The 72089-nt window shown below is 37.9% G+C and overlaps 1 protein-coding gene across 1 annotated transcript; it reads left to right on the top strand.

Moving 5' to 3' along the window:
* Positions 1-28700: 28700 nt before the first annotated feature.
* Positions 28701-43160, top strand: LOC150090645 (uncharacterized). The gene is made up of 3 exons (XM_090374912.1): positions 28701-29730; positions 32214-32282; positions 42364-43160. The coding sequence occupies exons 1-3, from the start codon at positions 28773-28775 to the stop codon at positions 43158-43160; spliced, it is 1824 nt and encodes a 607-aa protein (XP_090231038.1). The 5' UTR covers positions 28701-28772.
* The last annotated feature ends 28929 nt before the right edge of the window (positions 43161-72089 follow it).

The following is a 72089-nucleotide window of genomic DNA, read 5'->3' as shown; positions in this document are numbered from 1 at the left end:
ACTTTCGCAAACTACTCTAAAGGACGAATAATTTTGCGTTTTCTTGAGTAAATTTGCAGATACTTTGGTATGCAGTTCTTTACTTATTGCAGTCTCAATTTCCTCAGCAGTTGTCAGTGGCCCCAGTCGGGAAATAAAAAGACTTCTGTGCTGGGAGGTGGAAGGCTTGCTCATCGATCTCAGACTAGAGGACGTGGAGGTACCAATCCTAATCTGACCCTTTTCCTTGATCTCAGACTAGAGGACGTGGAGGTACCAATCCTAATCTGACCCTTTTCCTTGATATTGATATTGTTTGGAAAACTTATGAATTTTGAAGCATCCGGTTTTGATTTGCATGTTAGTATACAGATCGTTAAGAGCAGACATCAGTTTATCTATAAACACAGGTATGAAGGCAGGGTGACTCTTAATTTGAAAGGGTGACCTGGGGAAATGAGGGTTCTGATTAGCTGCTAATTGAGATGAAACAGAACGGGTAGCAGCGATTTTTGCCCAAGATTGTTTGTTCATGACAGCGAGCAACGGCTGCTTTCAGACAGCAGCACAGATGGTAAAACTGAGGTCAATTTTGAAGGTGGGATGCTAATTTGGTGGGCTGCCACTTGTGGATCGCACCTCTGTTCAGCTTCTTGACACGAATTCATGACCGGGACTTCGCTGCTTGCTACATTAGGGAATTGAGATTCCTCTGAAAGGTGATTTGCTACCTGAGTATTTAGGCAACATTCCAATTCAGCGGGATCGTGTGAGGTCAAAATATCTAACTCTGCGGATTTGGTGGTGGATTGAGTGTTGATTCTGTTAACTGGTTCATTTTGTTTGGAAAACTTATGAATTTTGAAGCATCCGGTTTTGATTTGCATGTTAGTATACAGATCGTTAAGAGCAGACATCAGTTTATCTATAAACACAGGTATGAAATTTCTTTGCAACTCATCTGCTACAGACTTGCTTATTGACTCATTCTGGGTTTCAGGCCTTGGATTTTCCTGTATGGACAGTGCGGCCGTTGACACTATTCCTGGCAAAGAGATATCAGTTTGGATCGTTGCATTATTAGTGCTCCGTGCCTGAGAAACAGTTAATTTGTCTTTGGTACACGACGGTTGCAACAAGCTTTGCGACGAAAAACTTATCTCACCCCTGATACACCCTGGTGTTTTGCAACTGATTAACTTGGGTGTTTCGTTATGACAGTTATTGAGAGTATCCGTAGGGAGGATCGACTTAGCGGTATTACGATTCTTTGAAATTACATCAGATGGCACATCTCGCGACAAAAGTTGTATACTGGCCATGTTATTCATATCAGAATTTTCGTTCATGTTGCTATGTTCAGATTGCCTGCTATTGACTGCGTCTATCCGTTTTGAGTTAAGTTTCATTTCGTGCAGGTTGCAAATTGAAGCGTGTTTGTTCCTTGACGTACGCATCAAATTATAAATTGTGGTAACTTGTTCGCTGAGTTTTTCGTTCCGTTGTTTTTCTTTTTCAGAGTTCATTATGAGTTCTTGCTGAGTTGTTAATATCGTCCGGATTTGCTGTTTTAAAAGGTCCTGGTTGATAATAACCGTATCTAGTCTGTTTTGTAACCTAACTATATGGGATTCCAAGTCGTAATGCTTTGTGTTGCTTCGACTTATTGACGAGCTTTGCTCTGAACAAATTTTTTTAATTAACTGTAGAGTGTCTGTACAGTTGTTGTCTTGTAAAGTGAGTTTGGGTCCAAGGGTTACTATCTCTGAATCCTCAAAAGAGACTTCGTTATCTGATAATTCATCAATAATCTTAGAGAGCGCTTCTTTTCGTTTCTTTTCAGATATTTTCTCGGTTCGGTTTGTCTCTGTTGCAGTACAGCCTGCACAAATCCATTCATTTTTTTTTTTTTTCTTGCTTCATTTTCTTAAATGTACTATGCGCCACTGAGGCACATTTGAGACAATATTCCATTTTGCAGCTTATACAGAAAAGCGTATTTTTTACCTGATTCTTGCAGATCAGGCATGTCTCTGTTCTCTTCATCTTCAGTTATTGAAAAAGCTTGCTTATTCCCCGAGAAAACTTAAAACACTGTGAGTTCAGTTTTCGTTGCTCTTCTAAGCCGATTTCTGCGTGACAATCACACAGGGGCTGGTCTCCGAGTTTCTATAGCTTTAACGGTGTTATTTGTGGCCGTCAAATTTGTTGGGGCAGGAAAATAATTGTCTGCTTACAGTAATGTTTATGGTTCAAGTCTCTGTTGGAGTTCCTTTGTCAAAACGACCTTGGAGTAAGTACCAAAAACAACTCTCCCGTTCAAGGTCTTAGCGACTGCTTAGTATAAGCTTATGAGCAAGTATACATCACATGCGTTGAAACTTGGCGTGGCCAGCATTAAAATTATAAAATACAATTAAAAAGTTACCTTTTGACTTCATTGCGGAAACGACATGTTCATCCAAGAGCTCACTAAATTCCGAGAACGGACGTACAAAAATTATCATACTTTGACAACTAAACACACAAATTTTTTGATTAAACACAGAGCACTAAAAATACACAGCAGCGTGGTTACACACCCACGCTCGGTCATGGTGATAAAACCTCGGTCATGGTGATAAAACCTCGGTCATGGTGATAAAACCTCGGTCATGGTGATAAAACCTCGGTCATGGTGATAAAACCAACCATGTTATACTTCGTATAACATGGTTGGTTTTATCACCGTCCTCCCCATACCTGGTGGAAAAGAACTGAGTTCGAATCCCATGAATGGTCAGATGAATTTTTATGAGGCTTTGTCACAACGGGCTGAGTTATTCGATCTTAGGAGACGATAGCATAGATAATTATATGCGGCCCAATATGTCCTAAATTGTTGAAGCACTAAAAACAAATGGAGTCAAGTAAACTTTTAAAGACGTAGACACTACATCGGTCGGTCTTTCTAATACACTGTTAAGAATATTTATGATGCAGCGATCAACTGCTTACGTTACTGGGATGCCCCTTCTCATCTGTCCACTCAGTGTCCATGAGGATGCTTAATGTTAGAACAGTGTGATACGACAATGCATCTGATAAGGGATAAAAGTTTTCTAACTTTGCATACCGATGTCTCAAATATTTCCCCTTTCACATAGAAAAAAAAAAGTTTTAATCCTTTTTCCGGTCCTCTGGGTTCGGTTCCGTAACTTACTCCAGGGACTTTTATGGGCATTTTTTTACATCACTCAGTTATTTTTACACATTACTTTATAGTGAACACATTACTATGAATTTCATTCTCAATCACTTCCAGAACTGATTAGATTTTCTCTCAAAGAAATTGATTTTTTTTTTTTTTTTTTTTTTTATGAGAACCCCAAACACGAGAGGTATTACAACCTATAGTACTTAGTACCGTGCTTGGGTTTGAGGTTAAGAAGACGAAAGAAGATATTTGTTGACATTGGACTTTAACTTCTGTAGATTGTAATTTTCAGGAAATATGTATGAAGGAAGGTTGTTCCAGAAAACGGCAGTTGAATGAATAAACGAGGAAGATGAAAAGTTGGTTCTGTGGGTTTGAAGTTGGACAGTAAATGGATGTTGGCTGGTGGCGGCACGTGTTCAGACTGTTTTGAAAGAGAGAGCAGGAATTATAGAAGCCAATTCAGAAGAACAGTGCCCATGGAAGTATCTGTAGAAGAGGCATGTAGCAGAAACAGTGCGTCTATGAGAAAGCGAGTGGAGAGACTCTGTTAGAGATGAATCATTAATTAACCTAACTGCCCTCTTCTGAATGGAATCAAGAAGCCGGAGAGAGGTTTTGGGGGCACCACTCCAGATATGGGAACAATATTCCATGGCAGGACGAATTTGCGATTTATACAGAGTGAGAAGCTGTTTGGTAGAAAAGTAACGCCGAGAGCGAAAGAGAAAACCAAGTTTTTTAGATGCAGAGGAAGCAATATTTGTAATATGCTTGTGCCAAGAGAGATTAGAAGTCAGGGTAATCCCCAAAAGAGATATATCATTTTGCCTAGAAATCGGAGTGTCACTAAAGATAAGCATAGGAGTAGAAGCATCCTTTTTGCGAGATATAAGACAAGACTGAGTTTTAGAAGGGTTGAAATCAACTAAGTTATCTTTGCCCCACTGGAGAATTACCTGAAGATCGGCATTTAAGGAATTGGGAGCAGATTTTCGAGAAGCTGAAGCTGATTGAGCAGGACAAGGTTTCTCAAAATGGAAAGTTGAATGCAATGTGCTATCATCGGCAAAACTATGGATAGGATTTCCAGTCAATGGAAGAAGGTCATTGATATACAAGAGGAAAAGAGTGGGGGAAAGAACTGAACCTTGGGGAACACCGGCATTAGTGGAGAAGTTAGAAGACAGAGAGCCATCTACCATCACCCTCAGTGAGCGATCAGAGAGAAAACTGGATAACCAATTACTAAAAACAGTTGGCAAACCATAAGATGGAAGCTTGTTTAGAAGACCTTTATGCCAAACACGATCAAAAGCCTTTGAGATGTCAAGAGCAACTACTTGTGTTTCACCGAACCTTTCCATTGAATTAGTCCATAAATGGGTAACATAAGCCAGAATATCTCCAGTGGATCGACACTGACGGAATCCATACTGGTGATCGTTGATCAGACGGAAGGTTTCTAGGTAGTTTAAGAGTTGGCGGTTAATTGATTTCTCCATTACTTTAGAAAGAGTAGAAGTAATTGCAATGGGACGATAATTGGATGGGAGGGATTTGTCACCCTTTTTAGGAACTGGCTGGATATGAGCAAATTTCCAAGCAGAAGGAAAAACACCTTTGGAATAAGAAAGTGAAAAAAGGCGGCAAAGAATAGGAGTAAGTTCAGGAGCACAGGTTTTGAGAACAAGTGGAGAAATACCATCAGGACCTGGAGCTTTCTTAGCATCAAGATTCATCAAAATCCTTCTGATATCCTTTTGACGGAAGACCACAGGAGGCATTGAATGGAGCGTGCTGGGAATGGTGGGAGGTGTTTTACCAAGATCATTAATACATGAGCTGGAAGAAAAATGGGATGCTAGCAGGTCAGCTTTATCCTTGGCTGAAGTGGCAACAGAACCATCTGGTTTGGACAGAGGTGGGAGCAAAGATGGGCAAAAGTTGCGGCCAAAAGTTGGCAAGAGACCAGAATGCTCGGCTACCATTAGGGCAAGAAGCAAGTTTTCTACTCTTAGCCTGGTCAAACTCTAGTTTGGACTGGTTAATAACTGCTTTACAACTGTTGCGAGCTTTGGTGTAGGCAGAAAATGAAACTGAAGAATTAGAAACAAGCCAATTACGATATGCAACATTCTTCTCTTGGACAGCCTTAGCACATTTATTGGAAAACCAAGGTTTAGATAAAGGATGAGATTTTAAAGTGGAGTGTGGGATAAAGGATTCCATTCCTGCAAGAATAATTTCACTGACACGATCTGAGCAAACGTTGACATCAGAAGTTTTGAAACAGTAATCCGACCAAGGAAAAGAAGAAAAGAAGTCTCGCTGGTCATCCCATTTTGCATGATCAGGTCATCCCATTTTGCAGGAAATCCCATTTTGCATCCCATGATTGGACGAAATATGAAAACTCTAAATGAATGAATACCCAATCGTATTTTTTAATATTCCCTTAGATCAGTGAACAACATGACGTTCCACTCGCCTTTTCTACTTACTTAGTATGAAGTTTCGAAATTAAATCTAGTTTATTGTTTTCTAGAATGTATTATAAAATGGGTTTAATCTTTTCAGGTGAATTAGGAACACCTTTGAGTACCAGAATGACTGATAACAAACGGAGTTATCTCGTCTGCGAGCATTGCGACAAGGTATTTTCAAAGGTTTCGTCTCTTCATCAGCACAGGAAAATTCATTCGGACCAGAATATCTTTAGATGTGCAACTTGCGACAAAACATTTCGTAACTCATCATACCTTCGCCAACATGAGGACATTCACAGCAATAAGAAGAGACCTTTCACTTGTGAAACTTGTGGAAAGACATTCAGACAACCATGCCATCTCATGGTGCACAAAAGAATCCACACAGGGGAAAGGCCTTTTTCTTGTGAAACTTGTGATAAAAGATTTTCAGAAAAGGATCACCTTGTATGCCACTTGAGGATTCACTCTGGTGAGAAGCCTTTTCATTGTGATATTTGCGATCGAAAATTCAGACAATATTCAGCCCTTTCATCACATCTCAGATCGCACACCAAAGAGAAACCTTTTACATGCGAATATTGTGGAATATCATTATCAACCTCATCAAATCTATCAAAGCACAGACTTATCCATAATGGGGAAAGGCCCTTTTCCTGTGACATCTGCTCAAAAACATTTAATGCGTCATCAACTTTAAAACAACACAAGAGAGTGCATTCAAAGGAAAAGCCCTATGCCTGTGAATTCTGCCACAAGACATTTTTACGACGAGCACAATGTGTGTGTCACGCGAGAATCCACACAGGTGAGAAACCTTTTTCGTGTGAGTTTTGCAGGAAAACTTTTTCAGTGTTTTCCAATCTAACTACGCACTTAAGAGTTCGCACCAGAGAAAAACCCTTTATATGTGCAGTGTGTAGCAAAGAATTTTCTCAGAAAAGCAGCTTGTCCAAGCACAGCAAACTCCATTCTGATTAAATGCCCCTTCCAAATGCATTTGTGTTCAGTATTTCCATGAGTTTAGCACCAAAATGAATGATCCATTTATCCTCTAATCAAAAATTTCTTGATTAGAGGCAAAATGCTTTTCGTTACAAAAAGAATGATATCCTTGTTTTCCATTATTCACTTTAATGTACCAATTCAAAGAGCATTCCCATTTTGTATTTCTTATTGATATATTAATAATTAATAATAATAATAATTAATTTTTATCGTAGGTAAAGTTACCATACAATATACCCATCGCGGCATGCTGCCACATGGATATAAATATCTGTTTCTATGTTTTTTATATATTTTATTAATTTCCACGATTTCATTATAATTTACTTATATTTTTAACAATTCATTTTATGATAGTTTTTGTAATATGTTTTATGGCGTAATAAAAGGTTTTTTTATCATGTCTAATTTCTTTATCATCTCTGATTTCGACAATTCTGTATTTTACTTATAGTTACGTGAAATACGAAACTATTGGAAGCTCCAGCAGGTTCTCTAGAAGAGAGAGCATATTTGTTGCATCGCTGTTTTGGCATGAATATCACAAGTAACTGGTAGATCAATGGAATGGTAGTGTTTAATAAGTAGATCGAAGGTTCTAATCACCTGTTAGGAATTTATATTTTTTGTTTTTAGATAATAAATTTTACTTTTCAGCAGCGAAATACCTAATTTAAAACTGCGTTTGTAACGATATAGCGTAAACATTGAACAACTTGTATACATCTTGATCTTGATAGCTTAGTACGTATCACTGCTTTTAGGAATCTATTAGCTTACTGTAGTATTGTTAATTAATTCATTAATTTTAATTGTTCCTCAATTAAAGTGTATTTAAGTGGAAATCATGCTCCAGACTACAGCAGCAAAGCACCGCGCACGGGTTAGAGGGAATGTGCGGCGGGATGGAGAATCGAAAATGATGATTCTCCTACGAATCACAGCCTAAAAAAACGTGTAACTTGTGCAATGGTAGCTGATCGTTCTGGAACAGGATATGATCCAGCCAAGGGGGATTTATCTTTGTGTGTGTGTGTGTGCGAGGTGCAGGAGTGTAAAGAAATTAGTTCCCAACTCCGTGTTCTGATGGGCTTTTATGAGTGTTTGAAGACTCGGATAGATGCCCTTGAAGGAATTAAAATGGGGGAACATCAAGTTCTCAGCTGTGCATCAGACAACACAGAGACAGTTTCCAATGCAGAATGCAGTGGTCACACAGGAGGAAGTCATTGTGGATAACTCTATTGTTACGGAAACGGGAAATATGTTGCCCAAGGAGGATAGGTGTTATAGGACGATTTAACGGCCTATACAACCTATCCATAAATTTAACGATCCATTTATCAAAAAAATTCCGTTATTTAAGGCAAAACGCTTTTCGTTACAACAAAGGATATTGCTGTTCGCCATAGTCTTCATAGTCTTACTTGGAATTTACCATTCAAAAATACTTTTTATATTTCGTAAAAGGAATTTTAGTGTAATCAGTTTCCATCTTATGTATTGGAGTTCATTAATTTTCTAAGTTTTCTTTATAATTTACTGATATTCTATAATATTTAATTTCGATAACAATTAATGTAATATTTCTTATTCTGTAATCATGGGCGCCGGTAGCATGGTGCAAGGCGATGCAAATGCACCACCTTTGGATTTAAAAGTACAGTAATATTTTCATTAATTTATTGAAATATTAAAATAATACAAATTTACAAAAAAAAAATTCTACATGAAACTTTGGCTTGGCTGTGCATGTAATGACTTAATTAAGATATTGAATGTATTCAAAAATTTGTGAACAAAAACTTTGTTCCCACATGCACCACCTTGAAAAATATCCTGCCGGTGCCCACGTCTATAATGAATGTTTTTTTTTTTTTTTTTTTAATAATGCCAGTATTCCAATTTAGACGGTTCTACATTTTGCTAATAGTGATCCGAAATAAGAATATTATTGGAAACTACTGCAAATTAGTATAGTTCACGGATTTTCGGAGGGGGTAAGAAGAGAGAGCAGTTGTTGCATTGGGCTTGAATTGCTGCAGGTTAATTTTCGGGAAATAGATGTGATGAGAGTTTTTTTCCAAAGCACAGAAACAGAAAAAAAATGAAGTAGCAGCAGTAGTAGCAGCAGTGGCATGTGATGCAAGAAAGCAAGTGTATGAGCTTATGCAGCATCAGCCAAAAAAAAAAAAATCACACTATTCCCTCCAAATGCCTGTCCAGTTCCTCCTTCAATTTATTTAACCTATCAACTTCCAAAACGACAGATGGAAGTTTGTTCCAGCAATTAACCACCCACTGGCTAAAGGAAAATTTCCGCTCATCTATTCTACATCTGCCTTTTCTTAATTTGAATGTGTTCCCCCTTAGGTTGGTAATCTGAACATGGAAGGATCCCATCAGAATTCAGCGTACTCAACCTATTCAAGGCCTTATACACCTCAATCAGATCAAAGCGCAGGTGCCTAGTCTCCAGCCACTGCAATTTGCAGAACTTAAGCCTCTCTTGGTAAAAGGATCCCTTCATTCCCCTCACCAATCTTGTTGCCCTTCTCTGTACACGCTCAAGCAAATCTACATCCTTCCTAAAATGAGGCCTCCAGACCTGTACGCAGTACTCAAGGCGCGGCCTGACCATTGCCTTATACAGAGGGACAATCACCTCCTTCTCCCTGCTAGCAAAATTCCTATATATCATTGACAAAACCCCATGACCTGCCCTGACAGCCTGTCTGCATTGCTCAGAAAACTTCATATCCGACTGCACAATTATTCCCAGGTCTTTTTCATTTTCTACCACCTTAAGTGTAGTACCTCACAGTTGGTACGTTTCTCTGGCGTTACTTCTACCCATATGCAGTACTTTGCATTTGTCAAGGTTAAACTTCAGTTGCTACTTCTTAGCCCATCTGCCCAAATTATCTAGATCCTGTTGCAGTAGCACACTGCCAATTCTGTCATCAACAACCCTGCCAACCTTTGTATCATCTGCAAACTTCGACACTAAGCCTGATATACCTTCATCAATATCATTGATAAATATACAAAACAACAGGGGACCCAACACCGAACCCTGTGGGATTCCACTAATAACATTAGTTCACGAAGAGCAGCACCCATTGATTACCATCCTCTGTCTTCTCCCACTCAACCATCCTTTTATCCATTGTAGCAACTTACCCTTAATACCATTCTGCTCCAATTTGTACAATAGTCTTCCATGCGCAACAGTGTCAAAAGCTTTCCTGAAATCCAAATATATGATATCAAAATTATTTTTTGCATCCAGTTCCTTTGTAACCACATCATAATATCCTATCAAATTTGTCAGACAAGAGTCCCTTAACAAACCCATGCTGTGTCTGAATTATTGCTGCAGTCTTGTCTAGATGATTCTGCAATGCATCTTAAGTAAACTTAGTTACGTAAGTTTGGTTTGTACTGTGGTGAATAATAAACGCACACGTTTTCTAGGTGTTTGTAAGATTACTGGGCGTCAGAATACATTTGGTGGAGTAAAATTCATGGTAGGAGAGATATTAGATTTCTATAGAGTTAGTAGCTGTTTAGGAGTGAAATAATCATGGGCAGAGCACATAGCTCGAAGACATGATGACAGATGGACTAAGAAAATAACAGAATGGTACCCAAGAGGAGCTAGAAGAAAAACCTGGAAGACAACGACAGAGATGGACAGATGAAATTCATGAGTTTGTGGGTGGTAAATGGATGGCCATTGCACAAAAGAGAAGGAACTGGAAAGTTGCTGGAGAGGCCTTCATCCTGCAGTGGATTGAAAATGGCTGATGATGATAGGAGAAAACTACAGTGAACACTGAGTCATAGAACATTTTTCTTCTATGAGAAAAAGATATATTTGTGATATGTCAAGAAAGGCTAGAAGATGGTTATTCCTATTAAAGATATTTGATCTTGTCTGCATAATACTAATACCATATAGCATTGTAGTATAATTAAGCATCGTCATATAGACTAACTGGCCAGATGAGAAGGGACATCCCCATAAACCAAGAAGTTGATCGCTCCATCAGAAATCTTGTTCGTATCAGTGTATTAGAAATACCTACCGATGTACTGTAATTTGTACATGAGTCTGCAACACAATGAAAGCATACGCCAGCAGCGCGATTTACTGATTGGATTGTGAGAGACAGATTAGTTGGAGAATGTTAGGCGCATCAGCAACCTAGTTCGTATTGCTCCATATATAATATGTCTGTAAATTGGGTTTGATCTCTGGTCGATTTGCTATTTGATCGGCGAGAAACCCTAGTTTGCGGGAGAAAAACTCATGCTACCCCTCTTCTGAGAACGACTAGCTCGAAGACGTTGTGAAAAAGACCTATAAAAAATCCTTGCCTCATTCACAGACTTAAAACTCGTGTCTTTACCACCCAGTGTGGTTAACAAAATGTGTTACTACACCCTCTCTTCTACTATTATTGAATCACAGACCGATTGCGTAAACGAAGTTGACGTTCCATTCCCAGTCACCTAAAAATAATTCCATAAAAATGTGTTGGACTCTTTTTTAGTACGAATAACACAGATGTTATAACTACGGATTTTGGGTTCGAATCCCGTAAATGACTCGAGGACCATCTATGGGCCTTTTTTTTTTTAATGTGACTGGGTTCGTCGGTTTTAGATTAATAATAATATTAAAACTATCAACATTATCAGTACACAGAAACGAATCTGTCCGTTGGTGGCGTGGTGTCAGTGTAATGATTCCTATGAAACCGTTCATAATATAAATAATATAAATATTTTAGCTTCACTGTGATTTATTTATTTATTTTTATCATATATGATGATAATGAATACACTTTCAAGTTGGTATAAGTTTTTGTGCCTTGTCTGTATGTCACATGGCGGCGGACATACAAATTTCGTTTCTCATTATCACTAACTGCTATTTTTTTACTTTTCAGCAGTAGGATTTTTTTTCAGATAAAAATATTATTGAAAGATATAAAATAACGAGTAGTAAATAAATAAATAGTAATAGTAATACTATTCGCCACATAGAACAAGGAAGTCACAGGCTTTTGCTGCACTATGGGAAAAAACACAAAGTAGATAGGAAAATACGAATTATATAACTATCCAGTTGACCTTTGAATTTCTTCAAAAGGTCAGCCTCAATTACGCGAGGGCAACTTGTTCCAGCATTCAACGGCTTGCTGACTAAAAAAACTTCCTACAATCTAATCTAAACCTCAACCCCTGTAATTTGAATTTATGTAATATATAAGAGTGATATTTCCACCTTCATTCATTTTACTAACCACTCTCAGAACCTTATGAACCCCAGTCAGGTCCCTTCTCAGTCCAAGCTATGTAGCCCACATAATTGGAATCTTTCCTCGTGCGGTCATCCTTTTCCTGTTCTCACCATTCCAGTTGCCCGTGTTTGGACTCTTTCAAAAAGCTCAATTTCTTTTTCAAGAAAAAAAAGAACATTCTGTTATGAAGAATTCCACAACACAACCTTAGAATTCTTTATAACAGTGCAAATTCCACCTTCATTTATTTTATTAACCCCTCTCAGAGCCTTATAAACCTCGATGAGGTCATCTCTGAGGCGCCTAGTTGCCAAGTTGTGCAGCTCACATAATCAGTCTTTCCTCGTATGGTCGTCCTTTTGCCGATACCACCATTCCAGTTGACGGTTTTCGGATCATTTCAAGAATTTTTTTTTTTTTTTTTTTTGAGATGAGGTCTCCACAGTTGAACACAGTATTCAAAATCTGGTCTTACAATTGCCTTATACAGTGCGATTATGGCCTCCCTATCTCTACAGGATAACGTTCGATAAGTCATCGATAGGACACCATGGGGTTTCCTGTTTACACTGCTTAGTAAACTTCTTATCTGTCCATATCATAACTCTCAGATCCCTTTCTTCCTCCACTGTTTTTAATTCAACACCACCAGGTGAATAATTTATTTTGGGGTTGCTACACCCTAAATGTAAGATCTTGCATTTTGCTTAATAAAAACATAGCTGCCACTTCTGTGACCATGATTGAAGTCTGTTCAAGTTATCCTGAAGGAGCGCTGCTTGGTACTGATCATTAACGACTGTATCAATCTTTAAGTATTCTGCAAATTTTGACATCAAGCTTTCTATTCCTTCGTCGATGTCATTTATGAAAATGAGAAACAACATTGGTCCTTGACGGACCCCACTTCTGACGTTATACCGATCTGAAGAATATCCATTAATCATAACCCTCTGCTTTCTACCCTAAAGCCACCATTTCAGATCCATCTCAGATTTTTTTCCAGAAATCTCAGCATGTTTCTGCTGAAGTTAAGGATCATCAAGTAGGGAAAGTGACCAAGAAAGTGATATATTAGTTAATGCTAGCTCAGATACGTATAGGTTCTAATATTCAAGTTCTGATGACTCAACAACATCAGATGATGATAATTAACTGCGTTCTTTCATCTAAAGTGAAGCTTCAGATAGTTAGGGTACAGCACTGCCACCCAGAACTCGGCAGAAAGTTGACGACTCACACGGTAAAAGTTTTCTCTTTATAATCTGAGCTAGTCTTTAGTAAATGTCTTACAGTCGCAGATGATCTTTCCAATCGATATATTCAATCTGATTGGTCACTGGCGGCATATATGATCTTCTTGTTGATCAGACAAATGGCAGTGGCCAGCAGGTGCTTATGAACAGACCGTTTGGTAGAAAATCCTATATACAGAAATGGAAAAAATAGAGATACTGCAAAAACAAAGAGAGTTTTGGGGATTGTCATGTATATGAGAATTATAAAATATCCTTAAATTGCATTTTTTTTGGAGTACAAATCAATTCTACAAAAATAATTTTATTTGATTCCAGCTGTTGCTGAGATTCATATATTTTGCTGACAGCAAAATATATGGCAACCGGAACCGTGCGACTAAATAAGGTTAAGGATTCGCTATCGCAGCTTGAAAGAAATTTCACTGCAGCCGAGATTCCAGGAGATATGATTGCAGTGGATGAAACAATGATTCCCTAGCGTGGTCGCTACATATTCCGACTGTATAATCCTGTAAGGTGCCCAAGTGTGGTTTTAATATACTGTATATAAGTTATCGATCCAAGCCGCTATACATATACTGTACTTTCCATTTGGCAAAGCAGCATCTGAAGAACGAGGCCAACCAACTCAGGCAGCTTGACACAGAACTCAAATAATATGGGATCTTTCAGAAAAATATTTAAACAAGATTTAAATATTTGTCAGTTGCCCAGACAAATTCACACATCCATCTTTCTTGTAAAAGCAGCACTCGATAAGCAAATGCACCTTCTGGGAACTCTTCGCAAAAATCGAAAAGGTAATTTAAAAGAGCGGAGGACAGCAAAATTAAAAAAAGAAGGTGAAATCAAAGACTGTGAAGAAATTATGGAACAGTTGTGGCAAAAAGGAAAGAAACGAAAAGTGCTTATTCTTTCAACAAAACATGATTTGAAGATAGTAAGAAATGGAAAGAATAATCGCAACAATGAAGGAATAAAGAAACCAGAAATGATTTTCTCCTATAATTCTGAAAAACAAGGTATAGACATTTCGGGTAAAATGACTAGTTACGTCTTGCCTCTTCGAAGAACAATTAGTGGTATCATAACGTTGCATTTGAGTTTATTCTAAATACTGTTGGTGTAAATGTCCTTGTCAATCTATAGAGAAATTCTAAAAAAAGATCAACAAATATCTGAATTCAGACAATCAGTTGTGAAGGATTTATGTCAGCAACCACAACGGCTTCACTCAAAGCATTGTTCCAGTGTCAGCAAACACTCGTTAGAAGATCATAAAGCCATGGATGCTAGAAATAGAAAACAACGAACTGAAAAAGAATTTTGGAAGACGTGAAACAACAAAAAAATATAAAAAGGAGACTACATTTTGGGGAACTTGTAAAAGGAATCCTACATTATGTATAATGTGCTTCATTAAAAGACACTGGAAATAAATAAAATTTTAAGCCTTATTTCAGTCAAAATAAATTATAAATTTGTCTGTTTTTATTTACAACAAAAGTAAATCCTGCTCGTTTATATTTTTTTAATATAAAATAAATTGCCATTTTCATTATCTTTTCCATCCTTCAAAAGAAAAAGACAGATTAAGGTTTTCACAAATGCTGAAAAAAAAAAAAAAAAAAGACATTCTGGAGGTTCCATCTCGCCCTTGAATTAACTTTTAGCATCAGAGCTACAAGAAAATTACTAAGAATCATTGGAAAGTCTCACGAGTTTAGTGAGACCCAACAAGTAACGTGTTCAGGAAGGTTATTAAACGTAGATTCTGATTGCAAGGCATGCTGCCCTGTTGGTTAGCACAGTTGGTAGGATCATCGCCTTCCTCATGCCGTGTGGAAAAAAACTTGCCTTATGTCGATGGCATGACAAAATTTTATGGACCTCTTTCACAACGTGACTGCGTTAGCCTCTTTCGGGCTAAGGTATCAATGTTTTTTTCTCTCACAGGCTCGGGTTTTTCGTCCAGCAAACAGAAAATCGACCTCAAAACACGCAATTTACAGTCAGTATACACTGAGCCATATGGCCTTAGTCGCTGATGCTCCTAAAACCTAACAACAACAGCAAGGCATGATTAAAAGTAATTCATATTCACAAGCAGATAAATAAAAGCATCCTCTGGGAGAAAAATCAGTGCATCATAAGCAAATCGTAATTGCAGAGTACAGACAGTAAGTACTATTAATTCTCGTTAGAAAATTAAATTTCTTAATGCCAAGTTCTAAAGAAAAATTGATGTATAACCCATAAAAGAAGAGTTATTGTTGTTGTTTTTTAGGGTTCTAGACGCATCAGCAACTTGGCCATATTGCACCGTAAATTTTATGTCTGCAATACTTATAACATTATTATTTTTAATGTATATGCCGTATACACTGGTGTTCAAAGAAAGTGCATCACCTAGGAATTTCGCATTTCTAACCCTTTTTCGCGATGGTATGTTACCTTAATGACTAGCATCACAAATAGAAATATAAACAAAAGATATTTATTAATAGTTAAGTAAACGTTAAGTTATATTTGACAGGTGCTCTCAAAATATTCCAAAATGAGCATTTGCAACCTTTATACAACAGTTTTGGTAAACACGACAATTATGGCTGAAATGTTATCAGAAACCCTCAATTTGCTTCAGTTTATCATTTTAAATGGAAAACAAAATGAAAAGTTCACCAGGTGCAAACTAATATTCAGTTGAACCGCCTCTGGTCCTGATGACAGCAGCACACCGTCGAGGCATTGACAAGATCAATTTCTGAAGATAATCAACTGATAGTTCGTAGTTCCAAACACGAATTACGAAGTTCACGAAGAGTCTTTGGTTTCTTTCTGGCAACTGCAGATTACACACGACGCCAACAGTTCTCTGTAGGATTCAGGTCCAAGCTCTTTCCTGGCCAGCTAAGAGTTGTAATGAACCGTTCTTCCAACCATTTTTTCACCTGTAACAAATGTAAACACATTACTGTCGAACTTCTAACGCAGAAATGAAGCAAAAGTAATTACAGGAGCGCCTACTTACACTTTTCGCCCGATGACAAGAAGCAGAGTCGTCCTGAAAGATGCAGTTACTTGGCAGGTTGAAATGGTCTCTAATGGTTAGCAGCAATTTGCCTTCCAATAATAGCCAGGTATCCATTGGCATTTATGGAAACTTTTATAAACTGCTGGTTTTATAAACGTTTATAAACTGCACCTACTCCGCGATACAAAATGCACCCCCATATCATTTGGCTGGTAGGGAATTTCACTGTAGACACCATATAGTCTGGATGGTATTCTTCGTTATTATGTTTTTTTTTTTTTTGGTTTTTAGGAGCATTAGCAACTAAGGCCATATTGCTCCGGGATATGCGGTGGTCATTCCCTTGACCTTTCCGCATCCTCCGTATTTGGTGGTGACGGGCTCGAACCCCGGTCTAATCAAGAAGCGTGTGCTACGCACTGCTGCTCCTTCCCACCTGGCTACGGAGGCGCCTTGGTATTCTTCATCACGTCTACGGCGAATCGTTTGTCTCCCATCAGAGCCATGCAGGTTGAATTTCTTCTCATCCGAGAAAATAACCGACTTCCACTGCTCGGAGGCTCCATTTGACATGCTCCTTACACCAAATTAATCGGGCCTTTTTCATTTTTTGTGTATGGAGGGGCTTCTTCTTAGGACAACGCGGCTTCAAGTTCATTTTTGAAGAGGCTTCTTCCGACTGGTACTGCATTTGCTACCACTCCTCATTGTTCTTCCCATTCTCTTTTCAGCTCAGATGAAGAAGCTTTACGGGTTTTAAGGCGTAAGCGCTTCAAAACGAAGTCCTGTTTTGGCTGGTTTGCGTCCGGTTCCTTTTTTCCTATCAGAGGAACCAGTATTCTTCAGTTTGAAAAGAATTCTGCTCACTGTCGACTGATTGAAAAAACACACTATACGCAATATGACGGAAAGAACATCCTACCTCACGTAAAGGAACAATAGAACTCTTTCTTCGTGGCGTCAACTGCACGTACTCGCCATCCTGACACAAGCAAGGAATGACTGCAACCCTTGCAGAGCGGGCTTATACAGGGTTGGTAAAATTAAAGTATCCCTATGTAGAGGGCTCAGGAGCGAGTTCTAAGGCTCGTACAGAAGATAAATATGGACAACAGGTAAAACAAAGAATGCGCTCGCCATTTATTGGGAAAAAATATTAGTTACAAAATTTTTCACTATATCATGCTGTGGCAATACAAATCACTTGAACAGTGCTACAATTGTTCAATGTGACCTCCATTTTGGTCAACAACAGTTTCTATTCGAAGAACAGCATTTTCTACAGCAGAACGTAAAATGTCAACTGGAATAGCCAGCACATGACGTTTAATGCTGTCCTTCAGATCTGCAAGAGTTTGACATCCTTCCCGATACATCTGACTCTTCAAAAAACCCCACAACCAGAAGTCGCATGGGATGAGGTCCAGTGATCGGGGTGGGCAAGATGTCTGGAAACAATGGCTGATGACCCGTTCGTCTGTAAAGTGTTGCCTTAGAAATCTTTGGACAACAGTGGATGTGGGGGTGATGTACCACCTTGCATGAATATGGTATTCTGAAGGCACCGACATTGTTGCAGCTCTAGTATTGCGAAATTTGCCAACATTTCATAATATCGCTGTGCAGTGACGGAACAGGTGAGGGGTCCAATCGGTATTACCTGTTCAAAAAAATGTGGCCCAATCATGAATGTGCCGTAAATCCACACCACGTGAGGATTTACAGCACATTCAGAATGCAACTGGACCTCTTGGATAACTCGAGGGTTTTCTGTTGCCCAAATGCGACAGTTGTGCATATTCACTTGTCCATTTAAGCAGAAGTGGGCTTCACTCCAAAGGATGTTCCATGGTCAAGTGATATCCACTGTCATTCGCACCAGAAACTGAAGTGCGTATGTGAAGCGAATATCTGCATCACCATGCTTTAGGTGTTGTAGCAAGTGCATCTTGTAAGGACAGTACCGCAACACCTTACGCATTACTAGCCTTACACTGGAATACGGCGTGTCCACTTCACGAGAAACAGCTAGCACACTTGCGCTACCACATGGAGATTGACTTGATAAATCCATGACAGCCATAGGCACATCTTCAACACGAGAGGAGTCCACTCGTTTTCGACCTCTACCTGGTTGAACAACAAGATGTCCTGTCGCATCAAATTTCGCAATCATTTTGCGGACAGCACAAACAGTCATAGGTCCACGTGGTCCTTATGTGCTTCTGACGCCGAAATTTTCTAATAGCCGCAGTTGTGTCGTTGTTGCTGTTCTGATAGTACAGCGTCACTAATAACGCCCTTTCCTGCAATGTTGTTGGCATTGCTGCTGTAGTGCAGGCAAACATCTACCATATGATTTTGAAGAGACTGCTTTGCTTTTATACAGTACAGTAGAGCTGAGTAGTGACACTCTGGCAATAAGTTACGATTATGCTAAAAACCTAAGTTATTTGCATAATCGTAGCTAAGACAGTTACGTGCTATACAGTGACAAATTTTGTAACTAATTTTTCCCCCAATAAATGGCGAGCGCATTCTTTATTGTACCTGTTGTCCAAATTTCTCTTCAGTACGAGCCTTAGAACTTGCTCCAGAGCCCTCTACATAGGGATACTTTAATTTAAACTATCTTGTATAGCTGAAAGTAACAGCTGATGCAATATTACGTCATCACCTATGCGTGTCAATCGTGTGAAAAATGTCTTTTTTTTCACTCGGTTGGTACATTCCTGGAGAGAGAGCAGCCGTCTTAAACTTTTGTCACTGCCTATAAGTGTAGAATAACATTTGCTTCCTGTGATTGTTTGTTTCCGTTGGCATGCAGTGCGGTTGTTGGCGCAGCACCCGGGAGGGCGTGGTTCATAACAATTAGACCGATATCAAGTGTCCGGTTGGAAGGCGACGAGAGGTTCAGAGTTCAATCGATCGGACCAGCGTGTTACGCAATATTTACGAAAAACGGGGACCAAGGGTACGACTGCTGTCGGAGGAAGAACAGCTATTTCGTAAAGAGAACATCGTGTGGTTGTAACTTGAATCCGGTATTTAACCCGTGTTCGTGGTTACGAAGGTCCCTTATAAGAGAGGGTGATTTTATGTCTGATTGTCCAAAGATGCAATACTACACTAATATAAAATTCCCCTTTATCCCCCCCTTTCGTCGTAAATATCGTAAATATCACCTTTGGCAGTTTGGGTTCGAGAAGCATGATAGTACTCGAACCCGTTTTCCCCCGCCCCGCGTAATTAACCCGTGAATCAGTATAGGCCTTTTGGAAATACCAGGGAGAGGGGGAAGAGACGGTTATATAAATAAGAAAAAAGGGGAAAGGGAAAAGTTTGTTCAGAGTTGTGAAGTTGTGTTTTTGGGGACTCTTGTGAGTAAATTGGTGCTCGTTGTCAAGAAAAGGCTGTCGTGAGTTAACCAGAGCCGGGAGATAGGGAAGATAATTAAGATTATCACATGGATCGTCCAGAAGAGCTGGGAAGCAGGGATGAAACCCATGTTTTCGAGTAAGTTGTCGTCTGGCTAGGTTTGAAACAGAGTGTAACCGTCTGAACACGAGGCACACGCCCTTTTCTCGAATTATTCCTTTTCCCCCACATTACTCCTCATAATTCTACTCTTTGATAGGTGAATACGCTATCACATTGTATTATTAGTATTTGTGAAGTCATGAGCCTTCGCTGATAATGTCTTGGTTTCAGATCGCATGAACAGGCTCATTTATCAATCATACCCTGTCGAAGAAACAATGAGTCAGACAAAATGTATGTACGTCAATATATTACAACGGTTTAAAACTAATGTAGCTGTATACGGGATACTACTAATAGTTTCTGACGCCTTCCATGTAATGTGTAATGTCCATTAAACCATGTTTTGTTTGTGAATCTTTCCTCCTGGCCATTCTTTGACTTACATTACCCACTAGTGCAGATGTTGGTTAAGAACTCCAGTTAAACGGCACTCTTGAATCTCATTATAAAGAAAGATTTTTGAGTGAGTACACAACGCCTCTCGATATCGCGAGTTTACCCATAATGCTTAGTGGTAAATCTTGAGGATAAGAGATTTCATTCTAAACTAAATCACTAGCCGATCATAAAATAACCCAGGCCTCTTGGAATGCTAATGTTAGTGATGAGTTTGGTGTTAGTGATGGCATGGGTTGATTATCATGATTTTTCTGTGCTTAAGGTTGTCCCGCAAGCCCACTATAACGGGAAAGCCTGTGGAACAATTCACTGCAGTGGGAATTGCTGCTGCGATAGTGAGACGCTCTACCCCATCCAGCTTGCTTTATGACGTTCCCATGGTTCTCAGTAACGATGAGTTTTTAGAGGATTTCTATTGTAACAACTTGGTTGACTTGAGATTCTCGTTGGTTGATGTTAAAAAACACTATGATTAGATTTAATACTAAGTCAAGGAAATCTACTACTGTTCATGATGTTAACTTTACTCCAATAACGTACAAAAGCATTATGCCTTTAGATAGTCTTTTTGGGATGTAGGTCCTACAAGTCTAGGCAGTTCACGAGAGTAACAAAAGTTTCAAGTGTTTGGGCTTCGGCCATGATGCTCGCATAAATAAATCTTTATTTGTCCTACGAAATATAAATATAGTGATACATTGGTAAGGGACAAATTCTCATCGCGGAAGTAAATGGTAGAGGAGACTCACCCTCCCTTCCAAGAAGAGAGTCCAAGTTGCGCCAACTATAGGCGAAGAAAGAGCGACCACCATCATTCTGCAAGGGATACGAGTTGTCCCGACTATTTGCGTGCACTGAAGCTTATACGCATTCCAACTGACGTCTAGTTCTCTACTACATCTTGTAAATAATACACAGGAAGAGAAATTCCTGATGAAAATTTTAACTGTTTTCGTTTTAACATTATGGTTAAAATTATGCCAATAAATGGCTAGAGGTAAAATATTCTGGCTAGCGAGAATAGAACGCCTGCTGAGTAGCATTTAGTGGACATCATATGCATTCAGAAGCCATCCAGAAGTGTGTTGAAGTCTGATCTTTCTTGTAGGATCGTTGGCTTCGGAATACGGATCCTCTAACAGAGAACCACGAACTTGTTTTTCTGTTAGAGGATTTTATCACCAGTAATAATTTTTATATTAACAACAAGCCAAATTTACAGTCAACATTTTTAGGCAGTATCGGGGAGTCAAATATTGACATCACTCTAACCAATTCATGCTTAGCCAAATCTTTCAAAGATTGTAATATCTTCATCGATTAGACCACCAGAGATCATCGTATAATTTTTTCAGTGTTAAAGTAACTGTATCAATTGAAGATGGACAAAACTCCTTTCCAGAATTTATTCAATTTTCGATTAAAAGTGAACGTTGATCTGTTTTCGATACGTCTATTGTCCACTTTCCTATAGGTGTTTGAGAAACTGTACCATCTGAATCTGCTTTTGATCTTACAGAAAAATACCGCGATCTATTTTAAAATCAGCACACCAATTTGCTAAAAAGAAATCTATCAGCCCCAAAACCCCTAAATTTACAACCTTGCGAAGAGATGTTCAACGTTCTCGTCGCAAAATCAGAGGTACCAGCATTGGTCGTCGGATGAAGTAGAGAGATTCCATCATGAGTACATAATTATTAAAAATATTTACACAATGGCTATTGCAAATGAATAACGGATAGTCGAACTTCGTGAAAGAGTCAGGCAAATGAAACCCTTAGGGTCCGTTTTATAAAATTGACAGGGATAAGATTATTAGACCGGACATTTTTGATACTGTTTCGTATAGTGATGTGGAAGCAACTGGGTGGGGGTGACTCCATTAACGCCATATTTAGTAAATTATTTCTTCCGGATAATATTAGTGATGATTCTCCTCTACGTACTTCTATTACCTAAGCAAGTGAGTTATAAAATCCTCCTAATCATCAGACACCGCTATTTTTTCTTGGAGATCTTTCTGCAGGATTAAAGCAAGACAATGTTAGAAAATGTCCATGTTTGGACGTTTTCTATATTTAACTCCAAAATTATAGGCGTGAATTAACCTAACCTTTCTTCACTGGTCAAAAATGAGTCTATTAAAAAAACGAAAAAAAGAAAAAAAGAAAAAACAAAGGAGGGACAAACATGTAAATTTTTGCTCTAATTAAAACAAAGATCAAGTTTGCCAGCCTACGTCATATTGCGGCCGGCTGTAGTGGCTCTTGAAAAACGCATTCAGTCTAAAGCAAATTGGCGTTGATTAGCAGCTTATGAACGCAACCAGTGGTCGCAGCTAGACATGCCATCACTGGTTGCTCAAAGGGTTCATGCGATACAGCACCATGTTCTAAATTGTAGCCAGATCCTTTATAAAACGTTTTGGCAATTGCTATTTGCATATATGAGGTAAGAAGTGAATTTCTTGGAATGAAGACTCTTATTTGAAAGCATTAAACCTCATAACGGTTCAAAAATAGAAACAAAATGAATTTATGGTCAATGCTTACAAACTTCAGCGTAGACAAAATCTGTGTTATTTCATTCAAAGAAAAAACACAGAATAATTACAGACCAGTTAGTCTGTTACAGACTAACTGGTCTGTAATTACTCGTGTCACCATTCGATCCCCCTTTGTGAATTGGGGATACATTTGCACATCTCTAGTACGTGGGGACCTCCCCTGAATCCAAGGATGCTCTCATAATTGTGGCTAAGGGTTTGCTTACTTCCTTTGCCGCCTCCTTTAACATAACTGGATAGATCCCATCCACTCCAGGTGCCTTTCTTACGTTTAATTTCGACAATTTCTCTTCCACTTTGTTCTCAGTTATTACAAAATCATTAAGCACCCTGCTGCAATTTGATAACCTTCTGCCATTTTCAAACCTTAATAACTCCATGTGTGAATGTAGATGCAAAATACTCATTCAGTTTGTTTGCTATCTGAGTAGGATCATCAACAGTCGAACCATCGCTATCAAGTGGACCAATCAGATTCATTCCCTTCCTTTTAGAGTTTATATAAGTAAAGAAATCCTTGCTGTTTTTCTTAGCATCCTTTGCCACAGATTTCTCGTGATCTGCCTTCGCCTGCTTAACCTCCTTTGTGACCTGATTACAGACTAGCTTATATCTGCTATAGGCTACTGAGTCGCTTGATCATTTATATGCATCCCATGCATTTTTCTTCTCTGCCACGAGTCTCATTAGTTCATTTAATAACCATTTAGGCCTAAACCTTGAACAATATTTCTTAATAGGTATGAAACTTTTAGTAGCTTTCACGATTAATTCCTTGAATGCTTCCCACTTAGAATTTGCTGTTGGTAATATCATCAGTTGATCCCACTGTACAGAATTTAAAAACTATCTGAGACCACTGTAGTCACCTTGACGGAAGAAAAAACACTTCCTTTACCCCTGATGTTAATTATATCTTTATGATTCTTTTCTGCAGCAACATGTTCGAGAGGCAACCAGAGAGGGTAATACTCTTGGTCTGGTTATCAGCAGTGATCTTTCGTGTATTAAGAATTTGCAGATTAAGGAACCACTAGGTGGCAGAAATCACAGTGTACTGATGTACACAGTGTACAATGTACTATAGATTAGTAATCATCAGTTATCTTGATAAAAAAAAAAGTCACAACACTGTACATCTGAGAGAATGGCAATAAATCTGAGGGAGGGTCAAATTAAAGGAATGGAAATTAAGAAAGGCTATTAAACGCAGTTTAGAGTAAAAGGTATGATTGAAAGGAATTCATATTCATATACAAAAAAGAGTCCACACCAGTGCTCAGAAGAGTCCACACCAGAGAAACACTGTTCACATGTGCAATAGCAAAACAGTTTCTCGGATGTTCACCTTCTACAAGCATATGGAACTTCATTCTGAATAAACGTTCCTTCAAAATGCATTTATTTTTTTACAGTTCACATGAATATTAGTTTGCATACCAAATTTAACGATCCATTTATCACAAAAATTCCGTTATTTTAGGTAAAACGCTTTTCGTTATCACAAAGAATAATACTGGTGTTCGCCAGGGCAGATATTAGATTTCTAAAGTTTCTGGCCGTTTAGGAGAAAACTACAGTGAACCCTGACTAATGGAACATTTTTCTTCTATGAGAAAAAGATATACTTGAAATATCGCATGAAAGTCTACAAGACGGTTACTCATATTAAAGATATTTGATCTTGTGCACATAACACTATGTTACCAGATAGCATTGTAGTACAATTAAGCATCGCCATATACAGGGTGTCTCAAAAATACACGGCATACTTCAGGAATGAGTTCCTCATATGTAGACAATAAAAATATTTTATATTGACATAGTTCGGAAATGCTTGGTTCCCGAGTTATTAACCGGAATGTCTTACCTCCCGCAGGTGATTTCCTACATCACAAGGTACTGACAGAATCTGGTGGTTTTCCATTCCGACCATGTACTCTAATCAGGAGCAAGTGGATATGCACTTTATGTACGGTTTGGCGGACGGCAATGCCTGGAGGCTCGTCGTTTGTACCACGAAAGGTCCCCAGAACGAAGATGTCCAGACAGGAAAACGTTTGAAGGTAACCATCGCCGTCTTTGTGAACAGGGGACCTTTACAACTCGTGCTGCCGACAGAGGGCGACCAAGATTTACGACTCCTGAAGTAGAGGGGGAGATTTTCGATGTTGTGCATGCCACTCCTGAAATCAGCACACGCAGAATAGCAATGCAACTGACTGTTCAACGTTCGCCTATTTGGAGAGTGTTGCGAGAACACCAACTGTATCCTTACTATCTGCAACGGGTACGACGATGCCAACGGGAATTTGGCATTGTCTTCGGAGTCCATGAGACGTCGATGTGAGGCCTGTATTCAGGCAGAAGGTGGACATTTTGAGCAATTACTATAAGGTGATATTAACAGTTAAGTGCCATAGACAGACCTTCAAAACTCGGAAACCAAGCATTTCCGGAACTATGTTGATATAAAATATTTTTATTGTGTACATATGAGGAACTCATTCCTGAAGTTATGCCGTGTATTTTTGAGACACCCTGTAAACTAACTGGCCAGATGAGAAGGGACATCCCATTAAACCAAGAAGTTGATCACTCCATCAAAAGTCGTGATATGTTCGTACCAGTGTATTAGAAAACCGATCGATGTAATTTGTATACGAGTTTGCAACAGCAGCATGATCTACTGATTGTGAGAGACAGATTAATGCCAGCTGTTGTAGGATGTTAGGCATCAGCAACCTAATTCATATTGCTCCATGCATAATATGTCTGTAAATTTGGTTTGTTCTGTGGACAGAGTCGGCTCGTCCATTAGGCGAACCTAGGTAGTCGCCTAGGGAGCAAGGTCCTAGTGGCGAATTCCAATGAAATGTATTTTTTTATCGTTAAAAAAATAATTAATTAAATTAAAAAAACATAATAATTATTTCTAAATAAAGGAATAACATTATATAAATATTTCATCAACGACGTTGCCATTGGCTCCTTCCAGTCACTCAACACAAATTCCAATCACTGTTTCTTTCACCGTGGTGGAAACGGTCTGAGTTCGCAAGCCAATCCGTGATATAAATAATATCACGGCGCCCGTATGGAAAAAGAGGCACCCAACCCTTAAATCTCCAATAAAAACTTCGAATACTCACATAACATTTGTGTGTAAAGGAGAACATGAAAATTATATTTATAATACGTACTTAAAATTATTTATTAGTATTCTTGAAAATGATTACCATAAATATAATAATTAATATATTAGTAACGCTAAGTAAATCTTAACTTTTAAGTTAATAATAATTAACCTAAAACTTAATTTAATTATTAGTAATTTAAACCTTCTTAAAGTTTCAAGTTAATAACAATATTATTATATTTCAGTATTCATAAAAAGAAATGAGTCTGTCCGTTAGGTGGCGCGACGTCAGTATTGGAATTGTCTGTTATGCACATTCGAATATCATTTGTAACGGAATTTGAAATTTTCTGACTGACGCGATTCGTTTTCTTACTCAGTTTCTGAATTTTGATATATATTTGACAAAACACTTTTTAAAAATATTTTAGGAATTTGTGCCTGTTGCATATATCTATCAGGTAAGACCTGCATTTCTTGAAATGAAAACGCTTATTTACAAAGAATTAAACTCTGTAACGGTTAATGCTTAGAAATTGTAGCGTATGCGAAATAGGTATTATTAATTAAATACAATTCATTTGTATTTAAAGTATCCAAAGTATCTTTGATTTATTACAGAGATTAATCTCTTGTAATTTTTTACACAAAACAACTTCAATATAACGTATTTGATAGCGTAAGCAGCATTGAGCAAATACAATATAGGAAAGAAAAAATATGTGAAAAATTCATATGACCTGCTGAATACGTTGCTGTTTCTTGTATTCTCTCTATTTGTGAACTCCTCTGACCGTGTGGTCGTCTCGGAGTATAAATAGAAAATTTATTTTATTATTATGATTAATTTGACAAAAAGTAACACTAATAGACCTGAGAGAGTCAAAATAAAGGAACTGAGACTTCAGGAAGGTCATTAAATACACAATTTGAGTCCAAGTTGTGTAATTAGAAGTAATGCTTATTCACAAACAAATAAAGAACACTTCCGGCGAAGAAGCAGTGTAATATATGTAAACTGTAATTAGAGAGAAACGAGAGTAATTTCTAATAATAATAATCGCTAAAAAAATTAAATTAAATTGCTAGCTTCTAAAGAAAATTTGATGTATAATCCATCGTGGAAGAGTTATTGTTGTTGTTAAACGGTTGTAGACTAGTCAGCAACTTTAGCCCTATTGTGCCGTATATATTATGTTTTCGATTTGCTGTTTGCTTCACGAAAAGTTACCGGGATAAATACCGTGCTACACCCACTTGAGACCAACTAACTCAGCCACGTATGAGAAAGACATAAAAGTTTCTTCCGTGATTGCTGGTATTCGAAGTCTACAAAAGTGGGTCTTTCTTGGAGTGGACATGATAGTGATTCTACCAATTCACAAATGATCCTGGAAGGTGTTTATGTCTTAAGAGTCAGATAAAGTAAGGCTATGAGGCGTTAGTATATTGTGTCTACTTGTCTTTAGTTGGTTCGCTGTTCATTTGACAAAAACATGAGTTCTGAAAAGATCCATTACTGTCATTTTTCAATAGTTGCACAAAACCCGTAACTACTTGGCGTCCACACATGTTTTCGTACGGGTTATTACAATTATATCTAATGGTAATTGCAAGGTAGAAAATTTTATGATATTTCAGAGTAGTTGACGAGACTTTAAGGTCATTGGCACCCAGGGATCAAAGAATCTATTGAATTATATTAATACCAATAGCAAAACAGATAAGGAACTTCTCGTGAATTCGTGGATATCTTCAGGACTGAAGATATCCATTAATTCACGAGAGGTTTCTACATGCTGTAGAGATATGCAAATGCCTCCACAGTTCATAAAGTCTATGAAACGGCGAACCCGGGTCAACTTGATTTGTTGTCCAGAGAAAATAATGGAATCAGAGGTTAAAGAATAAACAAAGGACCATCTTAAGGGATCGCAGTTATATGGCAATAAGAGATTGCATTTGTACAGAAAAGATTTTTTTCAGACAAACCAATAAATGCAGTAAGGTAATCACGATGGAACTGAAAGCTACAAGAAAAAAAAAAATAGTTGAGGTCATATTCTTGGATTTCGAGAATGTGCTTCTGATACTGTTTTCTGTTTGAGTGACTGCTGAACATGTAACCCATCAAAACCGGACATCCAGCAAGTTTATTGCAATACCTCAAATAATTTACGTTTCATATTCACTTTAAGAAGAGCTACTGATATCACTCAAACCAATCTCACTAGCATTGCGTAAAAGTGGAGACAGTGTCATTTCGGAATCTGTGTAATGTGACATTTGTGCATGACATTGGGTGAGGGAAAATTTTTCGTTTAATGAATATGTAACCGTATTATTTATGAGTAAACAGCATAACGTTCCACTGTCCTTTTCGTCTTATCTACTATGAACAATATTTTTAAATGAATTCTAATTATTAACTAATTTATTGCTTTCTACAATGTGTTATAAAACGGGTTTAATCTTTTCAGGTGAATAATTTGGAACACCTTTTAGTACCACGATGACTGATAACGAAGGGAATCATCTCATCTGCGGGCATTGTGGGAAGATATTTTCAAAGGTTTCGTCTCTCCGTCAGCACAGAAAATGTCATTCGGACCAGAATATCTTCAAATGTGCAACTTGCGGCGAAACATTTCGTACATCATCACTCCTTCACATCCATGAGGATATTCACAGAAATAAGAGGACTTTCCCTTGTGAAACTTGTGGGAAGGCATTTACACATTCACGCCATCTCACTGTGCACAAAAGAATCCACACAGGGGAAAAGCTATTTTGTTGTGACATTTGTGATAAAAGATTTCCTCAAAAGAAGTACCTTGTAGTGCACATGAGGGTTCACTCTGGTGAGAAGCCATTTTGTTGTGACATTTGTGATAAAAGATTTCCTCAAAAGAAGAGCCTTGTAGTGCACATGAGGATTCACTCTGGTGAGAAGCCTTTTCGATGTGATATTTGTGATAAAAGATTTTCTCGAAAGAATAACCTTGTAATGCACATGAGTATTCACTCTGGTGAGAAGCCTTTTCAATGTGATATTTGTGATAAAAGATTTTCTCGAAAGAATACCCTTGTAATGCACATGAGGATCCACTCTGGTGAGAAGCCTTTTCAATGCGATATTTGTGATAAAAGATTTTCTCAAAAGAATAACCTTGTAATGCACATGAGTATTCACTCTGGTGAGAAGCCTTTTCAATGTGATATTTGTGATAAAAGATTTTCTCGAAAGAATACCCTTGTAATGCACATGAGGATCCACTCTGGTGAGAAGCCTTTTCAATGCGATATTTGTGATAAAAGATTTTCTCAAAAGAATAACCTTGTAATGCACATGAGTATTCACTCTGGTGAGAAGCCTTTTCAATGTGATATTTGTGATAAAAGATTTTCTCGAAAGAATACCCTTGTAATGCACATGAGGATTCACTCTGGTGAGAAGCCTTTTCCATGTGATATTTGTGATCGAAATTTTTTACGAAATTCAGCCCTTTTAAAACATCTGAGGACTCACACCAAAGAGAAGCCTTTCACATGCGGATATTGCGGAATATCATTATCGACCTCATCAAGTCTATCGATACACACACGTATCCACACTGGGGAAAGGCCCTTTTCCTGTGACACCTGCGCAGAAACATTTCGTACATCATCACATTTAAGCCGTCACAGGAGAGTGCATTCTAAGGAAAAGCCGTATTCTTGTGAATTCTGTCACAAGACGTTTTCACAACGAGAAAATTGTGTGAGCCACAGGAGAATCCACACTGGTGAGAAGCGGTTTTCATGTGAGTTTTGCCGGAAAACGTTTTCACGTTCTTCCTCCGTAACTCTGCACATAAGGGTCCACACCAGAGAAAAACCCTTTACATGTGCAATGTGTGGCAAAGCATTTTCAAGGAAATCCCTTTTGTCCGGGCATAGGAAACTGCACTCTAAATAAATGTCTGTTCAAATGCTTTGTTCTCAGTACACGAGTTTTAATTTTTGAAGCAAACTTGATTCTTTTATCACAAAAATTTCTTTATTTGAGGCAACATGCATTTCATCACCAATATTAATGTTCGCCATTATTCACTTTCATTTATCAGTTAAAGCAAACTTCTGTTATTATATTTGTCAGTGATATTGTAATCTCAGTTTCCACCTTTTCTATGTATTTTATTAATTTTCTAAGATTTCATTTGTTTTCTTTATAATTTATTGATTAACTTTTATAATAGTTTCTGTAATATGTTTTTTTGCGTAATAAATGGTTTCTTTATAACGTGAGTACTCTACTTTCGGCAGTTCTGCTTTTTACATGTCTCGTGACTCGAGGAAGAACTAAAGGGAGAAACGATTCTCCTATGAATCACAGCCTAATACAACGTGAAACGTGTGCAATGTTTGATTGCACAAGTAACTTTGGCTGTATTGTTTTGGGAACAGGACACAATACAGCCAAAGGGGGGTTGCCTTTGTGTGTGTTCACTAAATGAAGAAATTAGGTTGGGGCTCAGCTTTCTGAATGGGCGTTAACGAGAGTTTGAAGAGTAGACTAGTGTTGCAGTGCTAATTCCGCCTTTTCCTCTAAATCTATAATAAATACATTAATTTTAATTTCTCATAATTCCCCTACTTAGTTATTATCCAAAACCTCATTTATTGACAATTTTAGAGTTATTAAAACGGAGTATTAAAGCAAGTTAGATGTCTTTAAATCTTTAAATTAGAACCTGTTATAATGGCGACTTAAAATATGGCGAAATTAGCCACAGCAACTATGTAAAAACAAAGCCTATCTAAACTCTACAGAAGCCTGCAGTTGTTTGCCGGCGACGGCTATCTTGGGAGCCACCTACGGGTTACGTTTTTATAAACACAGAAAGATGCACTTAGCTTGACATGCAAATGATGACGACAGAAAGGGGGGGGGGGGAATCAGAGAGATACACACACACCCGTGTGAACGGATATCGTAGATTCCTCCGAGCATCATAAACTCGGTGAATATGTAAGCTAGAGACTCTTCATTTTCCTAATAAGGAGCTGGTGAAGTGTCTACACGTCTGGCCAGAATGTTTGGTACATGGCGTAATCAAGGATGATGGTGACTCCTTTGATTAAGTGTCCCATAACGTGGGAGTTCTCCATTAAGAGAAAGGAAAATGTATAAACAATAAGGGAGAACTAGAGCTATAAAAGCAGGTCCTCGAGACCCAAAGTCGGAGAGGACGGGAAGTCGGAGTCCAGAGAAAGAGTCGAGAGGAACAGAACTGGGAGGCCGAAGCAGAACGAGAGGTCGGCGTCCAGAGGGAAGTCGAGAGGACAGAAGAGAATAGAGCGGTTCCAGTCGCGGAGAGCGGAGGGAAGAGCCACCGCCCAGCCATATCTTAGACTGGTAAGTTTATGATGAAAAGATGGATTCTTTCTAGCCTCTTATAATCTTGTAACTAATAACTGCTGTGTTTAAGAATGATAATCCCAAAGTCTATGATCTTATTATTATCATAATGATTTATTGAATTTATAACTATGTAAGATTTACTTTCTCATGTATTAAACTTTATTATGTTTTGCACTATAGGAGTTTCTCATTCTCTGCCAAAACCTCACATGTAACCACTAAAGCTAAATGTTAAAGCATGATTACAGGTTAATTGCGGTTATCGAGTAGTCAGTTGCATGATTACCCGATAATAATAAGCACAACGCGAGCCCAAACCGCGGGGAGGGGTAGAGAGGGGGATAAACTGCTCCATCTCTCTTCATCCCTGAGAGTATACGAGGCTTTTGTCCTAAACCAAACCATTAGACGATAAACCAGAACTGAATATACTAAGGTAAATTAAGATGGCAGACCAAAAGAAAAGTGTCGGAAACGACGTAACTACACTTAGAACAAAAAGTATAGATTATGCCTAGACTAACTAGTTCTGATGCGGCCACAGCCTAGTACACACAAAACCTAAGTAAGAGCAACGAGAAATATATATGTGTGTGTGTGTGCCAGGTGACACTAGATACCCTGGAAGAATTAATATAGATGTCCCATCATGCTCTCTGCTGCCTAACTCTACGCCTGAGCTCACACTTGTTCATCAGGCAACACGCCAGCAATTTACAACTCAGAATTCGCTAGTCCACAGGAGGTGGTTATTGTGGGTGAGTCAGGGAAATATGTTGTGCAAGAAGGACAGGTGGAATACGACCGGGGTATGGCTCCAAGGACAAAAGCACATAGAACAGCTATTATCTTTTAAATTCGTGCCTTTATTGTATCTTTTAGGTGCCAACGTTTACAACCGCATCAAAAAAGGTGATATTACTGTAGACCTTGGCAGTTATGATATTAAGAGTAGCAGGTCTGAGGATTTATTTAACGAGTACAGGGCAACGTTGGGAAAAAGTCGCGAGTTAGGATTGAATTTGAGTGTCTGGAATTCTGCACAAACGCGATACGAGGGAGTACGTGTTTTTGCAATGTTAGTAACATTAGTTACTAACATTGCAAAGAAATTTGATGAATATGAATTATTAAATCGTTAAATGCAGTCATTGTAGGGATAGTGGAGATATGGTGTCATTCAGAATACAAAATATATATTAGGAAAACTGGGTGTGTGAGAGGCAACAAGAGCAAGCAATACTCTGGATTCGTTTATCAGAAGTGATTTTATGTGCATTAAGAATTTGCAGGTAAAAGACCCACTGGATGAATGTGAACGCAGTGGACTAATATGGAATTTAAATAAAGAAATAACTACTGTCAAGGGTAAAGAGAAAGGCTTTTTCTTTCGTAAGGGTGACTATAATTGTCTCAGAAATTTTTCAAGTCTATGCAGTGAGACCAAACTGATGCTGTTACCAACAGCAAATTCTAAATGGAAAGCACTCAGGAAAGTAATCAAAGCAACTGCTAGGCTTTTCCTGCCAACGAGGTAATACAGTTCAACGCTTAATGGATGACTTAAATGGATGTCACACGAACCATTGAGACACGTGGCAGGGAAGAAAAGGGCATGGAATGCATATAAATTATCAGGTGATACAGAAGCCTATGATAGATTTAAATTAGTCTGTAATCAAGTCACAAAGAAGATTAGGCGAGCTTAGCCGAATGGGTAAAGTATCTGCCCGGCAACCCAAAGGTCGCGGGTTCGATTCCCGCCTCGGGCTTGGATCGAAGTACTGCAAAAACCTTGGGAAGTGCAATATGGCCACAGAAGCCGATGCGCCAACAACTACCTTCACTGGTTATATTAACGTAGAAAGAAGAGGTTTTATCACATTGGGCCACTTGATGTTAATGGGTAAACAGTTGATGACCTTGCTCATCAACCTTGCTGACAAATTTAATAAATAGCTAAAATAATAAACAGATCAGTTCTGTTTTGGAAGTTGTTCTTTTGCAAAAGAGATACAAACAACCCCTAGAAACTATCATCACGAAATATAAAAGAGGAAAAAAGCTGCTTGGGAGCAACTGGTGAGCACTCAGTGTAACAATTCTCCCTGGGGGCTTGCTTACAGATTACAAAACATAAAATTCCGACTGGTGAAGTGTTTTCATCGGTTACAACTTCTGATGATCAAGAAACCATATCTTGAGAAACCACCATGAATAGGATCCTGGATGTTATTATTTATCAAGAAGAAGTATGTACGGATCCAAAACTGATAGACATCAGATTGAAAAATGCTTATTATTCGGGCTCGCCTGATGAACTTCCTTTCACCTTTGAGGAGATTGATATTGCTATTCAGTCCATACGTTCGGGCAAATGTCCAAGACAGTTGTTCGGCATTGAGGTGGAAGTACTTAAGAGTGTATGGAATACGGTTCCTGTAGTTATTACAACATTATTCAACTGTGTCTTAATCATGGCATTTCCCTTGCAATTTGGAAAGTTGCTAACTTAAAAATTCTACTCAAAATTCCAAAGAAGCCAAAATTAAACCGCTCTCATATAGGCCTATTGCCTTGTTACCTGTTGTGGGCAAGGCGCTATGTTACGAAAGGACTTTTTTCCCCTGTACAGTTCGGTTTTACAAAGGGTAGAGAAACTGAAGTTGCCATTGCTTCTCTTTTAGAGATAGATCGAGAAACCACTACAAAATATCTGCTCGGCCTCTTTGTGGACTTCAAAAGGCCTTTGACACCCTTTTGTGGCACAGTTCCCTGGAAAGGTTTTAGGAGGCTGAAGTGTCTACACCTACATACCGATTGCTGGTGAGCTACTTTTCTCAGCGCTCACTTGTTGTTAGGAGTGGTTCCATTCAAGTTTCAAGAAAAGTTACCAGAGCATGCCCACATTGGTATATTCTTGGGCCCTTGTGTTGGAATTTAGTGTTCGACTCTTGGTTAAAGAATTTTTTTTTATATACTGCGACTTCAGAATGAGATTAATATTCAACGATCAATGGTATGGCAGTAGAATGGTATAAATGTTTTTGTGTTTATTCTAAAAAAATGAAAATTAGTGTGGAGAGAGAAAGGAACCAGTTCAGCTGTCTTGATTTGTTCTCAGTATTGTGGAAAATAGCACTTAAGCGATTAATGTATTATTCTGTGTGATTTCTATTGATTAAGAGCCATTTTTACCTCTTTTTTTTAAGTTGGGGGCCACTGTTTACACTAAGTGCCTACTTTATTGGATGCTACAATCTTTATGAAATGGATCGCACTTTCAGTAATTGCATCGCAAATTTTTCCCATGCAATAAAAATCAGGTTGGGCAAACGAGTAGGTAGGTAGGTTGTTGTAGGGTTTGAGAGGCTATCAGCAGCTTATGTCATACTGCATCGTATATGTCCGTGCATATAGAGTTTGTTCTGTAGTCGAGTTTCTCGTCCAGCAATGGGTGGATGAAAACCCGAGTTTCCTAGGGAAAAAAATTGGATATTTGGCATATATATTACAGCACCTGAAATAATTTTTATCTTTCAGAAAGGTGTGTCATATTCACTTTAGGAAGACTGTTATTATCATCACTCAAACCAATCTCACATGTATTGCTAAATGAGGAGATAGTATGATCTCTGAAACTGTGTAGTGTGCCATTTTTGCATGGTATTGGGTGACGGCAAAATTTTTCTTATTTCTCTTTTTAAAAACAAAAAAATTATGAATTTGTAAGACTTATGAATATGTAAGAAAGTAATGAAGGAACAGTCAATCATATTATTTAATATTCCCTTAAATGACTCGACTCCATGGCGTTCCACTGCTCATTTCTTCTTATCTATTATGAAGAATATTCAGAAATTGTAATTACCAATTAATTTACAGTTTTCTATCATGTGTTATAAAAAGGTTTTGATCTTTTCAGGTCAATAAATAGAAACGCCTTTGATTCCTACGATGACAGATAACAAAGAAAGTCATCTCATCTGCGAGCGTTGCGACTAGACATTTTCAAAATTACCACAGGGACTCACATCTGGTGAGTATGGGCTTGGCACACCCAGGGTTCTCAGCTGGATATCATCATTCTTCTCTTTCTTTGTGATTCTTTTCTACTTTCTACTTCTGACTCTTTTTTTTGCATTTTCTCTCTCTATCTTTCTCACTCTCAGGGTAACTCGAAAATTTTGTTTCCGCTGGTGCAGCATAAGCCTCAGGCTTCCTTGCACCATATGGCTAATAATAATAAAAGCTTTTGTCTCTTCGACAGCACAGGAAAATTCATTCTGGCCACAATATCTTCAAATCTGCAACTTGCGACGAAGCATTTCGTACTTCATCACTGCTTAGCCAACATGAGGACATTCACAGCGATAAGAGGCCTTTCACTTGTGGGAAGACATTCAGCCAATCATTCAGTTTTATTGTGCACAAAAGAATCCACACAGGGGAAAAGCCTTTTTCTTGTGACATTTGTGATAAAAGATTTTCACAAAAGCAACACCTTGTACGCCACATGAGGATTTCACTCTAGTGAGAAGCCTTTTCAAAATGATATTTGTGATCGACAATCTCTCAAAATTCCGCCATTTTATCACATCTCAGAAGTCACACCAAAGAGAAGCCTTTCACATGCGGATATTGTGGAAAATCCTCCTTGACTTCATCAGGTCTATCAACACACAGAACGATTCAATCTGTCTTCCCTCAATCTGAATTTATGCCCTCTCAGGTGATTATTCTCAGCAGGAGGAAGAATCCCATCAGCATTAGGCATGCTCAAACCATTCAAGGCTTTATACACCTCTATCAGATCATCTCGCCGGTGCCTAGTCTCCAGACACTGCAATTTGCAAAACTTAAGCGTTTCTTTGTAAGAGCAACCCTCTCTTCCATTCACTAATCTTTTTGCCCTTCTCTGTACTCTTTCCAGCAGCTCTACATCCCTCTTGAAATGAGGCTTCCAGACCTGTACGCAGTACTCAAGGCGTGGCGTCACCATTGTCTTATACAAGGGAATAATCACCTCCTTATCCCTGCTAGAAAAATTCCTGTATATCATTCACAAGACACCATGAGCTACTCTTGCAGCCCGTCTGCACTGCTCAGAGAACTTCATATCTGCCTGCACAATTACCCCCAGGTCCTTTCATTCTCTACCACTGTCAGTGTAGTACCACCGAGTTGATACGTTGCTCTGGGGTTGCTGTTTCCCATATGTAGTACTTTACATTTGTCAATGTTAAACTTCATTTTCCACTTCTCAGCCCATCTGCTCAACCTTTCCAGATCCAGTTGCAGCAGCATAGCGTCAGTAGAGTCCTTAATAAATCTGCCAACCTTTGTATCGTCTACAAACTTGGACATTAAGCTTGATATACCATAATGAATATCATTTATAAATACAGAAAACAATAATAGACCCAACACTGAACCCTGAGGGGCTCCACTAATAACATTAGTGGAGGAAACTGCACTGATCGGAAGAAAAGACCTGTCTCCAATCATCCAATGTCCAGTGCCGATGTTCGTTCGCTCAGTTCCGGCGTAGAGTCCTGTGTCGTGGTTTTAGCAATGGGACTCTGGTGGGTCGGCGGCCACCATAACCTATTGCGGTTAATGATCCCCTGATGATCTTGGTGGTGACGTTTCGGGCACCTTCCTCTTTGAAGTCGGCTTTAATTTGTGCCACTGTGGCTCTCCGGTTGGCTTAAATAATGGGAGAACGTCGACGACCATTTTCGTCCACCACCGTTCTCCGCCCGCCCACAGCGCGGTACACGATGAGATGTTATTCCGGAAATGGCGTATTCCCGATACACACTTGATATTGTCAAACGGGGACAGTGCAATTTCTGTACCACTTCTGCGATAGAGCGACCCATGCGCCGGGAATCCACTATCATTCCTCTTTCACAGTCGGTTAACCCATGACGTTTATCCATACTGACATCGAATTAGCTTCTACGTGAATGCAGTCTACCTATAGACCTGCCAAGCGGTTGGTTCATCCAATAGCGAGGGGAGGGAAAGTATCGCGTTGCCTAGGAATCAGGTATTCGATAAATTATGATCTTTCAGTATACGTGGCAGTGAAAGATAGGATAGTTGGCGCTAGTTGTAGGATTTTAGGTGCATCAACAACTTATGCCATATTACGCTGTTTATAATGTCTGCAATTTGCGTCTGTGTTCTGTGATTCTTTTGCCTTTTGCTGGAAGAAAAGGCCGAATTTCCGGGAGAGGAGGAACATGCTTATTTTCATATAATATACAATAAACGGAGCAACATTGCCTTAGTCGCCAATTATAATAATTTCCTGATTGTAGATGTCATAAAGAAATACATTCCTGAATTAGAAGAGTCGAATAAAAACGCATGAAATTTAGAAATCGAATACAGTTGAAAAAGGCAGGAGGCTAGAAAAAGCCTCCTTCCTTTTTCTAGCCTCCTGCTAGAAAAAGTCATCATCATCATCATTAGCCATTTTCAATCCACTGCAGGATGAAGTTCTCTCCAGCAACTTTCCAGTTCCTTCTGTTTTGAGCACTGACCATCCATTTACTACCCAAAAACTCATGAATTTCATCTACCCATCTCCATCTTGGTCTTCCAGGTTTTCTTCTAGCTCCTCTTGGGTACAATTCTGTTATTTTCTTAGTCCATCTGTCATCATGTCTTCGAGCTATGTGTCCTGCCCAAGACCATTTTAGTTCTTTAGTTTTGATAAGAATGTCCTTTACTTGAGTTTGCTGCCTAATCCATGTGTTTCTCTTCTTATCTAACAGTCTGATTCCCAATATAATTCGTTCCATTCTTCGCTGTGTAGTTCTCAGCTTCTCTTCCATTCTTTTGGTGAGTGCCCAAGTTTCACTTCCATAAGTCATGGTGGGGAGTATACATTGGTTCATTATTTTACGTTTCAGACAAACTGGGATATTGCTCTTAAGTATGTGACTATATTTCTTCTCTTGACTTCCAGCCATTTATCATTATTACAGCTAATAACTTGTCCCAGGTAACTATATGACTTCACTTTTTCAATTTCTGCTCCTTCAATCATTATTTCCCTTTCTGTGGCATACTTGTTCATCATTACTTTTGTTTTAGCCATATTCATCTTTAGTCCAAAATCCTTACTAACTGTGCATAACTGATTAAGGTTTTCCTCTAATTCTTTGGGATCGTGGCTTATGACCACAATGTCATCTGCAAATCGTAAATGGTTTAGGTACTCTCCGTTCACATTGACTCTTTTCTGCGACGAGTCTAATCTTCTGAAAGCTTCCTCAAGGGCAGCAGTAAACAGCTTCAGAGATATTGTGTCTCCTTGTCGAACCCCTTTCTCGATTTTAAATTTGCTATTGTCTTTGTCTAGTCTAATAAGAGAGGTAGCACTCTCAAATATTTTCTTCAAAATCATAATATATGGGGTATCTATGCCTTGTCTTTCCAGTGCCCGAAACATTGCCTTATGCTGTATGGAGTCAAATGCCTTTGCATAATCCACAAATGCCAGGCATAATGGTGTTTTATATTCATTTGCTTTCTCCATTAGCTGTGATATTACGTGAAGGTGATCGATAGTTGAGAATCCTGTCCTAAAGCCAGTTGCTCTTTCGGTTGATTCTCCTCAAGTATTCTTTCTAAACTGTTAGTAATGACCCTTGTGAACAACTTCTAGATGTGGGATAACAAGCTAATTGGTCTATTATTTCCAATTTCTGATTTATCTCCTTTCTTATGCAGCAAAGCTATTATTGCATTATTCCACTGCTTAGGCGTCACAACTGTTCTAATGCACTTTGTGAAGAGCCTTGCCAGTTTTTGCGTTATGTCTCTTCCTCCCAATTTTAACAATTCTACAGAACTTCATCTTCCCCCGGGGATTTTTGATACTTCATTTTCTTCAGTGCATATTCTACCTCATCATGAAGAATATCGGGTATGTCGTAGGTGTCGCTACTTTGCAATCCATCTTCCCCACTACTGGTATCATTTCCTCGCTCCTTGTATAATTCTCTATAGTAGTCTTCTGCTATTTGTATTATGCCTTCTCTGCTGTTTATAAGTACACCATTGCTATTCTTCAGTTTCAGTATGATTTGTCTTTCTGTATTACTGCTCATGGCTGCTGATTTAAATCCTTTGTTTTCCCTTAATGTTTGTTCTACTTTTCTTGTGTTAAATTTTCTAATGGCTTTGCTTAACTCAGTATACTCAATTCTCACACTGTCAGTGTTTTTCTTGCTCTTCATTTGTCGTCTTCGGTTCATCATGACAAGTGTTTCTTGACTAATTTTTTCTTCTTTGGATTTCTTTTTCCCTATAGGTTTCTTGGGCTTTATCACTTTCAGAAAGTTGTAGTATTCCTCGTCGATATCTTGGTCCTGAGCAGTCTGCAGAAGCTCAAACTTGTTCTTAAGTTCCAGTACATACTGCTTTTTCTCCTCCTCTGTTATCTCGAAGCCCTTTGTATTATTTACTCGAGTCAGTTTTTTCGTTTCCTTTCCTACATCTATATCAAGTGTACATCTTGCCATTCTGTGAACACTTCCAACATTTACCTTATTCAGGACGGTATATCACAATATATCTTCTGTTAGTGAGGATGAAGTCAATTTCATTAGTTGTTAATCCATTTGGACTCTTCCAAGTCCACTACACTATTATTATGGGGTGCACTTTCTGTGCACCCTTTTCTTGAAAAAAAGTGTTCATTACTGACAGCCTTGAGATTCTGCAAATTCCACAAGTCTTTCACCTCTTTTATTTCTTTCACCAATTCCAAAATTTCCTATAGGTCCTCTTTCTGCGCTGTTTTGCCTTTTTCCAACCTTACCATTGAAGTCCCCCATAATAATAGTGTAGTGGGTTTTCTGCTCATCTAGAAGACTCTCAATTTCGGTGTACATTTCTTCAACTTCTTCTTCATCATGGCTCGATGTTGATGCATAAATCATTATAATCTTTAACTTGTACGTCTTAGAAATCTTGAGTATTAGTCTTGATACCCTTGGTGATGTACTTTTGAATTCCAAAATGTTGTTTTTAAAATCTTTATGGACCAGAAATCCAACTCCACCTTCACTCCTTTCACTGTTTCCATTGATGTACAGCAGATTTTCACTTGATAAACTTATATGTGATTCATTTCTTCTTGTTTCAGCCAAACCGATGATATTCCAATTCACATTTTCTAATTCCTTTTCCAGCCCTAATATCCTGTCTTCACCGATGAGTGACCTTGCGTTATAACAGGCGAAGTTCAGTTACCATGCATGGCAGCCTGGTCGTACCCAGAGATTCTTAGCACCTTCTTCTTCCACTCTGATCCTCTCGCTGCCGTAAGAGGGAGAGTGAAAGCTGCTGGGGACTGAGGGCCATTTCTTTTGTCGTGCTGTCATATGCTGGAGGGTTTGGTCTTTTACTCTTCACGCTGACCAGGCGTCTTGAAGAGAACCACTCTACACGTTCGTTGCCACCTAAGTGTCATAACAGAGCTTACCATCGAGAAGGTGTGCATGAGTGGATTTTAGGGAGGCAGGCCAACCGGACTTAACCTAAATCTTCTGTAATAGAGAGATATTGGATCGATCAGTGTTTTAGGCTGAGTGTCATAACACACAGGATACCTGTTCCCCTCTAAGCCCCTATAGAAAAGTATATGTCATTAAAAAACTCTTTTTAAATAATAGTATTTTATTTTAATTAATAACTGCTTAATTGTAGTGAAAAGCACGAAAGTGGCATTATATTAAGGAATACAGAAAACGTCACCAAATTTCTGTTACGTTGGAGAGTTTTGAAATATAGCATAAATAAAGATTTTCATATCGAAATATATTGGAATTTGGAAACTTTTTAGTATTTGACATAAATTATTTTATTTAAATAATTATAAATTAACCAGTCCGGCAGATGGCGTGAAAGAATAGAAGGTTCCTTCTGTTCAGGCAGTCACCAGCTGAATTGTGAATTCAACTTTTATAACGGTTATTTTTGGCCTTGGCTGTTGATGATAATTTTGTTCTCTACGAAGTAGTCTGTCGATATATTAAGATTCTATTTTGTTTTTAAAAAGTTCATTGGGAGGTTGTAATTGCGTGTGTGAGGTAAGAAGTACAATTTATGGAGATTAAACGTTGATTAAAATTCTTTAAAAGTATCTGTGAATCAATGAAATATTTATGTCTCAACTTCACAAGCATTTCAGCATTAAGTGCTGAAATGTTTGTGAAGTGCTGACAATACTAATGCAAATTTTGGCTGGCATAATTCTTTATATACAAATTTAAAATATATGAATCAAAGGATCATAAAACTAACCGTTACGCACATAGTTTCCACAATTGTTTACGATTTGAATTAGAAGAATTGGACGTAGATATAGAGAATACAAGAATCCCTTGATTAGCGCAAGACTCGAATTAGCGCGGTTTATATTTAGCTACCAATTTTCGATTAGCGCGGTATTTTGGCTTGGCCTAAAGAAACTGAAGCTGGTGATGCTACGAAAGTCAGTACTAAACTACGAATGTAAATACACTGCTAAAATATGCATAACATTAGAGAACATTCGAAAAACATATCGCTTGTTTTCTTAGTGAGCGCGCTGCCATGTTCACCTTTCTAGCAAAAAAAAAAAAAAAAAAAAGGCTCAACCAGGCTATAAAGTTTCCAAAGAAAGCGATTCGAAATTAAAACCCGTGGTTATCTATAGAAATGAAACTCCCAGATCTTTCAGTAAAGGTTTTAATAAAGCAAGCCTACCTGTTGTTTGGCGCCCTAATAGAAAAGCTTGGGTCATAAATTTTTTCATAATTTTGTGTTAATGAGTATGTAACCAAATAGTGAATGAATAGACGTGGTACTATTTGATGTTCCCTTCGATCATTGAAAAGCATGACATTCCGTTGCCTTTTGTTGTTGACCAGTGAAAAACATATTTAAAATTATTTAGTTATCAATTGAAATAGGTTTTCTATCATGTATTATAAAATGAGTTTCATCTTTTCAGGTGAATAATTAGGAACACCTTTGAGTACCACGATGGCTGATAACAAAGGGAGTCATCTCATCTGCGAGAATTGCGACAAGATATTTTCAAAGCCTTCGTCTCTTCGTCAGCACAAGAAAATCCATTCTGGTCAGAAAATCTTCAAATGTGCATCGTGCGACAAGGCATTTCGAACCTCATCACTCCTTCACGGCCATGAGGATATTCACAGCAATAAGAGGAGGAGTTTCACTTGCGAAACTTGTGAGGAGACATTCAGTCGTTCATCCAGTCTCAATTTGCACAAAAGAATCCACAGAGGGGAAAAGCCTTTTCATTGTGACATTTGTGAGCGAAAATTCTCACATAATTCGGCCCTTTTAAGACATCTCAGAGTTCACACCAAAGAGAAGCCTTTCACATACGGATATTGTGGTAAATCATTTTCGAACTCATCACATCTATCAAGACACAGGCGGATCCACACCGGAGAAAGGCCCTTTACCTGTGACATCTGTGCAAAGGCATTTAGAAATTCATCTAATTTAAGAGGACATAAGAGATTGCATTCTAAGGAAAAGCCGTATTCGTGTGGATTCTGTGACAAGGCCTTTTCACGACGAGATCAGTGTGTGCGCCACACGAGAATCCACACGGGTGAAAAACCTTTTTCGTGTGAATTTTGCCGGAAAACATTTTCACGCTCTTCCGTCCTAACTGAACACATAAGAGTCCACACCAGAGAAAAGCCCTTCACGTGTGCAACGTGTGGAAAAGCATTTTCTCAGGTGTCCCACTTGTACAGGCATAGAAAACTTCATTTGAAATAAATATCTCTTCAAATGCATTTGTTTCCAGTATTCAAATATGTTTTTGCATCAAAAGTAATGAAACATTTATGAAAAATTTCTTAATTTGAGGCAAAATGTTTTTCATTACAAAAAAACTAATAATAATTTTATTTTCGCCATTATTCACTTTAATTAACTAATTCAAATTCTTTCCCTTTTTATATTTCTTATTGATATTTTAGTCTCAATTTTAATGTTCTTTGTATTGTATTAATTTCCTAAGATTTCATTTGCTTTCTTTATAATTTACTGATACTCTCTAATATTTAATTTTTATAACGGTTTCTGTAATATGTCTTATTGCGCAATAAAAGCTTTCTTTATAACGTGGAGTAGTCTAATTTGAACAGTTCTACATTTTACTTATAATTACGTGAAATGCGAAAATCGTTGAAAACTCCATCAATTTAACATTTGGTGGCGAGCAGAGAGAGAATATTTGTTGCATTGGACTTGAATTTCTGTAGAGGGTACTCTTTGGGAAATCTATTTGATGGGACTTGTTTTTCCTAAGAACAGAAGTAGCAGGGTACAAAAATGCAGAATAAAAGGTAGTTACGTCAGTTTATTTGTTGGACTGTGTTAAACAGTAAGGAAGCCCTCCGGACTGTTGTACATTTGAATTATATTTTTGTGTATTTTTTGTTACTTAATCAAAGATTGGATCGTTCCTCAAGCAATCTGACTAAGTATTTAAATCAGAAGTTCCAGTTTCTGAAGTTTCCTTTTCTGTCTCCACAGCCAAGATGGTATCAGCTTAGTGTTTAGGGCAGTGTGTTGTTTTCCTTGAGAAAAACTCCATGGACATGGTAATCAAAGTAAACATAATTTAAATTTCCAAAAATTATTAAGTTATTACAATATTGTACAGACATACATATATACAATTCCTTACATATACTATTCTTATTCTTGTTTCTCTACATTAGCTAATCTGAGTTGACTATTATATGGTCAACTCATACGCCTGACTCATTCTTCTTGTCCTAACTAACTACTAACACTTGTACATTCACTATACCTATTTCTTTTACTTCTGGATCCAATTCCGATTCATATGTTAACAATGAAATATACTACATTCATCTTTCAGCTGTGTTCACACCATACTGTTACAATATTCAATCTGCAATACACTGTTACAATACCAATCTTCAGTACACTAAAGTCCTTACTTGTTACTGGTCATCGGATAAACCAACAAATCTTCATAAATTAGAACACTATATTTAGCATTGCTTATTTAACTTAATTATCTATTATTTTAAAAAATATTCAGATTCCTTCTTTTTTTACTTTACTAACCTTCCAGCACATTATAGCTATTTGTATCAATTTCATCTAATACTCATTCCTTCGTTTCCCTAATATTATGCACTAACTCTTTTTAACATAACTTCTGTTAGTATATCTACCTCAGAGATAATTTATCTTTCACTTTACTTTCTAGTGCTACCCCCTCTTCATTAATTACAATACTGTTTCACTAACTGTCCTTCTTGTTAAATTAGTGTACTTAATATATCGCTCACCTACTTCTATCTCTTCTTCTCCAGGAGGTTTCAAGTTCCATCTTAGACTCTTCAGGCTGTCTTCTGAGGCTTTCTTTCATCTGTTTCAGATAATTTTCCGAAACTCTTGGCTGCATGGGTCTGGCGCCCTTTCTCCTGCCTTGAATACACAATCCTCCTTTACCCCGGATTACTCAGATGTATCTTTCTCCAAGGGATCGTTGCCTTTCCCAGTTCACTTAACAGTCTTTCATTAACTTTTGCTTATCATACTTAGCCTTGCCGTTACTTTTCTACTCTTAACTATTTCCCCTTTCTGTCTAGGGCCCTTATTGAACTCCCTACATTTCTACATACCCGACTTCCTTTTTCTTCACCCCGTCTCCATGATCACTGTTTTAGCCACACTCCCCTCTTACTCTGACCACTTCTCTCTTTTTGTTCCAACTGATCCCCCAGTTTTTCTCCGTCGTTTTGCACCTCCCCTCATAGGACTAATCCCAAGAATTCTCCTAACTTTCTACCCTTTCTATTTGTTAAAAAATTCCGTAACCCTTTTGCCCCGTCTGCAAACCAAGGCTTGTTCCCATAATTTTCTCGTCTAGTTCTCAGGGTAGCACAATCCTTTCATATCTGCCACCGTCTCCCAGAATAGCCATTTTCGTCTCTTCACATTTGCGAAAATGTTGACAACTTACCAAACAAGTTGCCATAGTGACCTGGTCTTTTTCGACTCAAAGCTAGCCAATTGGGACTTATGGCCAGATGCTGCATAGATCAACCGTTTCTTAATCACCGGAATTTCGTTGACCCATTGTTCTCTTTCTAGTAACCCTTTTCCGCCTGTCCACTAATGACCAGTCCTTCCCTGGTACCGGCAGCTGCCTTTGTTTACTGTCATTTCACCCATATACATTTATGTTACTTTCTCTTCCATTTGATTGCTATCCCATTTACATACCTATAATCGCTTATCTCTAAATCTAGTATTCATCCCATATATGCTTCTCTTAAATGTCAAAATTCCATTCCATATCAAAGATTAAATTATTCTCAAATTACAAATTTTCCCATAACCTCTAAATCTACATATTTGTAAGACTGAGATCTTACAGGACATCCCAATAATCCAAAGAGTTAGCCGCTCCGTCAGACCTATAGGGACATGTTCTTATGTGAGCAACATTATAAAGCATGCGCTATCAGAAAGTCACAGCGAAGCACAGGTTAGTTGACGCCAGTCGTTGGAGGGTTTTAGGCGCATCAGCAAATTAGGCCATCTTGCACCGTACATAATATGTCTGTAAATGATGTGTTCTGTAGGTGATTTGGTGTTTTAATACACGAAACATTTCTACGAGTGAAGTTGGTAACTACAGACCGGTTAGTCTCTGTCTGCAGTGGTAGGAAAAAGTAAAAGCTTTGTTAAAGGTAATAAATAATTAAATAAATTCGTTATTGTAAAGTTCATCGGTACACACAGGTACCACAACCCTACAATACCCTTCAGGGCATCATGCCAGGGATTAACAAAAGCGGCAGGGATAACCTCGCCGGGATTATAAAGATTAAATTATAGGCATATTATATATATATATATATATATATATATAAAGTTCTTATAGCAGATAATATTGACTTGGAAGGAAAACCAATACAAAATAACAAAAATAATACAAATTCTGATAGCAAAAGATATTTTCCTTCAGTCCGGTTTTCCGCGAGTTTTTTGCCCAGCCAGAACGATCTGAGATCAGTTGGTAGTTGTGGAGACCACGTGCAAATCTAGGATGAGCCGTCTATACTTTTTATCATCTATGATTTTAATCAAGTCAGCATGCATCCAGGGATTCAACGAGATGGAGCTACTGATAAGGGAGGAACCGATCTTTAAAATGTAGCCTCGAAGGAAGAGCAAGAAGCTTGGGAGTGGAGCGGAGACCCAAACGTTGGGTGCTGAGACTTTCCCGGCAATCATTTTTACGGTGAAGAAGAGTCTTCTCTCGTGCATTAATGCTGAAAACCTGGTTAAATTCAGCGCTTTAGCCATCGGTGTTGTGCGCTGCTGTAGATGACACTTCCAGGTTGACACTTCAGGAGCCAGTATTTAGCGGCTTTTAGTGGTTTAATTGTGGTGTCTGCAGCTGAGCCCCACAACTCTACATACAGTACACCTCCGAAAATCATCATAATGTTATACATTTTCATCAGGTTTATGTTCTGAATGTGTAGTAAGTGTTGCTTGGCAACCCACCGTTTCCTGTTGCAAATCATGCTTAACTAACTTAGTAGGATATTTTGATAGTTAGTCACGAGCTGGATTTAGGGAACAATTTCGATGTAGTTTATTTTATATTTTGAATATTTTTATATTCAATATATTAATATCGAATATTTGATTTATAAATGAAACTACAAAATCTGAAATTCCGACAAAATTTACTTCTTTATTCTTACAGGAATATATCTGTTACATTTCCTTATGATAGCTAATTGTATCATTAGAAAAATGTACAATGAACTGTAATAATGAACAATTTGTAAATGAATTGATGATTTCTACAGATATCTAATAACAACAAAAAAGATTATAATTATATATTTATTCAAATTGTTTTGTTTGTTTGTTATTTGATTTTTAGGAGCATTAGCAGCTAAGGCCATATTGCTCCGGGAATATGCGGTGGTCATTCCCTGACCTTTCTGCATCCTTCGTATTTGGTGATGACTGGATCGAATCCCGGTCTAATCAAGAAGCGTGTGTTACGCACTGCTGCTCCTTCCCACCTGGCTACGGAGGCGCCATTTATTAAAATAAGAAAAAGAACAAATCTACACGTGGATAAAAAGAGACAACTGAATAGATGAAGGCATCAGATTTTAAATTCAACGTATGCAGTGTGCTACATGCCAAAAAGTTTGGTAAGAGGCGATGACCTCCATCATTGTTTCATCTACCACCATCTCCATCGCATCTTCTGGGTAATGGACCAAATGGAGAGGTGAGAGCGCAACACGAATTTTGAAAAACGATGATTTCAACTATCGCATTGGTTGTTAGTTCTTCCCTCATCAGCATGAGTATAATCATACACATTCCAAAGCATTGGAGGGAAAAGAGCAGAAATTTTACAAACCTGTAGGAAGTACTACTCGTCTGAAACTGCCACTAACGAACGTGCAATCAATAGAATCCACCAGATCAACAGTTGCAGCAGGCATAATTCTTAAAAAATCCAGACCACGAGAAACATCAGAAAGGGGAAGGAGAGGAAGACTGTTTAACGTACGGCAAAACAAACTAAACTTGGAGTCTTCTAAAACTAGAGATTTAGCGATGGGTATTCTGGCATAAATGGTAAAAGCATCCACGAACAGCAACATGACCACCTAAAACACTTTTAATAGCGTTAATGACGGACTGTTCAAAATCAACGTGAAGTGCAGTGGGAACAGGACGCATATTGCGGGAAAGACCCTCATCTCTAATCATGCGAAGCATATGTTCATATGTCCATTGCGTTTTTCGCTGTAATACACTGCAGTAATGGAAACTTTTTAACCAAAATTCTGATGATGTAAAGTTGTTGAAAATTACGAGGAGCCACGGTGAAATTGCCATCCATAAATCATTCTTCAGATTCAGATAAATAAGAAAGACTGTCGTCATAGAGGCACAGTGTTTTGTGTAAAGAGCCACCGGTGGTTTCCCACATCTGTGTAATGGTACTTTGTGAAGAATTACAGAATCCGATAAAGCCAGAAAAAGAAAAATGTCTAGTTTATGTCAGAGCAGTACTGTACTATGTTCTTTGTTCTGACCCTGGCTGCTTGGCCGCAGGGCCCCTAGGGGAATCCTGCGTTGCCCGCGACCACCACAGGGAGGTTCAGACAGGCTGCCATTTATACTCTGGCTGGCCTCCAGGGTTGCCTGAGCTTCCTGACGGAGACTAGGTTAAAAAAAAAAAAGAGAAGAAAGCAAGAAGAAGAAGAGAGGATTGAAAGGGGAATGAATTTGGATGGTTTGACAGGGGAGAATTAATCTACACTAGTTTAGGCGAAGTAAGGAAAAGCGCCCCTGTGTAATTTGCATAGTACCTGTACATCCCGCACTGTGGTGAGTGCCAGCAACCCCGCACCTAGATGGGAGCCAGCAGTATGTCCTACCCATCTCGGGTTTGCAACAAAAAGACTGTCGTCAGTTGGAAAAATCACAATTCGTTCTTTGGAGTGAGGCCATTATCACAAAGGAGAAATCGACGAAAGAAGGGAGCACCGGTAGAACGCCAATCAACATTGCAGTCTCTTCAACTGGCATACGAGCTTTTATGGAATTTGAAAGCTGTGAGACAGATTCTGCATAAATTTATGGAGGATTACATCCACTACTAGATGCTTTCGCTTTCATATTAGCAACAGATTTCAAGACTCCTCTGACCGCATGGTCAGAGGAGCTCACAAGATAGTTTTCCTTTTTTCACCCAATAATAACAACGGTTTCTATGTTTCTTCTGTTTTGTCAACTTGGTTTTGTTTTAGAGCAGAATGAATTAATTCGATTTCTTTTTGTCTTTTTTTTCTCAAGAAAATATTGCGGGTTAAATTGGACTCTGTTTTCTATTGATGGCTGAGGCTTCAAATATTTTTATGAGAAAAGCTTCTTTGAATTTCCTTAAATATTTTTACGAGAAAAGAAGCTTTTCTCATAAAAATATTTGGAGCCTCAGCCATCACTAGAAAACAGGGAATCCAGTTCCACCCGCAACATTTTCATCTTTTTAAAAAGAAAATAGGCCACTTGTCCAGAGGAGTAACCAAGATACAACCTCTTCCAAACCACCAGAACCAGCCTGCAAACCAACCCAGTGCAGACAGAGCCGGAACTAGGGTGGGGCGAGCGGGGCACCTGCCCCAGGTGCATCATTTTAATGACGCATCCGACCAATTATATATTTTAAAATTGCTTCATTTTTGATTTAATTACAGTCGGACCTGTATTTAACGAACTTCTTCATAGCGATTTTTTTTAATTCCTTTTGGTAATTACAGTTAAAATAGTTTCTGTAGATCGAAGAACATTTCCATATAACGAATTGATTACAAGAGACTTAACTTTGCATGCTTTGTTTCCACCTCTGGCCTTTGGGCAATTTAGGCAATTAGAAAGCGCAAATTAAGGGTTAAAGGGATTACTGTTCTACAATGTAAGTGGAACGTAAGATGTATGCAGCCACATATCCCACATACCGAGAAGTCATGCTAGTCAACTGCTTTCTATAGTCAGTCAAAAGATAAAGGTATATCCCGACACGGATAATATCTTCTGGTCAACTTGTGTTCTTTGTTTAAAATAAAAATTTTATTAAAAGAAATACTGCATTATCTTTGTACCTGCTACTCATGATTGAAATGTTTGTGATTTTGTGAGGTAAAAAAATTATATATTCGGGATTTATAATTACTTAAGGAAAAAATATCAGGGAGGAACAGTTTTACAAATTTCGAAAATAACAGAGAAACTCCAATTACAAATTTCTATAAAGTATGGAGCGTTAGCATTAGCATTAGTAGAGGCATTTGATGCAAGAAGCTTATACAGCATCAGCCAAAAAAAAAAAAACCCACTTCACCCCTCTGTTCGTTCAAAATACCTGTCCAGCTGAGCCTTAAACTTATTTAGGCTATCAACCTCCACTACAAGGGATGGAAGTCTGTTCCACCAACCAACCACCCGCTGGCTAAAGGCAAATTTCCGCACGTCTATCCTACATCTGTCTTTCCTCAATTTGAATTTATGCCCTCTCAGGTGATTATTCTGAGCTAGAGGAAGAATCCCATCAGCATTGAGCATGCTCAAACCATTCAAGGCTTTATACACCTCTATCAGATCACCTCGCTGGTGCCTAGTCTCCAGACACTGTAATTTGCAAAACTTATGCCTTTCTTCGTAAGAGCACCCCTTTGTTCCATTCACTAATCTTGTTGCCCTTTTCTGTACTCCTTCCAGCAGCTCTACATCCTTCTTGAAATGAGGCCTCCAGACCTGTGTACAGTACTCTAGGTGTGGCCTGACCATTGCCTTATACAAGGGAATAATCACCTCCTTATCCCTGCTGGAAAAATTCCTGTATATCATTGACAATGAGCTACTCTTGCAGCCCGTCTGCACTGCTCAGAGAACTTCATATCTGCCTGCACAACCACCCCCAAGTCCCTTTCATTCTCTACTACTGTCAGTGTAGTACCACAGAGTTGATACGTTGCTCTGGGGTTGCTGTTTCACATGTGTAGTACTTTACATTTGTCAATGTTAAACTTCATTTGCCACCTCTCAGCCCATCTGCTCAACCTTTCCAGATCCTGTTGCAGCAGCATAGTGTCAGTAGTGTCCTTGACACCCCTGCCAACCTTTGTATTGTCTGCAAACTTGGACATTAAGCTTGATATACCATCATCAATATCATTTATAAATACAGAAAACAATAATGGACCCAACACTGAGCCCTGAGGGACTCCACTAATAACATTAGTCCACGATGAGCAGTGTCCATTGATTACCACTCTCTGTCTTCTTCCCCTCAACCACCCCTTTATCCATAGCAGCAATTTGGCTCCAATGTCACACTGCTGCAATTTGCGTAGCAGTCTTCCATGTGCAACAGTATCAAAAGCCTTTCTAAGATCCAAGTATATAATATCAAAGCTATTCCCTGCATCCAGTTCTTTTGTGACTGCATCATAGTATCCAATCAAGTTGGTCAGGCAAGACTTCCCCTTAACAAAACCATACTGTGTCCGAGCTATAACTGAAGTCTTGTCTAAATGATCCTGCAGTGCTTCTTTAACCAGTGCCTCCATTAATTTTCCTGGAACAGAAGTTAAGCTCACAGGTCTATAATTACTTGTGTCAGCCTTTGATCCTCCTTTGTGAATTGGGGTCACATTTGCACATTTCCAGTCTATGGGTACCTCCCCTGAGTCCAAGGAAGCTCTCATAATTATGGCTAAGGGTTTGCTTACTTCCTTTGCTGCCTCCTTTAATATAACTGGATAGATCCCATCAACCCCGGGTGCCTTTCTTGTGTTTATCTTCAACAGTTTCTCCTCCACTTTACTCCCAGTTATTTCAAGATTCTGTAGCTTACTGCTAGAGTTGAATACACCTCTGGCATTCCCCTCGCTGAATAACTCCTCATGGATGAATGTAGATGCAAAATACTCATTTAGTTTGTTAGCCACCTGAGCAGAATCATCAACAGTTGACCCATCAATATCAAGTGGACCAATCTGATTCATCCCCTTCCTTCTAGAGTTTACATAAGTAAAGAACTCTTTGCTGTTTTTCTTTGCATCCCTTGCCAACGATTTCTCGTAATCTGCCTTCGCCTGCCTAACCTCCTTTGTAACTTGGTTGCATATCAACTTGTATCTATCATAGGCTTCTGTGTCATGTGTTAATTTGTAAGTATCCCATGCATTTTTCTTCTCTGCCATATGCCTCATTAGTTCATCTGACATCCATTTTGGCCTAAACCTTGAACAATATTTCTTAGTTGGTATGTAAAGCCTAGTAGCTTCCAAGATAAGTTCTTTGAATGCTTCCCATTTTGAATTTGCTGTTGGTAACATCATCAGTTGGTCCCACTGTATAGAATTTAAATACTGTCTCAGTCCATCGTAGTCGCCTTTAAGGAAGCAATAACCCTTCCCTTTACCCCTAATGGTAGTTACCTCTTTGAGTATTGTGATGTCACCTCACTGAGCTTTTTGGTTTGTTCCCCAGTGCTAACCAGTTGGCTTATCCTCCAGTGGTTTATTCTCCACGGCTCGCCGCAGTAGTCGCAGGTTAAAAGAAATAAAAGTGTAATTCAAATTTTGTCATTCAGTTGTTTCGTTTCTACATTGAAAGAGTAAGTTTTAATAAATTATTAAAAACAAACCTTTCTTTTATGTTTTAATTTCTTTTAGTTGAACTGTATTCATTTGTTTTATTTTTATAGGTTATAACATTATATGTAATTATTAGTTATTTAAAATATATGTTTTGGAATTCGACTTTTGTCTCATTTTCAAAATGAGTTTTAGACAGTAAAAGTAATCAAATTGGAAGGGCGTAGTTCTTATTAAATTATTTTAGTAAAGAGTTGTTAATTTTATCAGCTGAAGATTTTCCTTGTTAAAATACTTTTTTTATACTACAGAAATGTAGATTGTGAGCAAACTTCTAATTAAAATATTGTATTATCGATCTTGTCACTTGTTTTATTTCAATTTGTGTATGCCTGAATGAAACAATGTTTTAAAATGCAGTTCGATAGCGAGAAACAATATCCCCGAAGTTGTTTACTGCTGCCCTTGAGGAAGCTTTCAGAAGATTAGACTGGTTGCAGAAAGGAGTCAATGTGAATGGAGAGTACCTAAACCATTTACGATTTGCAGTTGGCATTGTGGTCATAAGCCACGATCCAAAGAATTAGAGGAAAATCTTAATCAGTTATGCACAGTTAGTAAGGATTTTGGACTAAAGATTAATATGGCTAAAACAAAAGTAATGATGAACAAGTATGCCACAGAAAGGGATATAATCATTGAAGGAGAAGTAATTGAAAAGGGAGATTCATATACTTATCTTGGACAAGTCATTAGTGATATGATAAATGGCTGCAAGTCAAGAGAAGAATAAATTTCGCAGTCAGGAAATACAGTGACGTACTGAGTAGCAATATCCCAGTTAGAGGTAAAATAATGAACCAATGTATACTCCCCTCCATGACTTATGGAAGTGAAACTTGGGCACTCACCAAAAGAATGGAAGAAAAGCCGAAAATTGCAAAGTGAAGAATGGAATGAATCAGATGTTCGATAAGATTTAAAAATTAAATTAATCTTATTCAGCCAAATAACACATGGATTAAAAGACAAGGCAGCAAACACAAGTAAAGGACATTCTTATCAAAACTAAAGAGTTGAAACGGATTTAGACGGGACACATAGCTCGAAGTGAGGACAGATGGACTAAGAAAATAACAGAATTGTACCCAAGAGGAGCTAAAAGAAAACCTGAAAGTCAACAACGGAGATGGACAGATGAAATTCACGAGTTAGTGGGAAGTAAATGGATGGCCATTGCACGAAACACAAGGAACTGGAAAGTTGCTACAGAGGCCTTCATCCTGCACTGGATGGAATAACGCTTCAAGCTCAGAATTTTCGTAATTTACATTAGCGTCGCGCCTCACGGCCACATAGCAAGTTGCTCTCAGCTCCGACTTAACTGAGCATGCGCGGCGTTCACTGTCTCTGCCTTTCTGAGATTCACCACGTGGGCGTGATTGAGTGTTGACACGCGTGCGCATCGCTACTGATTATTTGGACAAAGCTACGAACTGTGAACGCTGCAACTGGCTCAAGTTTTACCATCGGGTTTTCTTCTTGTGGAGCACCTGAGGTGAGATTTTTTTGGCTATTTTCAGGGGTGGGTTGCCGAAATATCACCGTTCGCACCTGTCGCCATTGTCTCCCATTAGTCTTAACCGACGCCATACATGTTGAGTTACAGACACGGCCATTGCTAAGACTGTGAGGCGACATCATATTGTGTGTGAGTTGCGTGCATTACTTGGTTGCTATATAAAAATTTGATTATAAAAATAATATTATAATTAAATAATTAATTATAACACTGACATTTTGTATTACTTAAAATAATAATAAAATACCAAATGACTATAATTTGTAACTAACTTTATATCGCACATCCCACTCTTGCCGATTAACGTATTATAAGACACCCCTTTCAGTCTTTCTTCGGTGGGACCACCTTTTTTTCAAGGGTCCTGCGGGAAAAGCACTAATAATCAGAATGTAGCTATATACACATTGATTTAAGTACGAAGGGATACGTGTTATTATTATTGTATTTATTTATTTTATTTTTATTTATTTATATATTTTTTCATCATGGAGAATTTATTTATTTTTTTTAATTTTTATTATTATTATTATTTATTTTATTTATTTTTTTATTTTTTGCACTACAGGAATTGTTTTTTCCTCTTTCGAGTGAGCCTCCAGAGAAATCTGGCCCACCTTCCCTTGGTGTGGACCAGTACCCAGAATCATCTGTCCAGGTGACTGATGCTTTTGGGTAGCCAAGTGGCCAGAACACTCACAAACCTACACTACTCACACTTTTGTCCCTTGTACAGTGGTAATGTCCTTCACAGAGATACGAGGTGGAGATGAACGCACGTTCTAGGAGTCGCTGCTTACAAAAACACATGTCCACACAACATATTTCCTGAGTTAACCTGAGAGAGAGAGAGAGAGAGAGAGAGAGAGAGAGAGAGAGGGGAATTACCAAGAAAGAGAAGAATGATGATATTCAGCTCAAGACCATGGGTGTGTCAAACCCATGTACTCACCAGATGTGAGCCCCTGAGGAAAGATTACTAAAATTTCGGTGTATACAAAATCCGTATTATTTAATTAAATGCAGTTCATAAATCAGTTCTAGAAATAAAATTAAAAATCATTACTTATCAGAAGGATAAATTCAGTTGTCCAAAGCATCAGATTTTGCATTACTGCATAGTTGTTACATGTATTTGCATGTTATGACCTGTATTTTGAGGCAAAAAACAGGAAGTATTCTTAATATTGGCTAAGAAAAAGGAAATTGCTTAATGCTTGCTTCTGAAGGAAAAATGGATGCATAACGCATTGTGGAAGCGTTTGTTGGAGGGTTCTAGGCGCAACAGCAACTTACTCCATATTGCTCCATATACATTTTGTTTGTAAATTGTGTGTTCTGTAGTCCATTTGCTATTTGCTGGACTTAAAAATTTCTAGTTTCTGGGAGGAAAACCATGCTATCCTTGCCTGTGACTGACTAACTCAGCCACGTTGTGTAAAAGATAGATAAAAATTCTTTGCCTCGTTCACCGATTTGAATTCCGGTCTTCGCACAACAGCGATTCTGCCAACTGTGCTACTCCACGTGGGCTCAGACTGCATTACCGTATCCAGGTATCATCGTAAGGGGGAACGATGACGGCCAGGTTTTTGAGGTTTTTTTAGATGTACTTAGAAAAATATACGCATGGATAAGGGAGGGCATATGCTCCTCTGCCCCTCCCTGAGTACGTCCCTGGCTCGTAGAAGGGCGTTATGTGTTGAGCGCAAGAGACTGCTCAGTGTTTGAAAGAGGTGGATGTGAGGGTGGCGCACCATCTTGCATGAATATGGTATTCTGAAGGCACCCACATTGTTGCAGCTCTAGTATTGTGAAATTTGCCAACATTTCATAAAATCGCTGTCCAGTGACGGAACAGGTGCGGAGTCCAGTCGGTGTTACCTTCAAAAAATTATAGCCCAATGATGATTGTGTCGTAAATCCACACCATGTGAGGATTTAGGTCACATTCAAATGCAACGGGACCTCTTGGATAAATCGAGGGTTTTCTGTTGCCCAAATGCGACAGTTGTGCCTATTCACTTGTCCATTTAAGCAGAAGTGGGTTTCATCACTCCAAAGGATGTTCCATGGTCAACTGATATCCACTGTCATTGTCAGTTTTGAAGAAAGGAGATACTGACAGTTAAAATTAGAATTATATCTAATTATAACTGTCAGAATAAGATAATTTTGTGATATCTGAGACGGTAGTAGACGAGAAGCTAAAAGCTAAGGTACTCGAGGCTCAAACAATTTATCCATTTATAATAATACCAAGAACAAAACAGACCAGTGAACCTCAGGTCCTTGGGATTATCCTTGAATTCACGGGAAGTCTCTACAGACCTTAGAGTTGTGCAAACGTCTCCACTATTCATAAAGCATATGAAAGGACGAAGAGGAGTCAACTTGATTTCTCTTCCACAGAAGATAATGGAGTCAGTGTTTAAAGAATAAATAAAATACTATCTTAACAGGAAATTAGTTATATGGTAATGAGAGCATGGAACTGTTAGGAGAAGATTTCGTCAGTCTCACCTTAATAAATACAATGACGTAATCACAATGGAATTGAAGGCAACAAAAAAAAAAAAAAAAAAATTGAGATTGTATTCTTGGATTTCACGAAAGCTTTTGACGCTGTTCCATATGAATATCTGCAAAACATGTAACACATCAAAACCGGACATCTGAAAAGAGTATTGCAAAGTCAGAAATCATTTGCACCTTTCAGAAATCATCACTGAAACCAGTTCCACACGCATTGTGTAAATCTAGCTACAACCTCATTCTGAAGCTGTGCAGCGTGTCATTTGTGCACGGCATTCGGTGAAGGCGAACTTTTTTTGTGTTTATGAATATGTAATCAAAGTAGTGAATGAATAGCCCATCGTATTATTTAATATTTCTTAGATGAGTGAACAGCATGACGTTCCGCTGCACTTTTCTTCTTACCGAGGATCACAAATATTCAAAAATTAATTCTAATTACCAATTAATTTAGTGTTTTCTATGTATTATAAAATAGCCTTTGATCTTTTCAGATGGATAATTAGGAACGCCGTTGATTACTACGATGGCTGATAAAAAAGGGAGTCATGTCATCTGCGAGCATTGTGGGAAGATATTTTCTAAGCTTTCGTCTCTTCGTCAGTACACGAAAATTCATTGTGGCCAGAATATCTTCAGATGTGCAACTTGCGACAAAGCATTTCGTAAATCATCACACCTTCGCCAACATGAGGATATTCACAGCAATAAGAGGAGGCCTTTCACTTGTGAAACTTGTGGGAAGAAATTCAGCCGTTCATCCAGTCTCATTGTTCACAAAAGAATCCACACTGGGGAAAGCCTTTTTCTTGTGACATTTATGATAAAAGATTTTCACAAAACTGTGACCTTGTATGCCACATGAGGATTCACTCTGGTGAGAAGCCTTTTCAATGTGATATTTGTGATCGAAAATTCTCCGTAAAGTCATCCCTTTTAAGACATCTCAGAACTCACACCGAAGAGAAGCCTTTCACATGCGGATATTGTGGAAAATTCTTATCGACGTCAACTGATCTGTCAAAGCACAGACATATCCACACTGGGGAAAGGCCCTTTTCTTGTGACAAATGCACAAAGATATTTAATAGCTCATTCAATTTGAGAAATCACAGCAGAGTGCATTCTAAGGAAAAGCCCTATTCTTGTGAATTCTGTCACAAGGCATTTTCACATCGAGAAAATTGTGTGAGTCACACGAGAATCCACACAGGTGAGAAGCCTTTCTCGTGTGAATTTTGCTGGAAAACCTTTTCACACTTTTCCACTCTCTCTGTGCACATCAGAGTCCACACCAGAGAAAAACCATTTACATGTGCAATGTGCGGCAAAGCATTTTCTCAGGTGTCCAGCTTGTCCCAGCATAGGAAACTCCATTCTGAATAAAAGTCCCTCCAAAATGCATTTGTTTTGTGTCCTCGCATGAGTTATAGTTTTTGCATCAAACTTAATGATTCATTTATCACAAAAATTTCTTTATTTGAGGCAAAACACTTTTCATTATAACTAATAATAATATTATTGTTCTTTTTCTTATTTACTAGGAATTTACCATTTTAAAAACCCTTCCCTTTTTATGTTTCTTATTGATAATTTAGTGTCAGCTTCCATCTTGTGTATGTATTTTATTAATTTCTAAGATTTAATTTGTTTTCTTTATAATTTACTGATATTCTCTGATATTTAATTTTTATAATAGTTTCTGTAATATGTCTTATTGTTTAATAAAAGATTGTTTTATAACGTGAGTAGTCTAATTTTTGGACGGCGTTAAACAGTAAGAAACGCCTTCAGAGTGCTGTAAGTTTGAAAAACGTTTAGAGGCACTAGAATACGTGTGGTAATTATAATTCATGGCAGAGCAGATATTAGATTTTACAGAATTAGGAGATGTTTTGGAGAAATTTACAGCGAAACACTCAGTCATAGACCATATACTGTATTTGTGATATGCAAGAAAGATTAGAAGATGATCAAACGTATTAAAGATATGTGGTCTTGTCTTCTTAAATATATGTTAGCAGGCGTATTATCATATAACACAGTGCTATCATTAAGCATCTTCACGTAGACTGAGTAGCCAGATGAGAAGGGACATCCCAGTAATCCAGAGTTGACCGGTCCATCAGAAATAGTGACATGTTGGTATTACTGAATTAGGAATAGAAATTTAGTAGCTTCAGGAAAACACTACATAACACTGTATTATCAGATTTATTATTAATTAACACATTGCTCTGATTGAGTATCCAGATGAGAATGGACATTCCGATTTTCAAGAAAATGACCCTCCATCAGAAATAGTTACATGTTCCTGTCGGTGTATTACAAATGCCGACCAATGTCATGTACATGAGTCCGCAAACAATTAGAGTGATCCACCAGCGTTATCTTAGTGACAGACAACGTAGTTAACGTATTTGGCGCCGGTTGTAGAGTTTTAGATGCTTCAGGACTTAGGCCATATGGCGCTGTATATAATGTCTGTGAATTGCGTGTGTACCGTGGTCGACTTGCAATTTTGCTCTTCCACGTTTTGAAAAACTGATAAAATTTCTTTGCGTCATTGAAAGGTTTCAAACTCGAGTCTTTTCCAACCGGAGTGAGAGGATGGTTGTTGCGCCAACTGTGCTCCCATGCGAGCAAAGCTTAGCTTTTAACCTCGTTACCGAAATAACAATTTTAACTAACTTAGACGTTGTTGTTGCTTGTTACTGGCTCCAGTGGATGTAATAATGGGAAAATCAGTGGTTGGATGAAAGACATTGGCTTCTATAATTTACAGCGCTAAGTGTCTCTAAATTTCTTATCAGTGCTTTATGAGTCCAAATGACCATACTTTGGTAGGACATCTTGATCTGATGGCACATTCCTCAGGGATCATTATTCAGGGGAGAGTATGATACTAGTTGAGCCAGATTTTGTTGTAAAAATCCCAGTGTCCTCTGCCCGTAAGAGTCCTTGATATCGATCCATTATTCACTAGAATCACGGAATTTCAGGGATTTCAAAAAACAAAAGTTATATTTGGGCCACGCAAGAACGATCACATCTACCTATGTGTATCTATGTATATAAATTGCGTACGCTCTATGGTCATATGAACCTCTGAACTGGTCTCTGGTCATTTGAACATAATAAAGCATTGAAACCTATGTTGCTTTAATGTTCATTTCCTGTTTAGGTAATATGTGCATAATAGAGTAAAAAATTTTCTGGTATTTTCTTACCACTTTTTCAGTGACTACAAAGCCAGTACGTACATAAACGGTTATTATTATGGAATTCTAATTTCTTAACAACTCTAGTAGAATTAATTTGCTAAAAATTAAATTTCTAAATTTAATTTCTTAAAAAAAAAAACCTTACTTATTGTCTTTGCTGTCAGTGAAGAAGCGAGAAGAAAATACGACGACACGTTAGGCTCCACTATTTAATCCAACGTAAGTTTCAATGCTCTGTTATCTCCAAATAATATGATTTACCTATGCACCATGCTGCTCAAGTAATATCTAAGTTTTCTGGCTGGTTTTCCTGTTTTGCTGGACCAAACACATGATTTGCCGAGGAAAGAACTTGCTATCCACTCCTGACACCAAATAACTCAATGACGTTGTGAAAAAAAAAATAAATAAAAATACGTAAAAGTTCCTTGAATTACTGACAGTATTCAAAACCGAGCAGTTTCCAGCCGATGTGGGCAGGATGGATATTATAAACTGTTGTGGTACTTGCGCTGACACTTTAGGGGTTCAGCAACTAATAAGAAAAAGTTAGTAACATTCCAAACTACATTCTTGCCTCTTTTGGTGTGGGCGATTGTTTTGTCTTACGTTCAATTGACTATCTTTTAGTATTCACAAATAATCAATGTCCTTACCTGGTTCATAGTTTCATTAGTTTTCATGGATACCGAACGGTCTGGTCTTTCATTGTCATCTGCATTCTCTCTTCTTATAAAAATCTTTTATGCTATTTAAACCTGCGAGCTCTTGACATAATACCTTCTACATAAACAAGTGGCAACTTTCAGCTGATGTTTCCTTTAGTTCCGTTAAAACGTTTTGGTGCACTATTTGTCGGATTCTTTTGCTGTCATTTTTCTGGCAAACCAAAACCACAAACTAATGAAAGCCTGTCCCACTGCAAAGCGAATGAGAGTGTATGGAATGTGATTTGGCTAGGGAAATAAATAAATATTCACTTATTGCAAATACAGCAAGCCCATTACAGCACATGGCTAGGGGCAAAAAAAAAAAAAAAAAAATTGCAGAAAAGCACATTTGTCTTTTGGTTGCAGTTACTAGGTTGAAGCAGGCTGCTGTTTTTATTTCTTTTAATTTTATCGGATTTCTGACTCCTGTAGGCTTCAGAGTTGATTAACTTTTTGCAATCAATGTTGTGATGATTTATGAGGTGAAGGAATGCATTGGGGAACATTCTATCCATTTGTTTGAGCCTTGAGAGGTTGGATTTGAATTGTTTGTTTTTTGAATTTTCTCTCTTGGGAGCAGCTATTATATTGGCTAAGTTTGGTTAGTTAATTTTGAACAGCTATTATATTGGCTAAGCATGTAGAAGTAATTAACTTTGAAAGGAGTATGACTCCAGACTCGTTGATCATCTTTTGCAAAGGCTTTGTTTTTAAGTTTTCATAAAGCTGTTGCCTGTATATTGTATGGGGAAATCGAAGCTTACTATTGAGTCATCTAAGAATCCAATATGCTAGAGCAAGGAATTTCTTTACGGTTACTTGAGGAGCACCAGACCAGATTTCGGAAGCATAAGCCAGAATGGGAAGGATGCATTTTTGTGTACAAGGTATGTTTAAAAGTAATTATTTTCCCCATGCAGATAAAGAAATCAGACTCGAGAAAAAAGAAATGTAACATATGCCAATGATAATTGGAGAGAAAAGCGAGAAAGTACTATTAATTTTCGCTAAGAAAAACGCTAATTGCTTAATAATAGCTTCTAAGAAAATAGAAGTTAATGTGTTTAATGTGTTAGGGCTCAGAGCGAGTAAGTCTGAGGTTTTATTATGTTATGTTTACCTGTATGTATTCCTAGCTCTGTTTGTTATTTGCTGGAAAAAAAATACACGCTTTGGAGAAGAAAAAAAAATATATATATATACCCACGTCTGAGATTGACTAACTCAGCTACGTTGAGAGAAACCCCAACAGATTTTTTTCGCCGCATTGGGATTTGTACTCAGGAATTTTCACGCAATTTGGCAGAACAGTTTATAACCATTCACTCTTTGATCCAGCTTTGAGAATTGGGGATACATTCGCACCTATCCAGTCCAGTGCGGAAACATGTCATGAATCCAAGGATGCTCTCATATTTATGGTTAAGGGTTTGCTTCTTTCCTTCGCTGCCTCCCTTAATATAATTAGATACATTCCATTCACCCAAAGTGCGTTTCTTATGTTAAACTTCAAAAATTCTCTTCTACTTTCCTTACAATTATTACAGAATCTTTAGCTCTCGATTATTGAGGAATTCTTTAGGGGATGTACCCTGTGAGTACATTGGAGAGAAAAGTGTGAATGTAATCTCAGATTTCGAGCCATTATCTATGGTCTACGTACCCTGTGAGTGAGAGGTTTTTACTTAAAAAAAAAAAATAAAACACATGGCTACAAGGCTCAATAACTTCTACGTTGTAACAATATATTTAAAATATTAAGAGATTACCTCAATCTTTTGCGTAGAATGCTCTCCAAATATTAATCAAATTCAGATTACAAGCTAAAAATAAGTCAGAACATATGATACCTATTAATAAAATAAATAAAAATTCTTTTCCTCTACTATACGTCGAAAAATGGTATAAGAAACTCAATAAATCCTTTAAAGATACAGAATTGAAAACTGTAGCCAGCTTTATGGGGAAGCTCCATAATATATTGAGAAATGACACTTCTTCCTTCTTTCTCAGTACAAGTAAATGATCTTGTATACAATATTTCTTGTAGTCAGTGCGATTCACCATAGCAAGGGTCGAGTCAGTGTACTTTAGATTTAAGCGTGAAACAACACGCTGCTTCGATCCGCGCATCCGCATCGGAATTGGCTTTTCATGCCGTCAATGAAAGTCAAATTCCTATTTAATGAAGCGAAAATTTTAAACATACAACATAAATCTTAAACAAAATGTTAAACATACATCAGTTTATGCTGAAATGCCTCAGTACATTTATTGTTGATCCATTCTGTCGTTATTCAACAAAATCCTTCATCAAAAATTCTTCCCTGCTATATGGCACGTCTATCTAGTAAGACCGCTGCCAAAAATATGCTCTGCTTCTCAGCCCAGTCACTTCCGTCCTATTTCTTCTGCATCAAGCCTATTAAAACTATTTGAGAAATCTTTTCTGAAAACGTTAACCACCCAAATAATGCCACATCAGCCACCGCAGATCCACTATGCCACCCGGTCAAGATCCACCGCTACAAATCTAGTTAGCTCCACTACCAAGATCCTCGAGGCATTTGAGCACGGTTCGGAAATCACTGTTACTTATATCGACGTCCAGGCAGCATTTGATTCCGTATCCGTTCACGCATTGGTAAGGCTCTTACATGAATATTACCTCATTGGCGGAGAATAATTTAACCTGATAACCTGATAACATGCTGTTATGTATATATGTTCATATGTAAATTTTTCATTTGCTTTCCTACACTTGTATAATTAGTAGGAACTTACAGTGGAGACTTTCAATGAGTTCAGACGTGCTAATTACCGTTCTAGGATTTATCTATAATTTTGTGCTGTTAACCATCCCCCCCAGTACTAAAAAGTTATGTCCTATATAGTGTTTTGTGGGGTGAGTGTAAAGAATCCATTTGTTTTGCTGCCAGTGAAGGGATGGCGCAATGCTAAACGTTTTTTCTAAATTCTATGCAGCCTATTTCTCTAACGTTAAAACGCCATTACAAGATGGATGCCACTTATTATTGTGTCTCTTCACTGACAGTTGAATTTTTCTGTTATGGTCAAATACACCTTATCTAGGGTGTAGTGGACTTTCTAATTTTAGCGATCGTGTTGCGGAATTTTGGGGGAGTCTTTTGGTGTGTTTGGGACATTTTATTTGTGATTTTTAGTCCTTTTATGGATGAAAAACGAAATTCCAAATTTAATTCACTTTACTAAAGGCTTAGTTACTTGTTGTTGTTTTAGACATGGCCATCTTGTCTTCCTCGATCTAGGGACCAATGAAATTCTTTCTTTGCCATTCTGGAGGGAAAGCTAGTGAAGCACATGTTATAATATTCTTGGGGTTTCCTAACTTTTAGAACGGGTTTGTTGCTTAGTTACCACTTTCTTTTGAATTGCACTTTGGGAAAAAACATGGCAGCTTCCATAGGGGGCCGCCATTAAAGTTTAACGCTATTGAAACGCTATGGGATTAGCTTATAACCAACATTTCTATGCTAAATTAGTTTGTTTATGTATCTTTAGAGCAAAATATTAGGAACACCATTTTAGAAATTTGTATTTTGCAGTGAATTTTACCATTATAGTGCTTTCTTACAGGTATGTTTTTGGATTTATTGTTTTCTCTGTCCCTGGGGGTGGTCTGAATGGTTTTTGGGCTATTTTGGGCTCTATTTTTCTTTTTGCTTTATCTCAGCTTGTATGGGGTGTATAGTCTCCATCTTAGTATCATTCATCTTATCTTTTTATTCTCTTTCATCTCCAGGGGTTCACAGCTCCCCCTGGTGGTAAGTTTCTAAGTTCGGTTTTTTCTCTCTTCTGGTGTCCCGAAACTTCTGTTCGGGGCCTGCATCTCAAACTAGACATACTTTTTTATGTACCCTCCAAGTTTTAGCCGTTTTTGTCAACTGGTTCCTGAGTTAGAGAGTTTTTTTTTGTAAAACCGGTTTTTCATCCGGCAAAATTTGTCATATTTTAACGGAAATTTCAAAATCCCATAACTTTTTATCTATTGGCCCGATTGGTCTCAAAATTGATTTCTAAGTTGATTGATTCATTCTCTTTCTTTTGGCATAGGTGGCGCCCCCTAGCGGCGATTTTTCAAATTTGTCATTTGTACAAAATCTCCTTTTTTGGTTTTCTATAGTGAAATTTACAGAATGGCTGACTCTACTGCTTTGTCTTTTGATACCTTATCTCCTTCTGAGCTGTTTGAAGCTCTCTCAAAGGGTGTTGTTCCCCCTTTGCTGACCCCAGAATCTACTGTGGCCAAAGAATCTTCTTGCGACCAGTGCTGTGGGAAGCTTAGTGATTTCCCCAGATTATTCAAGCTGTTTGATGAGTTTAAACAGTATAGGGACGCTTGTCAGCAACTTGAAACTAGACGTCGTTTGTCACGGGAGGATGTGCACTTGGTCTTACAAGCGTTGGACCATATTGAGACCTTGTTTCTAAATTTAAATAGCCAGTATAACCATGCTTCTAGGCATGTTCACCTTCTTCGTACTGGCCTCAAACAGGTTGAGGCTAATTGTGATACCCTCAGGCGGTATATGGATACTGCTGTTGTCCAACTTCCTCTTTTAACTGCAGATCTGGCTCAAAAGGATCAAGAGCTAGCTCAGAAAGATGACCAAATCCAGAGTTTGGAGTCTTCTTCCGTGCTGTTGAAGGAGGTGTCGTTAAATTTGGACCGGGCTACTTTGGAGCTCGCTGATCGTGATCGTGTCATTCAGCAACAGGTCGACCATATTTCTCATCTGGAGTGTTCCATTTCCTCCCTGGAGGCTTCCTTGGCTTCCACGGAGGGCCTTTCTAAGGAAAATTTACATCTCTCTGATTTACTTAAGTCCAAGGACCATCTTTTGCAGGAACTGTCGACTAAAACTCAAACACAGGAGGAGTTTTTCAACAGACTTGAGAATGTTTCTGCCTCAATCGATTCCCAGGATTCCCGGCTTCAAGCCCTTCAATTGAAACTGAATGTGTTCTCCGAGCAATTATCAACTGTTCTTGCAACGGTTAATCAACTTCCAGATCCCGTTCCTTCCCTTTCAGAGGTCGAATTTACTCGTCGATTTCAAACTGTTACTGCCTCTCTCGTTTCTCAGGAAACCCAGCTCAACGCTCTTCAACAGACACAAAATGTTTTATCTGAGAATATTTCGGTTGTTCTAGCTAAAATGGATCAGCTTCCTGACAACGTTCCATCCCTGGTCCCCCAGGGGCTCCAGCCTTCTTCTTCAATGCCTCCTACAGTATCTTCTCTCTCTTCGGATAAGTTTATCTTGCTAGTGAAACCGGATGTTGACTGCACTTTAACATCTAGTGCTGATATCTGTTCCGCCGTTAAGGATAAACTAAAAAGTGCCTTAGGTCATGTTAAGTTCATCTCTATTCGACCTACTCGTGAGATTGGACTAGTCATCGAAACTGCTTCGGCACGAGATCTTGATTCCGTCCGCAATTGTCCTCTACTACAGGAACTCTCTCTTAAAACTGATGTCCCTCAGAAGTTAAATCCGACATTAATCCTCTACGATATTCCTCGGGATGCGGATAAAGCAGTGCTCCTCGCGGATATCTATGGGAGGAATTTCGACCCCGTCTCTCTCTCTTTTGCAGAATTCACACAGGAATTCACATTTCGTTTTCACATCAAGGCTAAGAACCCGAAAAATCTTCACTGGATTTTTGAAACCTCTCCCCGTCTGCGCCGTCTCTTTATAGGAATGCGTAATCGCATCTTCATTGAATGGAGTGCACACACAATAAAAGACTTTGTTATCACCACTAGATGTAATACCTGTCTCCAATACGGTCATTCTACTCGCCTTTGTAGGCAAAAACTACCCCGCTGTGGCCATTGCGGTTTAGCGGGACATCAGATCTCCTCTTGTAACCTCTTGAACTCTCCTCGCTGCTGTTCTAACTGTAAACTTCGGAACTGGAATCATGCTCACTCCTTCAGAGACTCAAGCTGTCCTGTTTATAAATTAGCCTTGGACGCTGTGCGGTCTAGAACTGCCTACGCATAGCGTTCTTTGGCTTTTTGTTTGTCTATAGTAGGACTTAATCCTTTTAGGTGTTTTAATAGAATTGGAAATGTTTAATATTAGATATACTTGTTTTTAGTTAGGCTTACTGTTGACTAATTATGGTTCTTTGGTATGCTTATTGTTAAGGTTTAATTGTTCTATTTAAACACGCGTTGGGTTCTTCATTGAATCTAATGAGAAATCACTGTATTTGTATTTCGTCACAATGGATATTTCTTTTGCTGACTTGTATGCTACTACATATTGCGCAGGCTCTAGGTTGAGTTGTCTGTGTATAACAAAGTTCTGTTTACTGTTAATGTTATAACTCTTTTTCTTGGATCATCCTAATTATAATTGTGGGTTTTAACTTAGTGTAAGTTATTACTTTGGCTTGTGGTGTGTGGGGGCTGCAAGTGTCCGCTTCCCACGTACCATGGGCTTGTTGTTTTGTAATTTTTGTGTATACTTAAGACTTGTTTAGTGTTGATGTTACAGTTCTGTTATTCTTGGATCATCCTGTTTCTTTTGTAGCTTTAACTTAGTATAAGATTTTACTTTTGCTTTTGGTGTGTGGGGGTTGTGTTTTTCGGCTTCCCACGTATCAAATGCTTGCTGTTTTATAGTTTTGGTTTCTTTTGCCCTGTTGGTGGCGGTAGTTCTGTCACCTTGATCTTAGTTTTTTGCTAATATAGTCAGTTTCTGTATTGGGAAACTTATTGTAACCTTGTCAGTGACCTTGTTACCTTGTATCGTCTTAATTGTGTTCCTTTGTTTTTCTTTCTTCCTTCTAGATTGGTTTTCTTGCTTTTGCTGCGTGGTGGATGGGGTTACAGTTTGTTTACCCTCCATCTACCATCGGCTTTAGCTGTTTTGTGTCACTGTACCTTATTTTTGTTATTAATCTATCTTGCTGTCTTGTAGATAATCCGTTAATGTTGTCTTGTAGATAATACTCTCTTACTGTATATACTTCTTCCACTGTAGTCTTTGGGAATTTCGTTCAAATTCCCCTTACCTTTCATAGATAGTAGTTCCTGGCTACCTCCTCGTGGTTAGGGACGGGAGCGGGGGGTTAAGATAACTCTTTTCTTGGCCCCCTGCTGCTAAATGCCAGGTGCCGGCAATACATACAACGCGAACAACACACTACACTGCACTAGTTAACAAACTTTTAAATTAACTATCTCCTTCCTTCTTCCTTTTTTTTTTTTTTTTTTTTTTCCTTGCCGGCTTTTGGCGCCTTGCCTTAAAACTCGCGGACGTATAGGGGAAACCCTGGTTCCCGCACGTAACTTACATAAATACTTGAATACTTGTATAATTAGTAATAATATTATTTTTTCTGCTATCTCATCCTTGTTTATTACATTATATTAGCCTTTACTGTAATATTGTATTAGCCTTCACTGTAAACTCCTGGCTTGTAGCCTTGAAGGGTATTGTGCACGCCATGTGCGTTATGTATGCAATAAAGAGTTCTTCTTCTTCTTCTTCTTCTTCTTATAATTACATGCGCCAACACAAATAATCTCTCTATGAACTTAACACACACCGCGTTATTTCCGACCTGTGAACACGACGTTCAGTCGAAAAGCATTGCCTACTTTAAGGAAAAGACAGTAAATTTCGTTTAATTTGTATGTTCAATGTGTTCATCCAAATTTTATAATCGTGATTTTAATTATTTAATCTCATAAACAGTTTTCCGTTTTTGATTATTCATTTTATTGATTCTGGCACAATTTCTTCTCACACTCATGGTCTTGCTGAGTTGGTTTTATGTTTCGAGGTCGAGTTGGGGCTTTCGTCTTTAGATTCCGTTGTGCGTCGAATGGGTCATGTCTCAATGAGTGAAAGAATTCAATAAATTATTTTATTCGTTTTACATTTTGAGAGACGTTGACTGGAAGAATTCCAGTCATTGCCTCTCAAATAAGAGATTATACCTTCTATTTATCTCTCATATAAGAGATAAATAGAGATAAAAGATAAAGATAAAGAGATAAATAGATAAATAATTAAGAGATAAACATGAACATTATCTCTCATATAAGAGATAAATAGAAGGTATGATGTTATTATTTGGATATAATTAACAATATAAAATATTTAATTTTTCATTAATTCAAAATGAGAGAAATAGCTTTCTAGGAATACAAATAAGTAATATTTTTGTATTTTAACTTTGCGACAAAACAACATAACTCTTTTTCCTGAAATGAGTTAATAATTGTAAGTATAGCGTTAAAATGAATAATAAAATTATTACTATTAGAATTTCGCGATAAATATAACAATAAATACATACAAACGAATTCGTCCGTTAGGTGGCGTGGCGTCAGTGATTAAAATGTCCGTTATTTATATGTTCGGTTATTTTTGTAACGGAATTTGAAATCCGCTCCTTTTTGAGAGTTCCTTATCTTAAATCATTTGACTTTTGACAAAACAATATATTAAGTATTTAGGAATACCCCAGTTACTTATATCAGGTAAAACTTGCATTTCTTGAAATGAAAAAGCTTATTTTCAAAGCATTAAGCCTATAACGGTTAAGCTTAGAAATTTCAGTGTATACAAAATCGGTATTAAATACATTAAATATTTGTATTTACAAATAAGTTAAAAAAATGACTTTAGAAGTCATTACTAACTGATTGATTCAGTTGTTGTCCAAAGTACTTTTGTTTTTTTACATGTTTATTCTTGTGCTGAACAACCTCACTATAACGTACGCGATAACTTTAGCATATTGGAACGAATACAATAAAAAAGAAAAGAAAAATATTTTTTTCTCACATATAGAAAGAAGATTTCTGTATGTGAGAAATCTTTATAACGTTGGACATGAACATAAATTAGAATAATGCCCGTTATAAATTATCTTGACAAAAAGTAAAACTGCTGTTCAACTGAGAAAGTCGAAATAAAGGAACTAAGACTTAAGGAAGCTTATTAAACGCAGGACTAATTTTAATTAATACTCTCAAAAAAATTAACTTGCAAAATGGTCTTGTTGTTGTAGAGGGGTTCAAGTAGAAGCAGAACCTTAAGGAATCTAGAAGATTTCTTATCAGCAACTTAGTATATATGGCACCCTATATATTAAGTCTGAAATTTCCTGTGTTTCGTTGTCGATTTTTTTCGTGGCTGGACGAAAAACCCAAGAGTTACGGAGATAAAAACCATGTCATCCTCGCTTAAGACCGACTAACCTAGCCACGTGTGAAAAAGACCCACAAATATTTCTTCCTTGGTTGATGGGATTCGAACTGAGATCTTTCGTACCGGTGTTGTGATGACAGCGATTCTACCAACTGTGCTACTCAGCACGGCTCCTGAAAGTTTGTTTACGTGTTAAGTGTCACAGAAAGTAAGGCAATCAGGAGTTAGTATGTTGTGTCTGCCTTTGTTTGGTTGCATCGCAGTTTGTTGGAAAAAAAACCGAGCTTGTGAAAAGAAAAAAAAGAACTCAAATCTTGCTTGAGAGCGACTAACTCGGCTACGGTGTGAAAAAGCCTTAAATTTTAATCACCTCGTTGATGGAATTTGTAATCAGTATTTTTTCACTCCATGTTATAATAATGTTCCACCAGCGAGGGCGTAATCATTGATGTACATACAAAACACAGTTTTTATAGTGATCATTATCCTTTTCTGCAGGTGCAAGGGTTGGCAACCTGCGGCTCTTTGAGCATGTAACTGCTGCTCTTTAACTTTTAGCCGACATGAAGCTAAGTTTGAAATGGAGTTAGAGGACTTAAAAATCAAGGAAATGTGGAGTGTAAGACTAAAATGTCTTAAAACTGAAATTGAGGATCTCGAGAGGCAAAAGGTTGCCCTTGAAATTCTACATAAATGGATGCCGATAGATGAGTTTTAAAAGCAAGACCAAATTTTGTTCGATGCGTGGTGTAGCTTACCGGCCACGCATATAAATTTGAAAATATTTGTTTTTGGACTTCTCTCAATTTTTTGTTCGACGTATTTCTGCAGGTAAATATTTTCGAACATGAATATATTAAAAATAAATCAAGAAACCGTCTGAACAATTCGAATCTCTCAGCATGCTTTAAAGATGAAAATTATGGCATACTTCCTTGACGTTGAGAGACTCGCTCAAGAAGTTCAGCAGCAAAAGTCACATTAATTAGAAATATTATTAATAAATAATATTTCAAAAAATATACTTTTTTAAGTAAACACATTCCCACTCTATTCCATTTCTTAAAAAAAAAAATTCTCCTCCCCTCCCCCAGCTGTGAGCAGAAGTGCGGCTCCTCGGGTTCTTTCTTTTTTTTTTTTAAATTAGATTAAAAATGGCTCTTCACTCAAAAAGGTTGTCAACCCCAGCTTTTCTGTCATATCTTGACATTCGCACTAAAACAACGAATAAACTGCACCTACACATTACTGTGTAGGTGCAATTTATTATAACTGTGAGTTAGATGATTTTTGAGAAAATTGAAAAGGTAGTGGACAAGAGCTGAAAGCTAACGCATCCAGAGCTCAAAGAATGTATCCAATTATATTAATAGCAACAGCAAATCAGATAAGTGAATTTTCAGCTCTGGGGGTAACCTACAGTTCATGAAAGGGCTCTAACGACAGGACAGATCTGCAAATGGCTGCACAGTTCATAAAGTATATGGAAGGATGACGCAGAATGAGCTTGATTTCTCTACAAGAGAATATAATGAAATCAGCGCTTAAAGAAGAAATAAAAAACCGTACTGAGCGGAAAGCAATATGGCAATAAGAGCACGGATTTCTTCACAGAACATCTTGTATGGCCAACCCCAGTAAACGCAGTGAAACTGAATGGAACAAAAAAATATAATAAAAAAATATGAGATCACATTTTTGCATTTCAGAAGAGCTTTTGACACTTTCACGTGAATAACTACTGTACATATAACGAATCAAAACAGAATTTTTTTTTTAAGAAATGGAATTGAGTGGAATTGTGTTTTATTAAAAAAATATATATTTTGAAATATTATTTATTAATTATATTTCTAATTAATGTGACTTTTGCTGCTGAACTTCTTGAGCGAGTCTCTCAAAATCAAGGAAGTATGCCATAATTTTCATCTTTAAAGCACGCTGAGAGACTCGCATTGTTCAGACGGTTTCTTGATTTATTTTTAATATATTCATGTTCGAAAATATTTGCCCGCAGAAATACGTCAAACAAAAAATTGAGAGAAGTCCAAACAAATATTTTCAAATTTATATGCGTCTCCGGTAAGCTACACCATGCATCGAACAAAATTTGGTCTTGCTTTTAAAACTCATCTATCGGCATCCATTTATGTAGAATTGAAAGGACAGCCTTTTTCCTCTCGAGATCCTCAATTTCAGTTTTAAGACATTTTAGTCTTGCACTCCACATTT

The sequence above is a fragment of the Mastigoproctus giganteus genome, chromosome 1 (genome assembly GCF_048544385.1).
Source record: "Mastigoproctus giganteus isolate SK-2022 chromosome 1, ASM4854438v1, whole genome shotgun sequence".
NCBI lineage: Eukaryota > Metazoa > Arthropoda > Arachnida > Uropygi > Thelyphonidae > Mastigoproctus > Mastigoproctus giganteus.
Note: the sequence above shows the minus strand (reverse complement) of the source record. Positions and strands in the feature narration are given on the sequence as shown.

Bases quoted from the DNA above. Each gene is read 5' to 3' on its own strand.
- LOC150090645 (XM_090374912.1), top strand. From the start codon at position 28,773: ATGAGGGTTCACTCTGGTGAGAAGCCATTTTGTTGTGACATTTGTGAT. The intron at 29,731-32,213 runs GTGAGTTTTGCC...TGTATCTTTTAG, and splicing joins TGGTGAGAAGCGGTTTTCAT to GTGCCAACGTTTACAACCGC. The intron at 32,283-42,363 runs GTAGCAGGTCTG...GTGAATAATTAG, and splicing joins TGGCAGTTATGATATTAAGA to GAACACCTTTGAGTACCACG.